This window comes from Oncorhynchus keta, chromosome 33 (genome assembly GCF_023373465.1).
Source record: "Oncorhynchus keta strain PuntledgeMale-10-30-2019 chromosome 33, Oket_V2, whole genome shotgun sequence".
In the NCBI taxonomy this organism is placed as follows: Eukaryota; Metazoa; Chordata; class Actinopteri; order Salmoniformes; family Salmonidae; genus Oncorhynchus; species Oncorhynchus keta.
Genome location: NC_068453.1, coordinates 13,231,791 through 13,282,897, shown reverse-complemented (window position 1 = coordinate 13,282,897; position 51,107 = coordinate 13,231,791). Strand labels below are relative to the sequence as shown.

The 51,107-nt window shown below is 44.5% G+C and overlaps 5 protein-coding genes, 1 long non-coding RNA gene, 1 other non-coding gene and 1 pseudogene across 21 annotated transcripts; 5 read left to right on the top strand and 3 right to left on the bottom strand.

Annotated features, from left to right (window-relative positions):
• The first annotated feature begins 444 nt into the window (after nucleotides 1-444).
• LOC118366251 (electron transfer flavoprotein regulatory factor 1) lies at nucleotides 445-2,821 on the top strand. Of its 9 annotated transcripts, none has more exons than XM_035748774.2 (3): nucleotides 445-581; nucleotides 1,690-1,766; nucleotides 1,914-2,821. In XM_035748774.2, the coding sequence occupies exons 1-3, from the start codon at nucleotides 479-481 to the stop codon at nucleotides 2,157-2,159; spliced, it is 426 nt and encodes a 141-aa protein (XP_035604667.1). In that variant the 5' UTR covers nucleotides 445-478; the 3' UTR covers nucleotides 2,160-2,821. The 9 variants fall into 9 exon arrangements, with proteins under 9 accessions (XP_035604667.1, XP_035604674.1, XP_035604668.1 ...); XM_035748781.2 differs by having other exon boundaries at nucleotides 525-591; XM_035748775.2 differs by having other exon boundaries at nucleotides 558-581; nucleotides 1,693-1,766.
• Nucleotides 2,822-3,234: 413 nt separating this feature from the next.
• LOC118366248 (sodium-coupled monocarboxylate transporter 1-like) lies at nucleotides 3,235-13,458 on the bottom strand. The gene is made up of 16 exons (XM_035748769.2): nucleotides 13,353-13,458; nucleotides 11,427-12,692; nucleotides 10,821-10,886; nucleotides 10,646-10,697; nucleotides 10,455-10,522; nucleotides 10,099-10,253; nucleotides 9,815-9,955; nucleotides 8,267-8,396; nucleotides 7,202-7,290; nucleotides 6,789-6,898; nucleotides 5,547-5,614; nucleotides 5,365-5,451; nucleotides 5,026-5,240; nucleotides 4,702-4,805; nucleotides 4,520-4,608; nucleotides 3,235-4,425 (listed from the first exon to the last, which is right to left on the bottom strand). Exons 2-16 carry the CDS (start codon nucleotides 11,775-11,777, stop codon nucleotides 4,303-4,305), a joined length of 1,848 nt encoding a protein of 615 aa, XP_035604662.1. The 5' UTR covers nucleotides 11,778-12,692; nucleotides 13,353-13,458; the 3' UTR covers nucleotides 3,235-4,302.
• Nucleotides 12,850-22,146, top strand: LOC118365948 (small subunit processome component 20 homolog; annotated as a pseudogene).
• A 34-nt stretch (nucleotides 22,147-22,180) lies between these two features.
• On the top strand, nucleotides 22,181-24,760 carry LOC127906056 (uncharacterized). Of its 3 annotated transcripts, none has more exons than XR_008089004.1 (6): nucleotides 22,181-22,263; nucleotides 22,351-22,420; nucleotides 22,666-22,796; nucleotides 22,939-23,065; nucleotides 23,573-23,685; nucleotides 24,449-24,760. It is a non-coding gene; the product is annotated as an uncharacterized LOC127906056 (long non-coding RNA). The 3 variants fall into 3 exon arrangements; XR_008089003.1 differs by having other exon boundaries at nucleotides 22,639-22,796; XR_008089002.1 differs by having other exon boundaries at nucleotides 22,351-22,796.
• On the top strand, nucleotides 23,168-23,295 carry LOC118366440 (small nucleolar RNA ACA64). Its single transcript, XR_004821953.1, has one exon. It is a non-coding gene; the product is annotated as a small nucleolar RNA ACA64 (small nucleolar RNA).
• Nucleotides 24,415-30,162, bottom strand: LOC118366250 (ADP-ribosylation factor-like protein 1). The gene is made up of 6 exons (XM_035748773.2): nucleotides 30,034-30,162; nucleotides 27,859-27,996; nucleotides 27,564-27,645; nucleotides 27,226-27,337; nucleotides 26,861-27,039; nucleotides 24,415-25,641 (listed from the first exon to the last, which is right to left on the bottom strand). The coding sequence occupies exons 1-6, from the start codon at nucleotides 30,035-30,037 to the stop codon at nucleotides 25,611-25,613; spliced, it is 546 nt and encodes a 181-aa protein (XP_035604666.2). The 5' UTR covers nucleotides 30,038-30,162; the 3' UTR covers nucleotides 24,415-25,610.
• On the top strand, nucleotides 30,038-37,168 carry LOC118366249 (DENN domain-containing protein 11-like). Of its 3 annotated transcripts, none has more exons than XM_035748772.2 (10): nucleotides 30,038-30,160; nucleotides 30,651-31,075; nucleotides 31,845-31,944; nucleotides 32,385-32,543; nucleotides 33,557-33,713; nucleotides 33,847-33,985; nucleotides 34,187-34,318; nucleotides 34,555-34,705; nucleotides 34,819-34,887; nucleotides 35,094-37,168. In XM_035748772.2, exons 2-10 carry the CDS (start codon nucleotides 30,685-30,687, stop codon nucleotides 35,287-35,289), a joined length of 1,494 nt encoding a protein of 497 aa, XP_035604665.1. In that variant the 5' UTR covers nucleotides 30,038-30,160; nucleotides 30,651-30,684; the 3' UTR covers nucleotides 35,290-37,168. The 3 variants fall into 3 exon arrangements, with proteins under 3 accessions (XP_035604665.1, XP_052347906.1, XP_052347905.1); XM_052491946.1 differs by having other exon boundaries at nucleotides 30,054-30,160; nucleotides 30,455-31,075; XM_052491945.1 differs by lacking the exon at nucleotides 30,038-30,160 and adding an exon at nucleotides 30,211-30,558.
• A 48-nt stretch (nucleotides 37,169-37,216) lies between these two features.
• Nucleotides 37,217-45,737, bottom strand: LOC118366245 (FYVE, RhoGEF and PH domain-containing protein 4-like). Of its 3 annotated transcripts, XR_008088996.1 has the most exons (14): nucleotides 45,449-45,737; nucleotides 45,195-45,340; nucleotides 44,804-44,960; nucleotides 43,829-43,967; nucleotides 43,173-43,231; nucleotides 42,823-42,963; nucleotides 42,146-42,330; nucleotides 42,010-42,040; nucleotides 41,835-41,906; nucleotides 41,431-41,556; nucleotides 41,192-41,257; nucleotides 37,946-37,985; nucleotides 37,794-37,854; nucleotides 37,217-37,543 (listed from the first exon to the last, which is right to left on the bottom strand). XR_008088996.1 is itself a non-coding variant. In XM_052491943.1 (13 exons), exons 1-12 carry the CDS (start codon nucleotides 45,731-45,733, stop codon nucleotides 37,968-37,970), a joined length of 1,425 nt encoding a protein of 474 aa, XP_052347903.1. In that variant the 5' UTR covers nucleotides 45,734-45,737; the 3' UTR covers nucleotides 37,599-37,854; nucleotides 37,946-37,967. The 3 variants fall into 3 exon arrangements, 2 of the variants coding, with proteins under 2 accessions (XP_052347903.1, XP_035604658.1); XM_052491943.1 differs by lacking the exon at nucleotides 37,217-37,543 and having other exon boundaries at nucleotides 37,599-37,854; XM_035748765.2 differs by lacking the exons at nucleotides 37,217-37,543; nucleotides 37,794-37,854; nucleotides 37,946-37,985 and having other exon boundaries at nucleotides 37,993-41,257.
• Nucleotides 45,738-51,107: the final 5,370 nt, after the last annotated feature.

Here is a 51,107-nt window from a genome sequence, read left to right as displayed (position 1 = left end):
ATTATTCTTTTGATCAAATTTCATATACACAAATGTAAATTTACAAACAGAAAACCACATTTTCTTACCCTACAAAAAGAAATTGAACTTTATTTTAAGACTGTTAAATGCTCTACTAACAAAAAAGCTGTATATGCATGTCCCTTAATTGTCATGTGATATTGTACCCCCTAGCTCGATTGTCCATTGTTTGTAATCTATGTATGTTTGTGTTCCCTCATATGCTTTATGTATTGATTTGTTTTTAATAAAAAATAAATGTAAAACATACTCAAATTGACTGGCCATCTCTGCAAAACATATGATTTGACATTTGTTCAGGTACAGACTCCCACTCTTGTACTTCTGGCTGTACAATTTTGATTGAGACATATTGATTGACGTTGCAAGTTTGTTCAAGATCAAACATGCATGACCAACTATATTCATTGGGTTTGGCTCGTCGAACCCGTACTACTGCTGCTGCAGTCAGACAACAATGATTTGTCATTTGCTGCTGACGTCACTCACAATGCACTTTTGCAGCCAGGCACAGTGTGACAGAGAACATAGTTTTTGTGTCATTGGCATCACTGGTACAGGTTAGTTGAGGTAATTTGTACATATGTGGGGGTAAAGTGACTACATAGATAATAAACAGCGAATAGCAGCAGTGTACAAAAAGGGAGGGGGTTAAATGTAAATTGTTCGGTGGCGATTGTATTAATTGTTTAGCAGTCTTATGGCTTGGGGGTAGAAGCTATTAATGAGCCTTTTGGTTCTAGACTTGACGCTCCTGTATAATATTTAGTTGTAGCAAGATAAGGCTGAAAGAAGCAAAGTAGAAACAACACCGACGGTGCAGCACGCTTGTAGTAAAAGGAAGCTGATTTGCAGTCACTTGCTCACCTTGAGTCCTATCTAGCTAGCTAACTGGTAATCTAACTTACTCTGGCTAGTAACAGCTGGCGACTTATAAAACGAGCTACTTGGCTTGTAAACATCAACCTAACCACAATATTAATTGTATAACTCTCTGGTTAGCTTGCTATATGCGTAAAATGAAATAATATTTGTTGGTTACTATCTTCTCTTGTTGGGATATCCGTCAACTCTTCGCGTCCAAGATACCATGGTTTGCGACATGTAAAAAGATTTACGGCGTTGTTTATTAACTCCTATTTGAACTCGTGTGGACGAAGGGCGAAGTAACCAGCTATCGACACTACTTAATTGCAAGGATTTATTGACAAGGGTCATTATAATGTAATGGAATATTGATTATATCGTGTGAATGAATCACAATGGATGTTTTTATAACCGAGGGAGTTTAGCTAATTAGCTACGATTCGAACAAGACTTGTCTGTTGACGTTGTTGTGCTGGGAGAAATAACGTTACTTGTATGTCTCCCAGCACAATGTCAAAAGGCAATTATTGGTTGAATTGCACCTGCCAATTATCTAGCCAGCTAACTAATCATTCGCTTTGCGACTTAGTCGTGGCCCATTTGCACTGTTAACTAACCTACCTGCTAAGTGAACCAAGGTAAAGCTCAAATGTATGCATGACACAGCTAAGATTGTGAGGCTCACAGGATATGTGATGTGTGACAGCAATCAGACATATGCCCATTTCTGAGCTGTTGTTGTTTTCAGCTGAGGTATGCTAAATCACCTGTTGTATGTTTTGTCCTTTTCTTCCATCCCAGTAGTGAAGGCTGCTACGGTCTCAGGCAGTGACATGGCCAACCCTCTGAGGAGTGAGGTTAGACAGCTGTACAAGAATGTAAGTTAAACACTGACTGAGGTCAATGCACCCAACCGTTGTTACCCACACACCAAATTGGCTTCCACTCATGCAATATTTAGCTGTCTTTCCAAAACAATCCCCAAAGCCTGGAAATATCGTTGGTAACCTGTCTTCCATTGACAGCTCCTGTTTTTGGGACGGGAATACCCCAAAGGAGCAGACTACTTCAGGGAACGTCTGAAGGGTGCCTTTATGAAGAACAAAGATGTCACAGACCCTAAGGAGATCAAAAAGCTAGTCGACCGTGGGGAGTTTGTGATCAAGGAACTGGAGGCCCTGTACTATCTGAGGAAGTACAGAGCCATGAAGAAGCGTTACTACGAAGAAGAATTGTCCTCCGTGCTGAATATAGGCAGACCGGTAGACTGATAGCCTAGCTATTTGGTGGCTGAATCTTCCGTGTGCAAGTTTTAGTTTAGCCGTCCCTGAACAAGAGTGTTATTAGCAACACAAACGTCCTTAATTAAACACAAATGTTAGGTATATATTACAGACAAGTGTTATGAGCTACACTTGCCACCCACCTCGAGCTGTGGAATGACATCTACCAAATGACTTCATACAGTTCAAATGACTACAGTTCTCTCGTGTACATAATTGTAAATAATACATGATAGAATGTATTGATAGCGTGTACAATGTAATTTAATTATATAAATGAGACACGGCTATTACAAATGAATGTTTATTTTAAATGTACAACACTGATAGTCCTATTTTTGAAATAAATGAGAAATGTAAGTCAAGTCAAAGATATTTCATTTTTAACAATCCTAACTTTACGTGTCTTTTCAAGTCAGTGTGATGTAGGCTACTACATACAGTACCTTCAGAAAGTATTCACACCCATTGCCTTTTTCCACATTTTGTTGTGTTACAGCCTGAATTTAAAATGTATTACATTTAGATTTGTTTGTCAGTGGGCTACAGAAATTACCCTATAATGTCAATGGAATTACCCTATAATGTCAATGGAATTATCTTTGAAATGAACAGATTCATTAAAAATAAAGCTGTCATGTCTTGAGTCAGTAAGTATTCAACCCCTTTGTTATGACACACCTATATAAGTTGAGTAAAAATCACATACGTTGCATGGATTCTGTGTGCAGTAATAGTGTTTAAAACGATTTTTTTGGGACTACCTCCTCTCTGTACCCCACACATACAATTATCTGTAAGGTCCCTCAGTCCAGCAGTGAATTTCAAACACAGATTCAACCACAAAGATGAGAGGTTTACCAATGCCTCACAAAGAAGGGGACCTATTGGTATATAAAACAAAATCTGACATTGACTATCCCTTTGAGAATGGTGAAGTTTTTAATGACACTTTGGAGGGTGTATCAGTACACCCAGTCAGTACAAAGATAAAGGTGTCCTTCCTAACTCAGTTGCCGGAGAGGAAGGAAACCGCTCAGGGATTTCACCATGAGGCCAGTGGTGACTTTAAACGGTTTAAACCTGAGTTTAAAAGCTATGATAAGAGAAAACTGAGGATGGATCAGCAACATTAATTACTCCACAATACTAACCTAATTGAAATAGTGAAAAGCAGGAAGCCTGTACAGAATAAAATGTTTTTTAAAAAATGCATCCTGTTTGCAACAAGGCACTAAAGTAATACTGCAAAAAATGTGGCACAGCAATTCACTTTTTGTCCTGAATACAAAGAGTTATGTTTGGGGCAAATCCAGTAGAACACGTTACTGAGTACAACTCTCCATATTTTCAAGCATAATGGTGGCTGCATAATGTTATGTATATGCTTGTAATCAATAAAGACTGGGGAGTTTTTCAGTATAACAAATAAATGATACAGGGAAAATCCTAGAGGAAAACCTGGTTCAGTCTGCTTTCCACCAGACACTGGGAGATTAATTCACCTTTCAGCAGGACAATAACCTAAAAACAAGGCCAAATCTACACTGGAGTTGCTTACCGAGAAGACAGTGAATGTTCCTAAGTGGCCGAGTTACAGTTTGACTTAAATCTGCTTGAAAATCTATGGCAAGACTTGGTGATCTAGCAATGATCAACAACCAATTTGACAGAGCTTGAAGAACCGCAAAAAATAATAATTGGCAAATATTGTACAATCCAGATGTGTAAAGCTCTTAGAGACTTACCCTGAAAGACACACAGCTGTAATCCCCACCAAAGGTGATTCTAAAATGTATTGACTCAGGGGTGTGAATACTTATGTAAATGAGTAAATGAATCTGTATTTCATTTTCAAAAATGTTGCTAACTTTTCAAAAACAAGTTTTTACTTTGTCATTGTGGGGTATTGTGTGTAGATGGTTGAGGATTTGGGGGGGATTTCAGGCTGTAACAAAAAGTGTGGAATAAAATACATTCTGAAGGCACTGTATATAGAAATATGAGGATATAGATGAGATATTGATACAATCTGTCAGGACATTCATGAGTCACGTGAAAAACAGCGGCACTGGGGAGGGAGAAGTATGAGAAGAAAGAGCAACTGTTAAGTCATGGTTTTATCAGTATGTCATGTAGGAAGACTGCTCTTTGTGAAATCCAACTCGTGGACATTGCAGAAGACGGGGTTATTGTTTCCACATTTGCTCTCTCTGTTTTTTGTGAGGTCCAGCTTTCCTGCTCGTCTCATGGCCTAGGTATAGATGACAGCTAAATGAATACAGGAAAGTGGTTGAAAGAGAGAGAACGTCTTGGAGGTTATTTATTGAAACACTCATATCACTTACCCTTTCTTTAAAGAGCTTGTAAAAGCAAAATAACATTGTATCTTCTTTCATCAAAGTCACCCTTGGTTCCAACTTCAACTTCATACCCCCTGGAAAGAGACGCATTTTAATGTGGAAAACATGTTAATTAGACACAACATGTGATATGGTAAGAAGCAACACTACCATTTGGGGAAGAGTACCTGAAAGTAGACTGACCAACAGTCCAACAGCCAGTGTTGTAAGTGACCCAATAGGACTGAAGTAGAGATAGGACAGGGAGTACCAGTTATCAGCCAGGAAGGGTCTGCAGGGGAGACAAACATAGTGGCATCCAACAGTTATAACATTGCATATATTGTTTACAGCTGATGCCGTTCGCTATTCTAACATGACAAAATGATTCCTGTTCTACAGTACATTTCTAACTGAATAATTGTTTTAACTGTGCCCATATCAATATACTTGTTCCCTACCGAAAAAGTCGGTCCTGTCCTTAACCAAACATACTGAAGCCCACAACGTACCTCTCTGCTGTATTTTGCTGTAGTACTGTAGTGTATAGGCTTGGTTCTGTTGGAGATGTGGTCCAGTTGAACGCATCGGCTGCGATTGTGAAGTTACAGCTATGTGTGGTCAGACCCAGAGGCCTACTCTGCTCTGGTAGAGGAGGGTAAAACTGGGCCCCTATCCCCACCCACAGAGACATAACCAGCCCAGAGAGCAGACCAGCCAAGCCCCCCTGCAGCACAGAACACACAGAAATAACACATCAGCACTTCAACATAAACGTTCAGCGAGATTAGCTAATGGTTAGATTGGTTGCATGCTTATAATCCTGCTTTTGTTAAAGAGACTGGACTGACTGTGGCATTGGCGTATGGACAGAGGATCCCCAGTGAGAAGAGACCCAGTAAAGGCCCTCCGATGATCCCAAAGATACTGATAGCTGCCTACATGGGGAGACAGAGACATATTTTTAGAGTTGCATACCTCAACACAACATATTTTATGTAGAAGGACATACTCCTTTTGTTGTATCGCATACCTGCAGCAGACTTCCCATGAGTGAGGCTATGCCAGCCATTCCAATACAGAGAGCACCATACAGAAAGCCTAGAATGGTGCATAGGGATAGCAGTTAAAATCATGATAAATCATGGTTTATTTCTAATATTTCTAATATCAGCAAGAATATATCAATAAGAAGAAAAATATATCATCAAACATGAATATAGCTCTCTGAGTTCTGTGGTAAATGCAAATGTCACATCTGCTCCTGCAATGCCCTCTGGTGTTCATCCAGTATATTCTTGACCTGCAGTTACTCCCCCTGTACATTCTCTCCCTCTTCCTGGTTGGAGACAGGTGTGCTGGAGTCAGAGCAGATCCCTACCAGATGCAACTCGTTCCACAATCAAGACCTCTACAAATACTCAGTCCTGCCACTTCTGCTCTGCCAGATTGTAATCTCTGCTCAGTCAGTTCATGATTCTAGCCATTTATGATTATTCAAGATCCTGTTACTCTGCTGTGCCTGTTTCCCTGCCTGACACCTTTATCCTCTCAATCAAATCAAATGTATTTATATAGCCCTTCTTACATCAGCTGATATCTCAAAGTGCTGTACAGAAACTCAGCCTAAAACCCCAAACAGCAAGCAATGCAGTTGTAGAAGCACAGTGGCTAGGAAAAACTCCCTAGAAAGGCCAAAACCTAGGAAGAAACCAGGCTATGAGGGGTGGCCAGTCCTCTTCTGGCTGTGCCGGGTGGAGATTATAACAGAACATGGCCAAGATGTTCAAATGTTCATAAATGACCAGCATGGTCAAATAATAATAATCACAGTAGTTGTCGAGGGTGCAGCAAGTCAGCACCTCAAGAGTAAATGTCAGTTGGCTTTTCATAGCCGATCATTAAGAGTATCTCTACCGCTCCTGCTGTCTCTAGAGAGTTGAAAACTCTCATTGCAGTTTACCTCTGGCTCCTGTCTCCCGTTCCACATTTCACCACCCAACTACCTTGCTCTGGATTTTAATCCCCACCACTACCTTTGATTCCCCTTAGGACCTGTTTACACTGTTCTACTCAGCTAAGTCCAACCTCCGTCTCCACATTTTGTTTTTCTGCAACTCATCCCGATCTTCCCCGGATCTGCACTCCATATCTCCCTGTGTAACAATAAATATTTTGGTTCATTCATCCCTGTTTCCTCATCTGAGTCTGCTCTTGGGGTCCCCTGTGTCGCTCTGCTTAACAGCAAAGACACATATTGATATTATACACTCACTAAGGCCTTTAGAGGTCCAGGACAGGTGTTTCTCTGACATGTGTATGTACGGCTTGATCAGGTCTTCAATAGTCACGGCAGCCAGAGCATTGACACTGGACGATACCGTACTGTGGACAAAAGAGAGCAAATATAGTGCTATTATTTTCCCAGAAATATAAAATACAGTGTGCGTGAGTGCTATGGAAATAGTCATCTTTGTGCCCCACCATAGGCTGCGAGAGTAAATATTAAATCATAGTAGTGATATTATGAACCTTGAGATATTGAATGCAGCACAAATAGTAACAAAAGGACACTTAATCTAGTAGACATATAACATAACGTTACATATTAACATTATAAACAATAGCTATAATCAAAAGTAAGATCACGTTTGACATACAGTATAAGTATTAGATGGGAATAGTCACCTTAGAGTCCCACTGTAGGCTGCAGCCACAAACAATCCTGGCAGTCCAGGGTAGTCTCTCAGGATGTCCATCACCATATATGGCATCAGCTGTACAGAGAAAAAGGGCGTGGTCAATGGTCAGTGACTATCTGAGTGGTACCCCTGGGTTTGGGTTATTTGAGATATTTTCCTGGGAACAATCTGGATGTATGGCCGATGTGGGGGGGGGGAAAGTTTTACCACAAAAAAATGTTTAAGGTGGTTACACCTAGTGGCTGTTAATGTTATCAGTTGAAACTGATAAAAAAATATATCCAGAAAGTGGCAGTCTGGCAGAATAGTAATATTGACAGTTGTGGTAGCAGAATCGGAATCCTTTAGGTAACATTGATAAATAAGATGTTTTTATCCATTTTCATAAGTATGCTTATGTGGGAAAAAAAGTTACTTGGGCCCCAGTGAGGGGAGAGGTCAGGCTTGTCTTCATATGTAAACGTATCTTTTAAACCATGTGAAGGGATGATTGAGGGGGAACCAATTATCTCTTGGCTCCACAATGTCTGTGTGCCAGTCACTCCCTACTTTACCCATTGGGTTTAGGAGACCAAACTGAACGATCATTTATAGCCAATGCTGTCTGGCTATGTGTGTCTTGGCTATACAGTAAATGATACTAGGAACTGTTTTGTAAGCACTCTCAGAGAATTCATTTATAGACACTGAATTGATCTGAGCGTCACAGGGCTATGGTGAAGCTCATATAATTAAAGATGGACTTTATGATAACTCTGACTTGTGTGTGGTTTGTTCACTCATGATTTGGTAATACAGCAAATTTACACGACACAGTGCCTGGTATTTATACAGGTTAATGTTTTTTTTGTCTTGAATCTTGTTCTGGAGGCAGCTCTGCAGAGGGGTCACTACCTGACACAACCACACAATCTGTCATAAAATCTACCTAACCCTAATCTGGCCAATCTAGCAGTAATGGCTCAGTTCTGCCTCCAGGACAAGACTCATCCCAATAAACGTCAACCTGCGGTCCTTATTAAAGTGTTATTTCCTGGTTCGTGTCCTCAACCTGATCTGGCGCTGACACCATGCCTGCTGTCCAGGGGTCACAGTGCTTGTAGACGGAGTACAGACACAGCCCCGCAAACACAGAACACAGCATGATGACCCACAGTCCTAATAGGTTTATGTAGAGAGACCTGGGAAGAGAAGAGAAGAGAAGAGAAGAGAAGAGAAGAGAAGAGAAGAGAAGAGAGAGAGAGAGAGAGAGAGAGAGAGAGAGAGTGACAGAAAGAGGGGATAGGGAGAAAAAAGAGAGAAAGATTGAGAGAATGGGGAGAGAGAGTTTGTGTTATCAGAAAGATGAATAGGCTTCAACTTCCCCATCGTTTATCAGTGCAATTTTGGCGGCCAACTATCTGAAAAGGTTTGAGAGGGTTTATCTAATGTTCCTTCGTTACAGTTGAGCTAATCTTGCTCTGGCTAGCATTAGTTGTTGATATTGTTGCGCTGTTGCAACTGCCTGTAAACACCAGTGGTGTAAAGTACTTAAGTGGAAATACTTTAAATTACTAGTTAAGTAGTTTTTTGGGGTATCTGTACTTTGCTATTTATATTGTTTGACTACTTTTACTTTTACTTCAGTACATTCCTAAAGGAAATAATGTACCTTTTACACCAAACATTTTCCATGACATGCAAAAGTACTCGTTACAGGAAAATGGTCCAATTCACATCCACGGTCATCCCTACTGCTTCTGGTCTGGTGGACTCACTAAACACAAATGTGTTTTGTTGTTGTAAATTACATGTGTTGGAGTGTGTCCCTAGCTCTCCCTAAATTAAAAAACAAGACAATAGTACCATCTGGTTTACTTTTGATACTTAAGTATATTTATAACCAAATACTTTCAGACTTTTACTCAAATGGCTTGTTTGTACACAGCCCTACCATAGCTCTGATTGGCTATAGCGCACCGGTGTGTGTAGACTTGGACGAGACAGTCGTTTATATTATATTTGATTTACTGCAGTGTCTATTTACCCCTAATTTGTAGTTGGTAGTTACAGTCTACCCCTAATTGGTAGTTACAGTCTTGTCCCATCTCTGCAAGTCCCGTACTGACTCGGGAGAGGCGAAGGTCGAGAGCCACGCGTCCTCCAAAACACGGCTTCTTGACACACTGCTCGCTTACCCGGAAGACAGCTGCAATGTGTCAGAGGAAACATCGTCCAGCTGGCAAACGAAGTCAGCTTGTAGGCGCCCAGACCGCCACAAGGAGTTGGCAGAGCGAGATGGGACAAGGAAATCCAGGCCGGCCAAACCCTCCCCTAACCCAGATGACACTGGGCCAATTGTGCACTGCTTCATGGGTCTCCCGGTCACGGCCGGCTGTCATAAATGCCTTACTATACGTGATTCCCAAACATTCTAAGAATGTATGAACATTAAAATAACCATATGTTAGTGCTCGCTTGCCAGATTTCTTTTGTGTGTGTCAAAAATCAACACATTTCATGTTGCTAAAATGCTGTCAGTTCCACTTTAAACACTGGGGCAAAACAGGAATTAGATCTTCATGCTCTACTCTATGCTTCCAGGAAGATGATGACTCACATTTTGGCGTGAGTCATGGATTTGCAAGAGATGTATCTCTGCACCTGGGCTTGGTTGATCCCATAGATACTGGTCCAGACAAACGTGCCTCCAAACGTGATTGTCCAGAAGGTGTGCCTCCTCAGTGGACTAGCATCAAAGCTATAAAGGAGAGACAGAGACAGAGAGCGAGAGAGAAAGACATTTGCAATGTCTTATATTTTGCGCCAACATACTGCGCAAAGTCCAGGTGCAGATCTTCTCCTACTCTTTTACATCTATAATCTACATGACAATCCACTCACTCCCAGAAGTTGAGTCGTCCTCCGAGCTCTGCGTGTTTGAGGATGTTGGAGACTCCTCCCTGCAGGACCACGGCTCTGATGATGACAGACAGGAAGCCTGCCACCATGATGCCCACCTGGAACACGTCCGTCCACACCACCGCCTTCAGACCGCCCTGTCACAATACACACCACAGCCGTGTTACATACATGGTTTAAAGGTCACCGCAAAGGTCACCACAGTGCCACACAAATCAAGTCTCAATCTAACCTCCATCTGTATTTCCCTTATATAAGGGAGTAAATGTTGATAAAATAAATGTCACATAAAATTATGTGTACAGCATTATTTATTGACATCACTGCCTGTCCAGTACCATAGTGCAGTAAAAGGTGCAAACCACTCCTGTTGAAATGACAGCACCCCAGAGATCCATCCCAGTCACTGGAGAGAAGAGGAAAAAGAGAGAGAGAGGGACATCATTGAGCAGAGGAGTGGTTTCAAGTGCACTCAATGCCGATGGGGCACGAAATGAAATTCTTTCATGACTTTTAGAGACTACTGCACCTTGGTTTAATGCCAGAGCTGGAGCATAAATGACTATTCCTGTGTAGAGTATCTGTGAGACAGAGAGACATTAACACGTGGTGGCTCTTATAATCACCTGTAGCACAAGGGTTGTTCTCATATATTCATGTAATTCATAATATGGAGTGGGAGAGTGTTGTGATAAGGAACTCACAGTCTGAACAATGAACATCACTGTCCCCAACAGACGCGTGGCTCTGTTGAACCGTATCTCCAGATACTGCAGAATGATGACCATGAGGAGAAAAAAAGAAATAGGACACCTTTCTGTTACATTTCCCATGGACAGGACAAGGACATTAATTCATGTGTGAAGCCCAAAAGACAAAGCAAAGAGTACAGTCAGTAAGAGGATGATTCAGTCAGCTAATGAAGATAAAACACGGACCCATATTTTAGCTGTTTGAATCACAGTCGTAATCTCACCATCAGCATCTAAACAAGACTAAGGAATGGACAGGTGCAGAGATATTAAGCAATGGAGCCGTGACTACTATGATTTTACCTGTAACAGCAGTCTGTTTGTTTTATAGAAAGATTACAAAATTAGGTCCGTATTTTATTTCCTGAATAGATTGCATTTGTCAATTGGTCACTTTGAACAATACTTTGTGACCCCCAAGATATTAATTTCAGGGATTTAGAATTGCTTAGAATGTGCATTGAAATTAATGTGGATAATCTCTACCAAGCATGTTATACAATTTCTGTTGAATTGAATAGAACACAAATCAACTCAACAGGGTGGATTGATTCTAACCTCATAGGTACTTGTGATGCCCAGCCTGTAGAAGACAGGGAGGAAGACCTCTGAGCTGACCACCACCACCAGCACATAGGAGAGGCTGAAGAGGCCGTAGCTTGCCCCGTATAGGTACACCTCAGCTGGGGTGGCCAGCACTGTGATAGCCGACATGAAGCTGGCAGTCAGGGAAAGAGCCACAGGTACGGCTGTCATACTCTGGCCCCCCATCATAAACTCTCTGGAGCTGCTCTGGCCCCTTCCGACGATGGCATAGTACACCCCGATGGCTGCAGACACCAGCAGCATCAGAGCAAAGACTGCATAGTCCGCAGCCACAAAGGATCCAATCACTGGAGAGGCTGCCATTGTAGCCTTCTGATTGTGAGGTATAGGTGACTGTACTCACTGGAAGATTGTCCTATTCCACAACTTGTAGTCCCTTGTGGTTTCTGTTATTGGAATGCAATGAACGGCAGAGAATTTGTATTTCTCTGTGAAATCTACGATAGCTCGTAGTAGGCTGCTGTGCGTTCAGATAGAATGATGTCCTTGTCCATATGTCCTTGTCACAGACAGGATATGAGCTGAAATAGGATAGCAGTGAGCTCTGAAGTCTTCAGTGTGCCTGTGTGTTTCTCGAAGACATTACTAGCAGGTAGCAGTGAGCACACCTCTCCAACTCTCCACGAAATCAAGAGCTGGGATTGTTCTGTTGGCTGAACCGATAAGTACCCCTGTCATCAGCCCTACCCTTTGCATGGCTGGTACACACGGACACACACAGAGGCATATCCGTGCGTACACACACACATCTGCGCACACACACACTTGTGAACATTTTTTGGGCCCCAGAGAAAATATAGCTATCTTTAGCCTAACATGTCCAGTCCGTAATAATGTGTCAGGTGTTCAGCATGTCATTTCCACTAGTTAGTACATGTATGGACCAGAGGAGGTTGGTGGCATCTTAATTGGGGAGGACAGGCTTGTGGTAATGGCTGGAGCAGCATAGTTGGAATGGTAGCTAATACACCCATGTGTTAGATGCAATTTGATTTGCTCTGTTGCACCCGTTATTATGAGCCGTCCTCCCCTCAGCAGCAGCCACTGGTATGGACGCTGTTTGGACACTATATGGATACTGACTGAGCTGTCATTGAGAAACAAAAGTATCCAGAAAGTCATCCTTGAAGTTGTTTCAAAACCACACCCCATTCTGTCTTCTCACAACGTGGAAAAGCAAAACGTTCCCATGATGCTTCATCCAACATGGCTGCGCCCCTGCATCAGACATGTAGGTAAACATATTTAGCCTATACATTGTTGTTTTCATACACATTTGAATTCTGGATTACACACAAATATATATGTATTTTGTTTATATATATATATTATTTTTTTTCTTTTTGCATATATCAGAAAAAGAGACACGTCAAAAATGAAGATCAAGTCCAAGTCGTCGTCTCATAAATCTGAGAACACATTCATGTTGTTGGGAAACTGCAGCACAGCTGGAAGCATAGGTAGCGACCACTGCTTCGCTATTGCAGTTAACAAATATTTGTTAATATACATAGCTATCTCGCATGCCTTGTTTTCGGTATGTCTGAACAGTTTCAAGTTAAACACGTGTTCCTGTTGCTACGTTAAATGAACCAACAAGCATAGCTGCTTGGATATGTTAAATATCATATGTAGCCTAGCTAGCGAGTCATTTCATACCGTATCGCTCACTGTAACGTTAGTAGACCACAGAAAGTAGCTAACTCTCGATCGTTTGTTTTACAGTTTCTCACGTTTGCTGAACGGCTTGTGAATATCGATGTCATCCATTGCATTGACAGAACTGAGAGTTATAATGAAGTATGTATGCTCTGAGACTGCAGATCCCCTATTAAACGTGTTAAAAATGACGTTTTTCTCGTTAAAGGTCGCACTCACATCGGCTACTCGTGTCAATTCACTCGCAGCTGCTCTCGCTGTATGCCCATTTAGCCTGCATATCAACTGCATGATACGATATCTACCTAAACAGCGGGTAGTCTCCGTCAGTGTACTGCTATCAGTGTGTGACTGTGTGTCTGTTCAGTTTTTTTTATTTATTTTATTTATCCGTTATTTTACCAGGTAAATTGACTGATTGACTCATTTGCAGCAACGACCTGGGGAATAGTTAACAGGGGAGAGGAGGGGGATTAATGAGCCAATTGTAAACTGGGGATTATTAGGTGACCGTGATGGTTTGAGGGTCAGATTGGGATTTTGCTGTGCCACCAGGACCAGCAGATTCAGAGGGCAGCATTGGAGTGTGTTCTGACCTACAAAGACCCCAACGTCCTCCCCTACAAGTAAGTCTGCTCTCTGGGTTATTTCCGAACGACACCGTCACTCAACATCTCATCTTAACTCTTGTTTTAACATACCTTCAGTCCTTTTACAGTGTGCCAGGCATAGAACTCACGTTCCACTATCACCATTTAACCTTTTTGTTCAGATGATCGGAGTAAGAGTAAGGGATACTATTCGTTATGGACTCCCGGTCTCTCAATGGGAGTCATTGTTAGCAGTACTGATAGAGATCGGAGTCATCACTGAGCTGGAATGTTAACCTCCCCCAAGGAACCACAGATCTGACAGGAGTTCCTGTATTCACTTATTAAACTATCCATTTACTTTCAACTTCTCATCTAACAGGAGTTGTGATGTTCTGTTATTTCATTTCCCGTAGTGTACCACTGACCTAGTTCACAGAATCACTCTGGAGACCCTGTGTAGACCCTGTGTAGACCCTGTGTAGACCCTGTGTAGACCCTGTGAACAATGTTGCTCTGCTGCCTCTTTGAAGCTGTCCAGGCCGATAGGCTCATAGAGTTGCTAATATATCAGGATTCAATATCTGGTGGCCATTTGATACACTGTCTTTCTGTGTTTGATGTGATACAGAAAAATACATTTTTATTACTATATCCTGTGCTTCTGGACCTACAGTCAGTCCTGCGTTATTGAACGTCTCTGACTGATGTGCTGACTGTTGTGTTCAGGGAGAATCTGGAGAGGCTGCTGGATGACAAACACTTCAAGGATGAGATCGTTCACTTCAACATCTCAGAGGAGCAGGCCGTGTTGGACGCCTCACACAGGGCATAGCTTGTCCCACTGCTTATGAGGTGTGTGTTTGTGATTACTCGTGTGTGTGTGTATGTGTGTTGCATCTTCAAGTGAACTTAAACTTGTAGCCTATATATGTGTCACCTTTACTACTCCAATATAACCCCCCCTCTCCTCTAACCTAACCTCTGTAGGGTTCTGTTTGTGCCGATGCGCAGTATGACTGGCAGTAAGTTCCAGGGCCAGTCTGGCGCTGTGCAGCGTTCCTCCATCGTGCTGAGGTTTCTGGCAGGATGCCAGTCTGAGGAGCTGGGCATGTTCATTGACCTCCTGCTGGAGCCCGTCTGCCACCACAGGGTAGGGCGCCCTCCGTCATGTGATATACAACCTGTATGGGAGGGGAGTGTTTCTCGTCTTATTCTTCACTGTATGGCTCTGTTGCCCTCTGTCTCATCGGTCTATTCTGCCATTATTGTGTGTGTGAGTGAGTGAGTGAGTGAGTGAGTGAGTGAGTGAGTGGACTTGTGTTTGTTTTCAAAGTACGACATGTGAACCCTGGACCTACTCTATCTGTATTTTTTCTCGCCTCCCTCTCTAACACCCTCCCTCTCTAACACCCTCCCTCTCTAACACCCTCCCTCTCTAACACCCTCCCTCTCTAACACCCTCCCTCTCTAACACCCTCCCTCTCTAACACCCTCCCTCTCTAACACCCTCCCTCTCTAACACCCTCCCTCCTAACACCCTCCCTCTCTAACACCCTCCCTCTCTAACACCCTCCCTCTCTAACACCCTCCCTCTCTAACACCCTCCCTCTCTAACACCCTCCCTCTCTAACACCCTCCCTCTCTAACACCCTCCCTCTCTAACACCCTCCCCTCCACCCTCCCTCTCTAACACCCTCCCTCCACCCTCCCTCTCTAACACCCTCCCTCCACCCTCCCTCTCTAACACCCTCCCTCCACCCTCCCTCTCTAACACCCTCCCTCTCTAACACCCTCCCTCTACACTTCCTCTCTAACACCGGCAGTACAGCCTGCTGAACATAGTCAACACAGTCATCAGTAAACTGGGCCACCTCATCCACACAAACCTGCCCAAGGTGCTACAGATCCTACTGTGTGTCACCGCTTTCATCGCCATCATTCTCAACCAGAGAGAACAGCCGAAGGGTCTCACTGTCTCACATAGGCTTAGTCTTGAGAAACCTGCTGTATATTCTGTGTTGGACCAGGGGAGGTATGTGGAGGCTGCTGGATGAGTAGGAGTGCTGATTTACAATCAGTTTTGCCTTTTAGATCACAATGAATATGATTATATGGACAGGGGGCGACCTGATCCTAGATCATCGCTCCTACTCAGAAAAGCTTGATAATAAGCTCCTGGTGTGTCTTGAGAAAAACGTTTAGTAAAGTTCCAAGTCAGCAGTGGTCTTGGGCAGGAGCTGCAGTGTAGCCATTGTGGCAGTATGCCGCAGCTCGCCCTCTGAGACCTATACTAGAACAGGAGGCTCAGAGAGGCCTGTCCTGGCAGTTGCATGTATAAAGCATGTTGATGTTCATGTATGATACTGCGCACAAACATGTGTTTTTAGTCAGTAGGAGGTGACAAAAGTTGTTTTGTCACCTCCTTTTCTACTCTTTGCAGCCGAAAGCAGGGCTAAAAATAGATAGACAGGTTTAAAAGATTACTCCTGAATGTTTTTTCCCTCTCTGCCCATTTAAAGGCAGGCTGTATTGCTCCTCTGAAGAACCTGAGGCGCCTGGGGGTCCTGAGGATCCAGGACTTCTTTGATGGCTTCGACTCGCACAGCTTCACCCCAGATGAGCTCGATGCCGTCTTCCAGGCTATCGTCTGGCCCCAGGTCTGCCGTCTGCCAACAGAGAGCCCTACTCCCCCACCCCCCTCCTCAAACTCATCCACGTCTGGAGCAAGAATGCCAGGTAAGCTTATCAAACAGTCTTTGTGTTGAGACTTCAGCTACACTAAGGCCAAGTCCTTTTCACAATGAGATCAGTAAATTAATGGGAGAATGTTTCTGGCAACAATCCAGTTTCCAGTGGGGAACTAGGAGGAATTTGCCGTGACTCAGTGGTAGGTGACAGATTCAACCCGCCTGAAAGTGACCACCTTCTTTCCTCTCTCAGGTACTTCCCCCTCCTGGCCAAGCAGAAGTCTGGTCACCCGGAGTGTGACGTGCTCCTGAACGTGTTCGCCCTGCTCTCCGACAAAAATGTCGACCCAGACCGTTGCCATGGTGATGGACATTGCAGAGTCCTTGGTGACCACGAAGGACCTTCTGGTTTCGGAGGGTGAGGAGGCGGAGCTGAGCTTCAACGGCAGTGTGTTCCCCCAGCCACCAGAGGGAGCCTACATCTCTTCAGGTGAGGCCTATGGACAGCGTATAGAATACGCACATGCAATGTTTACAGGGCCAATGCTAGAATATGCAAATGCTACTAATAAAAGTAAATACTAAACAGTATAACTATGGACCAGAGTTTTTCCTCATTTGGTTACATGGAAAAACTATGAGCCCTCGGTCGTTTGTTATAAAAATAGCAAACACAAAGCATGCACATTAATAATAGTGCAGAAATGAGTGGTTTGTTTGTGTTGTTCAGAGCATCTGACCCAGGGTGCAAGGCTGCTCCTGCCCCACATCTCCACCCTGCTACAGTACAGTACCTCAGTGGCATCGTACGCAACTCTGACAGACAGAAGAAGTTTCGATCCCAGGTGGCCAAGGAGCCCCGACGTCCTCTCAAAGTAAGTCCTTCGGTCCTCACATTCTACTGCGTCCGTTATGAAGTGTTGACTACTGTGCTGTGGCGACGTGCTGACTTTATGTGACCAACCCGGTTCCTGGAGAGCTACGGTCCTGTAGGCTTTCACTCCAACCCCAGTTGTTTACGAACCTGACTCCGCTTATCATCCAGCTAATTATTGGAATGCGCGAGATTGTTTGGCGCGAAAACCTACAGGACGATAGCTCTCCAGGAACAGAGAGCCCTGTTGTAGACAGTCGAATATCTCCAATGCCATTCATTCCTAGACGGCGTATTCTAGCCTCTGCTCTTTGTGATCTCATCACAGCTCTCTTTCTCAGGTTTCAGGTCGTTGTATGGTGGTGATGATAGTTATGGTTTCAGCAGGCTAATGTGATGATCTCTCTCCTCTCCAGGCTCAGCAGGTTCGTGAGTGATAAGGACCAGAGCACAGTGCTCATCCGCCTGCTGCTGCCATACCTCCAGAAGGCCCGCAACACACAGGTACAACAACGTGTTGCTGTTCTAGTGATATGTTATGTCTGTGTTGTGGTTATTTGTTTGTGTGTTTGTGCTGTATTGGATTGTTCGAAGTAAACGTCATGCTAGGTTACGTCATGTTAAGCTTGTGTTATATCTTATACCATGGTGTGTTTTACATGAACTCACACTCGTTATTGATCTGTCCCGTCATTTCCTTGCATTGTGGTTGGTTATATGTTATAGTGTATTTATGAGTATTTCCTGTGTGGCTCGGTTGGTAGAGCATAACGTTTGCAACGTCAGGGTTGTGGGTTTGATTCCCACAGGGACCCGTATGAAACTATATGCAGTCACTAGTGTTAAGTCGCTCTGGATGAGAGCGTCTGCTAAATGACCAAAATGTAAAAGTAGTTCCCTTCCCTTGTGTTTCAGAAGACTGAGATTGATATCCTGGCTACAGTCCAGAACCTGCTGAGACAGTGTTCTGATCCCGCCTCCTTCCCCAAGCCTATCAGTAGACTGTTCTCCATCCTCCACAACAAGCTGCCCAGGCAGGCCCTCACCTCTGTCTTCCAGGTAGGATTTCAAGCCCCTGTAGCCTGACTCCAGATCTGTGCTGTTGCGCTCACTCATTTTCACGTCTTTAGCTGCTGAAGCCCGGGCTCTACATGCTTCCTACTTCTTATGTCTAGTGGTCCATAAGAATGTGATCTGAGTAGCAGAATGTTTACCTGTGTCTCACAAGAGACTCTGGCAGACCTGGATAGTGGACTGAAGTACATCACAGATACAGCTGCTAAGGTAGGGCTCGAAATAACTCACAGGCACAAACAACCCATGTTTATCACACACACAGCCATGCATAACCATCGCCCCTTTCTCTCCCTCCAGTTGAATGCCGTTTGACAGTCGTCACCTGGACGAGGTGAACTTCGACGTGCGTCTCCTTCCAGGAGGATCAACGACATGGATATGCTGGATATGAACTTCATCTACACCGTGATGCACACGGTTACACTGCAGTCCGGTCTCTTGACTATCGCGTCGACTTTGGTAGTATTTTGGAACACTCCAGTCTTATTTTAGATGTTGTAGATTGGAGACATGTCCCTGGCAGACAACGCCACCTTGTGTCTGACTGCTGTCCTTACACGTCTGGCTGCAGTGGGTCGGGGAGACGAGGACTACAACGGAGGTAGTACCGTAAACCATACTGGACGCACTCAGGAAAGGACTGAGGAGCAAGACTGAGGTTAACACACACACACACACATGTACTTACATCACAGAATATACCCACGTACACACACATATTAAAGTGAACCTGGGTCCAATCTCCTGTGTTCTCAGAGTGTGCAGCATGGCTACACCACAGTGCTGGAGTGTCTGGTGAAGACCTTCCCCACCCGTAGAGACTTCAGCGATCTGGTGCAGCACACCGACTACAATGACCCCGAGTCTGACTTCTTTGAGCACATGAAGCACATCCAGGTAAGACCACTGTTTCAATATTCACACCGGCACACCCCATGGATTGAAGCATCGTGTTGGGCGTGCATTCTAAGTGGTATGCTAGTGTAGGAATCGGAAACATAGGAGTTAGGCTGGGAAAATGCACTGTTTAGCCTGGCACGGGGCAACTTGGATGGTAGCCGTACAGCCGGCGCTCTTCAAATGAGTCAGGAAGCGTGGTGTTCAGCCCAGTGCTTAATGTTTTGTCTCTCAGATCCACCGTAGAGGTCGCGCTCTGAGGAAGTTCGCCAAGCAGCTGACGGTTGTGATGTCATCACGTTCCCTCCAGAACATGCCCTACGCCATGACTGCCCTCAAGGTTAGTTACACAGCACACTGAATAATGTTATCTTTCATTCTGTGTGTGTGTAACCTGTGTGTTTCTCTCTGTCATGCAGAACGAGGGTATGACGTCAGCCTCAGTAGAGGTGATAGGAGCGGTGTGTAGGAGACTGACCTGGTCTAAATACCTCTACTACCTTAAACACTTTGTTCACATACTACAGACTGGACAGGCTGAACAGAAACTGGCTGTCAGGTAGGTGTCTGTGTGTATCAGAGGGTGATATATATGTTTGTTTTCCACTAGTACTGTTGTCTCACACCTGTGTCCATCATCCACAGTCTGTTGGTGACTGTTCTAGAGGCGTTCCACTTTGACCATGACACTCTGGAGAGAGAAATGGAGGCTGCTAAGACCAGGTCCAAAGAGGGTGAGTGGACACCGGTGACCAAGAGGTCCCAGTGAAGTAGAATATACCAAGTGTGTGTGATATATTGATTGACGTCGCCTCTTTCTGTTTAGTTGTGAGCACCGTTGTTGATGACGACGGTGATGAGGAAGAGGAGGCGGCAGCTGTCGAATCAGAGGAGAGTGACACTGAGGAAGCCATGGAAACTGAAACCGCCAACAGCGGCACGAAAACAACCACCATGGAAACGGTCAAGGTTGTTACTATGGAAACGGACGCCGCTGAGGGCGTTGCTATGGACACTCGTACTGCCAATGAAATACAACTCATACTGGTCTCGGGGAGTCTGCCCCTCGTCACCCAGAGGAACGGGCATGTACACGCACACACACTGCATGCATGCTCCCTTTTCCTTGCACTGTGTCTCACTCACTTACTGAGTCTCAGGCATTTGATGGCGTGTCTTTGATGGCGCGTCTTTATTGTTTGTGTGTAGGGACAAAAAAAAGCCCCAGGCACCCCCGGACCCTCGCCTTCCCCCTCCCAGCTGTATCCTCTTGCCCCCCACCCCAAAGAGAGGGGGACTTAAAGCCCCCGTCAGCAGCCGCACCAACATGCACATCCTAGTGGACACTGGACTCCGGGTAAACCAACCTAGCTACCCTCCCTAAAACTTTCAGGAACTTTCTCACAGGTTGACTAGAAGATGAAATGGTGTTTTGTGGCAAGCAGGCATTAAGATAAACAGCCAACAGTCCCGTGAATAGATAGTAACCAATGGCTGAATAGTGGTTTACTGTTCATTCATCTGTGGTCAGTTGAATGTTGGCTGACTGTTGTCACTTTGTCTCTGTCCAGCTGCTCTATATGAGTCTGAAGAAGTCCAAGGTCAACTCCTCTGAGGCCTCTGCTCTTGAGATGCTGGATCCCTTCTTTTCCCTGCTGCTAGATTATCTCAACTCCATGCACGTCAAGGTCAGTAGTGTGTTTGTGTGCGCATGTTGAGAAGTGTGTGTATATGTGTTGATCTGTGTGTGTGTGTGTGTGTATCTGAGTGTTTATCTCTCTCCGTACCTCCAGGTGATAACAGAGGCTCTCTTAGCTTTTACGTTCCTGTTGCGGTTCTCCCTGCCAGCTGTAGAGCAGAATGCAGGTCAGCTCACTAAGCAGCTGTTAGTCCTGCTCAAAGACTACTCCAAGGCTGCCGCTGCCCGCGGAGAGAACTTCCAGCTCGTCCAGAACTGCTTCAAGGTAGCACAAGCGATTGTTTCTATTCTGGAAATGGTTGAATTAATACATATTAATATAGTATCAATTATAGACCGGGTCGTTTGAGCCCTGAATTCTGATTGACTGAAAGCTGTGGTATATGAGACATTATAAACCGGTTCTGCTGTAATTACGTTGGTAACCAGTTTATAATAGCAATAAGGCACCTCGGGGGTTTGTGGTATATGGCCAGTATACCATGGCTAAGGAGTGTATCCAGGTATTTTGCATTGAGTCGTGACTAAGAACATCCCATAGCCGTGGTTTATTGGCCATATACCACACCCCCTCGTGCCTTATTGCTTAAATATACCACAGGTATGACGACTTGTTTACTGTTCAAATTACGTTGGTAACCAGTTTATATGGCACATTGTGTGTTTCAATGATTTGAAATGACAGATATTTGTCTATCAAATTCATTGAATGATCCTTCTTTTTGCTGTCAGTCCATCACCATCCTAGTAAAGAACATGAAGACACACAAGATAACTGAGACGCAGCTGCAAGTGCTGCTGGGATACGCTGAGGAGGACATTTATGACCAATCACGTCAGGCGACAGCCTTCGGCCTGCTAAAGGTAGCTAACGCCCTCCCTCTTCACCCTCCCTCTTCTTAATCTGTCCTCCTCTGTAATATGTACTATATCCTCTCTATCGCCACCTACAGGCCATCCTGTCCAGGAAGCTGGTGGTACCATCTCTGGTAGGAGCTAATGAAGAAAGTGGCCAAGCTGTCTGTTGCCGGGCAGAACGGCATGATCAGGGTCCAGTGCAGTTTCACATTTACATTTACATTTAAGTCATTTAGCAGACGCTCTTATCCAGAGCGACTTTCTTTTTATATACATTTTCAAACCTGTATTTTACCGTTTGTATTTTATTTTTGAAGGTGTCTTGTAAAAAGTTATTTGAGTGTTCCTGTTATTTTCACCTGTAGATTTACCAGAAGTATATCCTGGATTATCCTATGGGGAGGAAACTGAGATCACATCTGGACTTCATCGTGGCCCAGCTCCGGTAGGATATATTTGTGTTTAAAGGGATTCGTTGTTTTAGATGTAAGTCGATTGTGACTTTTGATACTAAAATCTCTCTCTGTGTTAGTTATGAGTTTGACACAGGAAGAGAGGCTTCTCTGAAGCTGATGGCCTATATCTTCCAGACCTTCCCTCGGGTATCCACAACAATCCTCCTGACACACACACATCCCATAATTACTTGAGTTCGACTCGCAGTAACTCTGATCGCTTTCTATACCCACTGCTCCTGGTCGAAGTTGGCTATAGAAACAGATCCCACATACTAACCATTTAGAGGGAATAAACTCAAAACTGACCTTAGATCAGTTTGTTTTGGGACAACCTAATTCTACTCCTGTGTGTAACTGATTAGTCTCTGTCCTGGAACCTGCTGCTGCAGCACAGTGGGATGTTCCTCGTCACAAGGAGCAGAGGCTGTTTGTGGAGGTAGAGGGGGTTTGGTTTGGCCTCTGTTTAGATGCCCTGCTACCCCTCATCGAGAAAGAGATCCACCCTGACAACTTTGAAGACGTGAGTCGAACATGAAGTATTTTACAAATCAAACTTTTAAGATATAAACTATGTGGAAAGTTATACTTTCAAAAGCATTATCTCAGCAGGATGTTTTATATCACCTGTGCTAACGGCTGCTCTATATCTGTGTGTCTGTCAGATTGAGGAGGAGGAGAAGGCAGCAGACAGACTGCTGTTCAGTTACCTCACCCTGGTCACCAAACTCACCAAGGACTGTAGCCTACTGGAGCTCAGCAAGTCTCAAGACCTACTCACTAACATCCTGGGTAAGACACTACCTCTAGCCTGGCACCACATCTGTTTGTGCTGTCTTTCCTATGGTCGGAGCGCTGGTTGTAGATCAACCATCACGTAATTATCAGATGGGCCTGGTCTGAAAATCACCTTCGGCATCTTCGTTGTCTGGGGTGAGATAAATAGTCCTAAAGTACTGTGGTATGTTAAGCTTATTGCCTGCTCTGTATAGCAGTGTGATTAAACCCATGTGCCTACACTTGTTCTATGGGTTGATGATACAGTCTAGAACTATAGATCTACATCATGGATCATTGAATGTAATATTTTACCCTCTAAACGGCTGGCTTCCCCTTGGTGTAACGGAGCAATGTGTTTTCCCCCATCCACCAGGTCATGTTGAGACCCACCTGCGCTACCCTCACTGTTGGGTGTGGCTGACCGCCTCTCACCTGTTTGGTCAGCTGTATGCTGGTTGCCCGCTGGAGAGAGATTAAATAGAGCACTAATTGAATGTATCTCTGTGTTGTACTCCCCAGACCCCACCCTGAAAAACCTGTCCCAGGAGCTGTTGAGGCTGCAGACCTTCTCAGCCGTTCAGAAGGATGCCTCACAGAGGGCGGCCCACCACAAGAAACACAAGGCTATGCAGGTATGTACTCAAACTTTTTGGGCCCGGGGACCCCTTTTTGTGACAGAAAATGAATCAGGGACCCCCTCATCAGAACACATCTCGAGGGAGAAAAAAATAACATACATGCACTGTGCATGTTTGAACGATGTCTCAGGCCCTGGAAAGGAACACTTTACAGGCCTGCCTCTTGGCACAGAGGGAGAGTTTTGCCGTTTTCAAGTTCATTACCTGCAATTCAACTGATTTTGTCGTGTGGCAGACTTTGTTACAGCTTTAAAGCTAATATCCTGCAATTCTACACGAGGAAGAGAGAAAACATACTTTTAAAACGTAAATCACAGCAGGGATACGGAACTCAGTCTGCGTCTCAATTTACTGTTGCGACGTAGAATACACATGGTGCAATTCTGAAATTTGGTTGTGCATCAGCAGTTTCCCTCTTATGTCATCAACATTTGCTTATTGTGTATGCAGACCATCATGAGTTCAGATATTTGTTGTGGCCCCCACCCCATAAAAGTTGCCTATTCTTGTTTAACAAAAAATATTACATTGGTGGATACTAATATCCCTGGTAGCCCCCCAGGCCCATGAACATAAATATTACATTGTATTACACCCTCAAATTATTCCAGATTCCTTGGCCAAAATTCATTTAAATATTTTCAGATCTGTTGTCTGAGAACCCTCTATGTGGCCAAACTGGTAAATCGTTGAGTTAGTGATGAACAGCAGACACTCTTATGATACATCTCACACTAACCTTTTATTCTGCTCTCAGGCGGTGGTTAACCCTGATATCGCAGCCAGGACAAAACACAAAAACAAGATCAAGAAGGAAGATTGAGTTTCTGAGGCCTGGCTACAAAGCCAAGAGACAGAGGAACTCACTCAAGGACTTGGCTATGGTGAAATTATATTATCCATGTTCTAGCAAGGATGGATGAGAAGACCAGGCAATCATATCCTGCTTAATGCAGGAGCTGACAGTCACCTCTGTATGAATTCTTAGTCAAGGATTTGAGAAGTCCAAGATTGTCTAAGGGGTTTACACACACACATTTTTCAATTAAATACTATATTGTGCTGCTTTCTTTGAACAATCTTATTGGAAAAGTATCAGTGGTCCTGTTGAACATTACAATAATGCTTCTTGGGTGGGAGATAAATAATTTGACCACAAAGTTGTATATATTCAGTCTGAAATCCGTGTTACTGAGGGTCGTTTTCACTGTACAAGCTCAAATATGCAATAAAAGTTGTAGCATACAAATTAAGCAGTTAAGTGTCCAACAACTGACATTAAAGTTTGAGCATTCCAATGAAAAGGCCTAAACTAACAACCTCAAACTTTATTTACACACCCAACAGAAGTTTAATTTAAAAAAATCCAGTATGAGTAATACAATAAAAAACAGCACCAGCTGCAGTAACGTTGCTCAGGTCCTCTTCCCTGAAGGGGCCGGTCAGTTCTTTGCCCCTGAGCCAACCCCTCTGTGTTTACAGATCAGAAGGAACTGGAAGGGTTCACCAAAAATGGCAGGAGATACTATATAATCTATGTGTGCCGTACATCCAATTGGAGGTCTAATGTGGAGCCATCACCACATTACTTGGTCCTCTTCAGATCTGCAAACACCACAGGGCTATGGGACAAGGTAAGGCAAGGAGGGGCTAGGCATGGTGAAGGCTTCAGGGATAGGGTGGGGCTGTGTTCAGCAGGGCACAACGTTTTGGCACCTTCATATAGAAATGTATTGTGTAGAACCTGTGACATGTAGAGTAAGGATTCTCGTCAGCTCTATTCACAACATTTCTATTTACAACATTTGCGTACTGAACGTGCCCCTGGAAGGAGTGCAGTCACTGGTCCTCCTGAGCGGTCCAATCAGGAAGTATTTTATACAGGAGTATTTACAGAGAACAAGAGGTGTGGGCTGTCTTTACTGCCTGCTCTTCAGGGCTTCCACCAGCCTATAGAGAGAGAGAGAGCAAACATTGTTGAGTAATAATAAATCAACATGCAGATGACATGATTCCTCATCACTAAGCTAAGGACCCTGGGACTTAACACCTCCCTCTGCAACTGGACTTCCTGACGGGCCGCCCCCAGGTGGTAAGGGTAGGTATAACAACACATTCGCCATGCTGATCCTCAACACTGGGGCCCCTCCTGTACTCCCTGTTCACTCATGACTGCATGGCCAGGCACAAATCCAACACCATTAAGTTTGCTGATGACACAACAGTGGTAGACCTGATCACTGACAAGACAGCCTATAGGAGGTCAGAGACCTGACCATGTGATGCAAGGACAACAACCTCTCCCTCAACCTGTTCAAGATAAAGGAGATGATTGTGAACTACAGGAAAAGGAGGACTGAGCACACCCCCATTCTCATCGATGGGGCTTTAGTGGAGCAGGTTGAGAGCTTCAAGTTACTTGGTGTCCGCATCACCAACAAACTAACATGGTCCAAGCACACCAAGACAGTCGTGAAGAGGGCACAACACTTATTCCCCCTCAGGAGACTGAAAAGATTTGGCATGGGTCTTCAGATCCTCAAAAGGTTTTTACAGCTGCACCATCGCCTGGTATGGCAACTGCTCGGCCTCCGACCGCAAGGCACTACAGAGAGTAGTGTGTACGGCCCAATACATCACTGGGGCCAAGCTTCCTGCCATGCAGGACCTATATACCAGGCGGTGTCAGAGGAAGGCCCTAAAAATTGTCAAAGACTCCAGCCACCCTAGTCATAGACTGTTCCTCTGCTATCGCACGGCAAGCGGTACCAGAGCATCAAGTCTAGGTCCAAGAGGCTTCTAAAGAGGCTTCTAAACAGCTTCTACCCCCACGAGGACAGGACAAATCAAATTTATTTATATAGCCCTTCGTACATCAGCTGATATCTCAAAGTGCTGTACAGAAACCCAGCCTAAAACCCCAAACAGCAAGCAATGCAGGTGTAGAAGCATGTCTTCTACATGTGATAAAATAACCTCTGCTCTACCTCTTAATATGCTATGTGATTATTATTTCACCCACAGTGAGTGGGACTCTGGTTAACCAACTGGAGATGACAGCGTGTTCTAGACCAGGAGAACTCAAATCGCTGATGTTAAATCCGGGTGTAGTGAATCGCTGTTGAAAAGAGCGTCTGCTACATGGCTATAATGTCAAGCAAACCCTCACCACTCCATGGCCTCGTCCAGGCCCGTGCCCTTGGTGGCGGAGGTCTTGAAGATCTGCCACTTCCTGTCTTTGAGGGCGGGGAGGCCCAGGGAGTTGGCCACCTCAGCCGGGGTCATGGACTGTTCCATGTCCTGCTTGTTTGCAAACACCACCAGGATGGCTTTCTTCAACTCCTCTTCCTGAAGAGACAAACACACACAACGTGAGAGAGAGAATCATATGGAGAAAATACATTGAGCATTACTATTTGCCCAAAGTTGCTCTCCAGAGCACCTCAACCAACGGTCAGTATACCTGCCTCATACACAAATTGACACCGGCACTCTTGTCAATGCAATGAATTTAGGCCTAGCCACACGACCTACCTCCAGCATGGTGACAAGCTCAGACTTAGAGATGCCCATCCTGTCTCGGTCACTGCTGTCCACCACGTAGATGACAGCATCTGTGTTGGAGTAATAACAACGCCAGTATGGCCTGGGAGAGAGATACAAGTGTTTGAAGGAGAGAGACGAAGGTTAGAGGGAGAACGAAGGGCAGAAGCAAGTAGGCCAAACCCTCTAAATTGTAAAGAGGTATGGCACAATAATGAATGGAAAGTTGCGCTGTCTTGAGGAAGCGTCTGTCTACCTTTCACATTGAACAATGTCTATGTGTGTATACATAAACAGGAAACGCTTGTTGTGATATTCATAGTAATTACCTGATACTCGTCTGTCCACCAAGATCCCACACCTGGAACTTCAGGTTCTTGTACGTCACCGTCTCCACGTTGAAGCCGATCGCTGTACGACACAATGGCAGAGATTAAAAACCTTGAGCACAAATGGCAAAGAAAGGAATGCACTTTAACCACCCCTCTATTTATGAGACTCATTCAACTCATTTTGGAGCACACTAATGGATTTTCCATGTATGCGCCTGGAACGAGGCAACAGATCTTGTGTGAACAGTCTTTCAAAGTAGGAAGAAATTAGAAGGAAAAAAAAGTTAATTACTTGGAATGGTGGTGACCACCTCTCCGACCTGCAGGCGGTATAGGATGGTAGTTTTACCAGCTCCGTCCAACCCCAGGATCAGGATCCTCATCTCTTTGGTACCAAACAGGCCAGAGAAGAGACTGGAAAACCACCCACCTAGAGCATATGGACATGAGATGAGTTACACAGACAATCCGTGCTAGTATAGCCCATTCATAGACGTTAACTACCTTTAGCGCCAATTGATGAAGGTATCTTCTTCCAGGCTGACTTTTGTTAAGAGCCTCGACGCTTGCTATAAGTGTTGACAGACAAGCATCGCATGTGGTACGGTTTTGGAAAGTCACGCATCTTTCATATCGGCGAGAAATCACTTTCAAAACACACACAAAAAGGTTCAATTACTACACACCTTTATGGCCGTGTGGGAACACTAAACCTATATCGCCACATTACAGCGCTTGTTTACAGAAGGCAGGTAATTACACAGGTGGTCTCAGTCTCTCGCGCTCCGAACACCTGATTGTAACTTGGGTGAAAGTGTAGTACGTCAACTCGGTAAGTGTATCTTTATTTGAAAGGTTAGTTCTCGCTGATAAGAAAGGGCCATATGTTTGGAAAACATATGATCGTCCTCGCAGTGGCAGACCACGTGTAACAACACCTGCACAGGATCGATACATCCGAACATCGCACCTGCGGGACAGGTACAGGATGGCAACAACAACTGCCCGAGTTACGCCAGAAACACACAATCCCTCCATCAGTGCTCAGACTGTCCGCAATAGGCCGAGAGAGGCTGTACTGTGGGCTTGTAGGCCTGTTGTAAGGCAGGTCATACCAGATATCACCGGCAACAATGTTGCCTGTGGGCACAAACCCACCGTCGCTGGACCAGGCAAAAAGTGCTCTTCACTGACGAGTCTCAGTTTTGTCTCATCAGGGGTGACGGTCAGATTTGTGTTTATCGTTGAAGGAATGAGCGTTACTCTGGAGCGGGATCGATTTGAATGTGGAGGGTGCGTCACGGTCTGGGGCGGTGTGTCACAGCATCATCGGACTGAGCTTGTTGTCATTGAAGGAAATCTCAGCGCTGTGCGTTACAGGGAAGACATCCTCCCCCCTCATGTGGTACCCTTCCTGCAGGCTCATCCTGACATGATCCTCCAGTATGACAATGCCACCAGCCATACTACTTGTTCTGTGTGTGATTTCCTGCAAGACAGGAATGTCAGTGTTCTGCCATGGCCAGCGAAGAGCCCGGATCTCAGTCCCATTGAGCACATCTGGGACCTGGCCATTTCCCCCAGAAATGTCAGGGAACTTGCAGGTGCCTTGGTGGAAGAGTGGGGTAACATCTCACAGCATGAATTGGCAAATCTGGTGCAATCCATGAGGAGGAGATGCACTGCAGTACTTAATGCAGCTGGTGGCCACACCAGATACTAACTTATTTTTTTATTTTGACCCCCCTCCTCCTTTTGTTCAGGGACACATTATTCCATTTCGGTTAGTTACATGTCTGTAGAACTTATCAGCTAATGTCTGTTTGAATGTTGTTATGTTCATACAAATATTTACACGTTAAGTTTGCTGAAAATAAACGCAGTTGACAGTGAGAGGACGTTTATTTTTTTTGCTGAGTTTATATTGGCTAGCTAGTGTCTTGCTGGCTATATCCTGTTCGGTCTGTGCCATAAAGGTCCAGACCTATTGGTAGACGTGAAGTCAGCATACAGGGAGGCTACTATGATATACATACGTGTCACATTCCTGCATGTTAACTTTAAAAAGCTAGCTGAATACATAACTAGCGATAGATAACCAGTGATTAACCTTTGTCAACTAATCAGGTTGAGATTTAAAGCTAAGTTAGCTGGGCTACAAGTACTCAGCGTGTTGGCACATCGAATTAACAGTACAGCTAGCTAGCGATTGTCAGTATTTACGAATCACGACCAGTTAGTGATTAAAATTGACTCAGACTCAAGGGGATTTGATAGTTTGATCAACTTAATAACAGTAGCTGTCCGTGAGACGACAATAATTATTGCGTTTGTTTGTTTGCTACCTATTTATGTTACTTAGCAATTGACCCAACTGCATGGTTCGTAGCGGGAGCTGGCAGAATAGCTCGCGCATTCCCAGTATCGTTTTCAAAAGAGATTACAAATATATATTTTAAAAACGTACCCATTCTGAAGACACTAAACCCTTGATCAACAGTGTTGTAGATCTCGACACCGCACCGCTTCCCTAGTTGATGGAAATCAGTGACGTGTCGCAGAAACACGTCATTAATGGAAAAACCGGTTTCATTGTCAGTACATTCAACAACGGACATGTATTTTGAAATGTTAAATAGTTCAAACACAATTGCATGAAACTATAAATATTATTTGTTTTATAGCAAATTGTCCCCTTAGTATTTAGTTGCAAGTTATGATAAAAAATACTATATTGAATGTGTGTTGAGCTGTATTCAAGATGACAACGTTTCAAAACGTTTTGTCTTGTAGAAAGACCTCCAAATAGCACGTATAATACTGTGGATTCTTGAACGCACGCCAAAAGAACGAAATAATAATTTATGTACACTCTTTTTATACCTAAGTGGATGTGCATCTTTAGATGGCCCTATGCAAAAGGAGCAGGCTATCATACACAAAGTAGACAGCTTGTATTTCAACGGAATCAATCCATTTAACATTTGCAATTGTGAGTATGGATTTATTTCAACCAACGCGTAGCTAATGGCCTCCGCTCCGTGTCTGTACACGATTCTGTTCTCCTGCATCCCTTCGTCACAGAGTCAAGCCGGGGGTCGCTGACAGCTGAGCCGCAATGGTGGAGAAGTCCGACCGGGCACCGCTACTGGACTGGGAGGAGGTTCCTCCCGCAGAGAAACATGTTCCCACACCAGAACAGGAGAAGGACGTCAAGGGACCGAGCCCTGCCAACAATCGGGCGTTGGGATGCACTGCGCCGGGGATAGGGTGGAGCACCAGTCCGGGGGGTCCTGGGTCTTTCACATCAGCAGTCTCTAGCATAGACACATCCCTCTCATCCAGGAGCACGGTCCCCACCCCTGCGGAATGGGATGCTCAGTGTCTTGACAAGGATGACCATACCCCGGCCCCAGGACAAGGAGAGGTGCCGCACAATATCATGGTGAAATGGGAGGAAAAGGATCCGATCGTGGCCGTGTTTGTGGTGACATTTGATACAAGATCAGGTGAGTCGAGTCGAGGACCTCGGATCTTTTTTCGTGCTGTGCTGCTGCCTAGAGAATGGTCACACCTGCATGGTCACATCAATTTGTAACATCTATAGGCCTATAGCATCCATGCATGTAATAATATTTTTTATTGTTCATTATAGGCCTACTGGTTATTGTTTGCAGAAATTGCATCAGAGAGCTTGGGATGGATTCATTTGAACTAGGCCAGAGAATTCATGACCCCAACCATGGGATGCAATGGTCATAATGTGGTATTCGCCTACGCCTTGAGGATGCTCTTGAACACAAAGACCTCTATATTCTTACTCAGGAATCCCAAAGTCACAGGGGATGTGTGAATTCTCTATGACCACACCCTAAAGGCATCCCCTGTCATTCACCTCGGAATATCGGAGAGAGATAAGCCATGGTAGACTAGATATACACATCTATTGATAATGTCTGACCACCGGCTTTACAACCAATGAGTTGTTATGTACGTATTCTTGAGACTGTCTGGGACTATACATTCTTAATGAGTGAGTAGGAGAGAGAGGGAATCAGCCTGTGGATTTCACTGCAGATTGAATGACTTTAATCAACGAGGGCATTGACTTCATTTGGTAATGACGGCTTATTCCAAATAGTTTGAGGCCTATGGTTGGTTGGTTGATCTACATGCAGATTTGCACAGTTTTCCACCCCATTTTAGGACAGATGTTGTGGTAACCATAGCTACAGTATTGCCTAATTTCACTCCCCTTTGTGTGTGTTTACTGTTTAGGTAACATGTTAGAGTGGTGTCTGCCAGGGGACATGAACCTGGAGGGAGTAGAGTTCAAGGCTATGGCCAGCGGCTCCCACAGAGTCTCCAGCGACTTCATGCAAGTACACCCGGCCACATCTCAATCATATTAACTGGATTCCTTTATTTTGAACCTATCCCGAGTGCATCTCAATAGTATAAAGTGGCATCCTTTCGCTGTATGGATGCACCTCAGTAGTCTAATAGGCTGCCTGTCCTCGTCTCCTTCATTTAAACTCATTTGAAATCACAGGAACAGCCATGACAATAGGGAATGCTACCGGTGTCCTGTTCTCCTCTGCCGTGATCTTTCATAGCAAAGCTGATGAAGCTGATGAAGGAAAGCACACAAGTGAAGGCGAGGAGGAGATTTTAGATTAAACATTTAGATGCACCCCCTGTGCCTCCTTGGCAGGACAGCAAAACGTTATATCTGATGGTCAGCAGAAACAACAGCCAAATGTCAGGGCAGTATGTTCCCTTGGCTTGACTCATGCTCCTCTCTCTGGCCCCCCATAGATACTTCCGTAAGGGCGGGTACTTTGGCCTGGCGTGCTTTGCCAACATGGTGGTGGAGAGTGTGGTGGAGAGGGGGGCAAGAATGAAGTCTGTGGGTATCCTGTCAACCTCTTACACCCTGCTGTACCGATACATGAGCTTCCTGGAACACCAAGTCAGGTAGAACCCATTTAAGTTATGTTATCTGTTGATAATATCCATCCTCTCTGTTTTTTGCTCTCTGTCTTTGTCTCGCTCTTTCTCTTTTTTTGGTCGCTGTTTGTTCACACACGCTCTTTCCCCGTCACTCTCTCTATTTCTATCACTGGATCTTTCTTTCTTTCCCTCTCTCCCCCTCTCCCAATCTTTCTCTGGATCTCTCTTTCTCTGTTTCTTGTGCTCTATATCCCCCATGCTCTCTTTCACTCTCTCTCACTTTCTCTCACTCTCTGTATCCTCTCTCATGTCAGTCTCTCTTTCTTTCTCCCCAAGTCACAGTCGTCTCCCTGGGTATTTATAATTATCTCATGCATTAAACATGGTGTGTGAGAGTCAAGGGGTGTCAGATATCCTGCTCAACAAGACAGGCTCAGTCTGAAAGTGGCACCCTATTCCCTATATAGTGCACTACATTTGACCAGAGTCAAAAGTTGTGCTGGCAACCTCTGGTCAGTTGTCAATGTTATACACACAGATTGAAATTTAGATGTCAACCCTTAGCAGAGTTGAAGAGAGAATGCTGAATGCTGAGAACCCTACTCCAAATCCTAATTTATCATTAGGGGGGATGGGAACAACTGTTCCTGTATCAGTGTTTAGGAGCAACTTCTACCTACGCTGTTATTATAGCGTGACAAGGAGAGACCCTATTACGGTAATCTACCTCCAGACTCCTAAACAGACACATTCCCTGACAGATACACAATGGCTTTACATTAGATAGCTATAAATTAGCCCAAATCTTACGTTACCACTGGTTCGGTTAATCTTTGGTTAAAATGGACCATATTTTGGAATGAACTCTTCAGAGGTCATATTAGAATCCCCTGATGTGAATCTCTATCCCAGTCTCGTTCTTTCGTTCTGCCTGTCTTTTCCTGTCCATCTCAGGCCCTTGCTCGAATATAAGGACCTGCATGCATTCTGCTTACATTGCCTCTATGACTTTCAATTTGTGTGTGTGTCTGATCCAGGCTCCAGTTGAAAACTCCTGGCCAGTACTCTCCCCTGGAGGCGTTCTTTGAGGATAAGAGATCAGTGCTGCCCCCCGATGGGGAGAGTGTGGTTACTGCATGTCCTGGCAGTGCCTGGGGAGCAGCAATCAACCACTGCATGCACCCTGAGATGAAGGTGAGAGGTTGTGGTTTACTATTACGGGAATATGAAATGGTTTTTCAGGTGGTAGGGTTCTGTCTCATTGTGCTGCTAGTATTGATGGTGGTGATGATGATGATGACGACAGTGGCTCTCCTCCTCCCTCCAGATCACCCACCCAGCTGGCTGCATGTCTCAGTTCATCCAGTTCTTTGGGGAGCAGATCATGGTCCTGTGGAAGTTAGCTCTGCTGAGGAGACGTATCCTCATCTTCTCTCCTCCACCTGTGGGCGTGGTCTGTTACAGAGGTGAGGGGGAGCACTAACGCATGCACGCGCACAGACACACTGACACGGATGCAAGCACAGACACAGACATACACAGTAATTTCTCAGTTGCGTTTGTGTTCTTTTGAGCATAAAGAAAACAATGCTACTCACCTATGTACTTTTAAACATACACTTTTATATACATATTCATTAACTTTCTCTATTTTCTGTCCTCCCTAGTGTACTGCTGCTGTTGCCTGGCCAACGTGTCCATCCCGGGGGTGGGCGTGGCCGTGCCAGAGTTCCGCCCCTTCTTCTATGTCAACGTGGCAGACATCGATACCCTGGATACGGAACTGTCCTACGTAGCGTGTGAGTGTCTGGAGTCAGGGAATAGGGCATTTTCATAGTCTTAAACTTCCCCTTTAATTCATCTACACTGATCTGAAAACTGAAGATGGGTGAAAGCAATATGGAGGATGCATTGTAGGGTTTTGTTATCACTTCTACAACCAGTCTATTTCTTTCACATCTATGAGAGACTGAGCGGAATACACTTGAGACTTTTTACCCTCATTACAATAAACCTGAGGGGCTTGTGTGTGTAGGCACCACAGAGAAGATCTTTGAGGAGAAGCGGGACCTGTACGACGTCTATGTGGATAACCAGAATGTGAGGACGACCAGAGAGAGTCTGAAGCCTTTACTGCGGCTCAACACTGCAGACCGAGAGAAGTACCGCAGACTCACTGAACAGAGGTACATTACAGTCTGCAAAACAACCCGAGGGGGAGAATGTTGTTAATGTTATCTTCTTGTAGTCGATACAGAGGATATAAGTGATGATAATAATGACAGCATTGTGTTTCCAGGCAGATGCTGTTATATTCTCAGGAGGAGAATGGAGACTGTGTGTCCAGTGAAGAGGACCACTTCATTCTGTGAGTGTATTACACCAGGACCCAGTCTACAACTGGCGTTATAAAGAACCCTTCAAATTTGAATTATTATTATTTTTTATTTTTTACATTTAATTAAGCTGTTTATTTCTACATATAAACTAAATACAAATGTCCATGAAAACATTGTAAAAAAATATTTTTTATGTATTTCTTATTTTTAAAGTGACTTTTCCTTACCGTTGTAGGTTTTTCCTGGAGCAGAATAACCGTATCTTCCAGACGCTCAGTGAGGTGGCAGGGAGCCCTGAGCCCATCCTAACCCAGGAGAGTGTGAGGGCCATGGGGCTAGACCCTCACGGAGACAGGCTCTTCCTGCTCCACCTGCTGGAGACATACGGCTATGACAGCCTCCTGGTCACCGATCACCCTTGCTGCAGCTGAGGCCTGGGTGGCACACTGACTGACATACAGGGTCCTACACACTCAGACACACAGACTCAATACAGACAGTCTGGAGTCTGGACTATGAGAGGTCAGAATACTTTGGCAAGGTTGAGACCAGAGCCTGTATTCATAAAGCGTCTCAGTAGTGCTGATCTCAGATCTGTTTAGCCTTTTAGAGCTCATTGAATAAGACTTACATGGACAGGGGGGACCTGATCCTAGATCAGCATTCCTGCTCAGATGCTTTATGAATATGGGAGACCCTCAGGCCAAAAAAAGCAAATGAATGGAGAGAGCCACTGAACAAGAAAAGACTAATGGAATTTGGTTCTTGGCACTGTCCTATGACATTCATGGATGCTTAGTCTGGACTGTTAACCATCACCTTCCTGCCTGTCAATAAAATGTACAGTACAGAGGAATGTCATTCACGTCTATCCCCAACCCTCTTTTTCTGGAGGAGTGGAGCCAACCACAAACATCCTGGAACTCTGGAGATTCTGTGCCTATGAGCAGGAACTTACCAATGAAGTCATGCTTAGGTTTCCTTATGTTTTCAAATGGGGAGTCAAATCTAAAGTCTGTGGTCATGTCCTCAAACCGAGGGAGGATTTGTCACTTCTCTTAATAGGACGTCTATGTTTTTTGAGAGAAGAAATCGCCAAGCTTTTTGTCTGTAAATAGAAAGGGATCTGTAGAATGTGTTTAATTATAAAATGATCCCATTAAGTCACTGCTAAGCCCAGAACCTCTGTGGTCAGCATTGTATAGAAATGGCCATCAACACCATCCATAATCATTTGGTTTCTGGTGAAAGAGGGGTCTGGACTCACCAGCACACTTTCTTATGATGTCCAACATAGAAATGTAACAACTTTATATGACTAAAAATGTACCTTTAAATCACCGCTGTTTGACCAAGAGGTTTTGGGCTCAAATCTAAATGTATGCTTTTGTGTGTTTCCGCAGTTCTCTATGTCAAATACACAAAGAGTGAAAAATGTGAATGAGCTGCTGGCTCAATGGTTAAATCCCATCCTTGACACCAAGAGGTTGTAAGTTCAAACCTAATTTCCTATACTATCGTGTACGTTTCAGCAACTCGATGTCAAACATATACCTGTATGGTATAAAATGTAATGAAGGTGGTGGTGCAATGGTTCAATTACTGCCTTGAGACCAAGAGGTTCTAGCTTCAAACCTCGTCTACTTAGCTTTTGTGTACATTTCCGCGACTTTAATTGTCAAACATACAAAGAGAAGTGTAAACAATGTGATGGTGGTGTAGTGGTTCTATCTCTACCTCAACGCTTAGAGGCTGTGGGTTCAAAACAACATTTTTCTGCTTTTGTGTGTGTTTCCGCAACTCTCGATGTCAAACATACGAAGGGAATGGTAAAAACTACTGTCTCCATTTCTGTTGAGGTTGAAATTGTTTGGGGTTTGCGCCTCTGCAATTGTGACTGTCAGAAATACAAAGAAAAGCATATCTACAGTAATGGACCAGTGGAGGCTGGTGAGGGGAGGACGGCTCATAATAATGGATGTATTGAAGTTAAGGGAATGGTATTAAACATATGGAAACTATGTGTTTGATACCATTCCATCTATTCCACTCCAGCCATTACCACAAGCCCGTCCTCCCCAATTAAGGTTCCACCAACCTCCTGTGATGGAGACACTTTACGTCAATGTTGGTAAACTGTGAATGACTGAGGGTGGCAGGTAGCCTAGTGGTAACCGAATGGTCGCTGGTTTGAAGCCCAATACCGAATAAGTTAAAAATCTGGCACTTAACCATAATTGCTCCTGTAAATCGCTCTGAATAAGAGTGTCTGCTAAATTACAAAAAAACATTTAAATAAAAATGTAAACAAAAGAATTGCCTGGCTTTTTTTTTTAATGATGCTCTTTATTGATTCATCCGAACTGTTCACATCAGAAATCATTACACAATTGACGGTGCTCCCTTCACATAGGGAAGAGCAGGAAGCCACTGAAGGTGTAGTTATTAGAATTATCAAAGAGCCTCCTGCCTGAGGGGAGACGCATGTAGATCACATCCCCCTCGTCCAGCTCTAGATTCAATGCATCAGACCTGTACTGAAGATCTCCATGGGTACCATATTAGTTATTTAAAAGAACTCTCTTGTCATTGTGGTAAAGATCTACACACATGAATGCGATGTGAGGTAATCCATGGCAGTGAATCTGATGTAGTAGACTCCTCTCACTGGTGCTGTGAAGATACCTGCATCAGAGGAGGGAGGGATCAGCCCTGTTAATACCTGGTTGTAACATGCAGTCTTTGTCCTGACGTTGTCCACATTCTGATTGTGCCCACATTCTAAATGACGCAGTGTGATGTGATCAGATCTTAAAAGTGTAAAAAGACAAGATGAGGGTGCATGTTAACAGCAGGTATAAACACCTTCTCGGGGTACAAACAAGTGCAGCACCTCTGACTGGAAAACAATACTCCTTTTCTGTATCGGTTATACCTGCGTTCTCTCTCTTCAGCTCGTCCCTCCCTCTCACTGACACTCCACCTGGCTTGCAAAGCTGTGATTACAGGAAAGGACACATTAGTAAACTTAACATTTGTTAAACCTACCCTAAGTATAATTTTATTTTTTTAACAAAGTTTGATTACCTGTGTTGCCACTCACTGGATGTCACAATGGCCTCCAGGGCTAAAATAATATGAAAGGAAACACATGAGAAATAGGCATAAAATAAACTGCCGACAAAAAATATATATTTTTAATTTTAATCAACACATGAGAAACAGTTGTTGGCCAAATTACTTGAAACTGCATTCTCTCTCTTTAGCTCCTCCACTTCCTCCTCACCGGCTTTCAGTATGGCACTTATGGCTGCAATTATGGTCAGAAATTCTCTAAATCTTTTGGGGCTCTATTCAATCCGTGTCGCAGAAGTTCAGTGTTACAGCGTGACTGAAAAGCAACGTTCTCACGTTAGCGAAGACTGCATTCTGTTCATTTATCTACACACATACAAAACGGAGTTAGGCACTGCAGGAGAAATGTAACATGTTTGTGATGTAACGGGAGAAAAATAATGTCAAGGATACTGATAAAGTAAAAAACGTATACAATGACATTCTAGACGATTCTGTGCTTCCAACTTTCTAGCAACAGTTTGGGGAGGGCCCTGTCCTGTTTTCAGCATGACAATGCCCCTGTGCACAAAGCAAGGTATATTCAGGAATGGTTTGTTGAGATCGGTGTGGAAGAACTTGACTGGCCTGCACAGAGCCCTGACCTCAACCCCATTGAACACCTTTGGGATATATTGGAACACTGACTGCGAGCCAGGTCTTATCGCCCAACGTCAGTGTCCGACCAAACTAATGCTTGTGTAGCTGAATGGAAACAAGTACTCGCAGAAATGTTCCAACATCTAGTGGAAAGCCTTCGCAGAAGAGTGGAGGCTGTTATAGCAGCAAAAGGGGGGACCAACTCCATATTAAACACCCATGATTTGGAATGAGATGTTCAACAAGCAGGTGTCCACATACTTTTGGTCATGTAGTGTATTTAGTGGAAGGTCTCCATCTCCATAAAATGTGTAGACTTAAAAGTTTTCCATGGGAATATATTTACTTAAAGACATGCTCCTGTACTTTGGTGAAAGTACTTTTTAAACCACTTTGGGCTGAATGTGTTCATACATGCATAATCTATGAGAATATATATATATTTTTTTACATCAATTAGCTACGAAATCCCTAGATTGAAAGCGACTTTTCTTGAAGCTGTGCTGCACCACTTCCCTACATTTCCCTCCACGTGGGCCAGCCTCCTGGCAATTCGAGTTCTAGCCAATGAGCTTCAGCCTTTCGTATCTGAGCAAGAGCTAGCAAGAGGCCTGCCCAGCGTTATCCAATGTTGTTGCAGGGCGGACTCAACGGCTCAGTGGCCACAGCAGAGAAAGGTTGCAGCCTATTATTATAAGCCGGTGGGGCACCGGCCTATGGCCCCTTACATCATTGGGCGAAAGCGGGGAGAGAGGAGCGCCCTTCTCAAATGGAACAGTAATCTGCGCCGCTCTGTCATTTTGTCAACAAGGCAGCAAGGTGCATCTTCCAGAAAAATCTCTCTTTTCCACAAACTAAAATGTTAGAATGTTCAAAAAATGTCTCATTGGGAAGACAGATAAAAGCAATCCCTTTTGCATGGGAAAACACAGAATCCTAGTAATTACATACATACACGTCAGTTTAGTTTTGACTTCGCAGTGGGCTTTGAAAGGGGCACCTGGTTCAAACCCAGGATGCAGCCTGGTTCCAAATCGAAGGCAATCAACTTCCAGCTGATGCAAAACACGCCTACACAGGCGGGATTAATCGAGAGAGCAATGACGTGGTCCACATATCTGCATGTAGTACGCAATTTTCAGGGACCATTGTTGGGTTGTGAGTGCTACTTTCAGAACTACTGGGGAAAAAAGTATACAAAAGTATAGGAGAATCTCTTTAATAACACATACTGCTAGCGTAAGAAACTTAGCTGATAAGTTTCCAACTTTAATTTTCTAGTTCAAATGAACACCTTGCTTCACTTTTAAACAAGTTCAACTTTATTTATTCAAAAAGGTAAATAATTTCAAATACAAATTATAAGGTTAATTGATTTTCTTATTCAGATAGGGATAGGCAGAACACATTGCTTCTCGAGTTTACACAAAATACATCTCATTGCCAGCCCATTACGGTATACAGAGAGCGCCAAAAGTATTAGGACAGTGACATTTTTGTTTATTTTGGCTCTGTATTCCAGCACTTTGGATTTCAAATGATACAATGACTATGGGGTTAAAGTGCAGACTTCCAACTTTAATTTGAGGGCATTTTCATCCAACATTTAGAAATTGCAGTACCTTTTGTACATAGTCCTCCCCATTTTAGGGGACCAAAAGTATTGGGGAAAAATTCACTTATGTGTATTAAAGTAGTAGAAAGGTCCAGAATCATGATAGCATCCACATTAATGTAGAAGTGTTTAGAAACATATTATATTATTATTTACAATTACAAGTGACTCCAAAATTACATAATATATTAATTTACCATACATTTCTATTTGGAACAAAATAATCTGAAACACAACGAAAAACAAACAGCAAATGCATCCAACAAGGTTGTAGAGTCACAAGCTTGATGTAACCATTGCATGCTAGGAATATGGGAGCAAATACTGTGCACTACTTTAATACCCATATAAGTGAATGTGTCCCAATACATGGGTCCCCTAACATGGGTCCCCTAACATGGGTCCCCTAACATGGGTCCCCTAACATGGGTCCCCTAACATGGGTCCCCTAACATGGGTCCCCTATGTACAACACGTGCTGTAATTTATAAACAGGTCACCCATTATGGATGAAAATACCCTTCAATTAAAGCAGATGGTCTGCACTTTAACCTCAGTCAATGTATCATTTCAAATATGTCACTATCCCAATACCTTTTGAGCTCGCTGCATCTCATTAAGGCCTTAACACTGAACACAAGTGCAGAGACTGGGGGATCGCTTGTGTTTGAACACGGAGGCTGTTTGAGCGAGAGGCCTCGCTGTCATTGACAGCCATCCCGTTTCTATTGGCGACACTCCCGTAACCATTATCAGTGACACTTTCGTTGCCATTGATGACCGTCCCCTTGCCAACCATGGCGATGGCCTTAACCACCATCCCATTTTCATCACCTGTCCCTTAGAAGGGGACCCTAGACAAGACCTTCACATCCTGGGGAAAGGGCAGGGATGGAAATGTGGAGGTGAGGTGTGGAACCTCTAGAATGCCCCCCCTCCATGCCCTCTCCCCTCTCCTCTCTGTTGGCCCGGAGGATCAGGGCGGAGTGGCAGTCTAGACACACCTTGTTCACCCTGTTGCCATCATACTCCAGAGTTACTTTGTTGTCTGAACACCTCCAACACACCACCTGGCAGACAGGTGGACACACAGGAAGTCATGGTCATATCGGTCTGGTTATGTTAGAAAGAACGGAAGTACAACACTGAACGTGAATGCCATTTCAACTAATCATAACCTCACCCCAGCCTTAGGTAAAGTGAATGTGAAGTGTGTGTTGTGTGTACGTGTGTGTTAACTCACACAGCCACAGGCTCTGCAGTGGTGTCTCCATCGGGTGAGGGCGTTGAAGGGTTCGCTACACTTCATACACATGGTCACCTCATTGTCCCTGATCCATCGAGGGGCACGCCGACCCAGCTCCTCCATCTGTTCACGCACACAGGAACAAAGACCAACACTCAAAATCAGTTCAGTCTCGCCATGTTGTTTTACCACCCGTACATGCAAGAGGATCTCAAATGAGTTGTTTCTCCTTCCCTTTTGCTAAATGATCAGTTCCCCTCTACACCCATTTGCCTGTGATTTATCCCTCTATATTAATACAGGGAGCATACCGTACAGATGGAGGAACACACACAAAATAATGGAAGAAAACATTCTATCAGTCTCTGTTTTGCACAAAAATAAGGGATCCTAACAGATACCTCTACTTCTTTAGAAGTTGACTTAAAAGTCTCATTCTTCTGTCGGAAAACATCAATAGTGTCCTGGAAAGCCTGAAAGTACAAGGCACGTCAGACCATGTGTACTCTCTCTATATACTCATCATGTGCCATTGGTCATTTAAACATGTTTCAAAATATGACAAAGCACTGTTACCTTTAACCAGTCCTCTTTGTCTTGTTCAGAGCTGGAAAGACAAAGCCACATGTTAACATTTATACAAAACATATACACATCCATCCAAGAACTTCAGGTGATTTATATTATTGTGACACCCCCCCCCTCCCCTCACCTGGCCTGTAGGTCCAGGGTCCTCTCCAGGGTCATCTCCTTGCCAGACACCTGGAAGGTGTGGGGGTGGTGTTCGTTGGTGGTGCGCTGCACCGTCATGCCCTCCACGTCAATCCGTGTCCGCACGGTGAACCGCTGCCCCCCCAGGCTGAACCGAGGAGTGCAGCACAGTAGTATGTTGTTGAACTGGATGGACAGCGGGGGGGGGCAAGAAAGAAGTATGAGCCACAAGAGTCTCCTGAATGAGCCGTTAATGCAGGAGTGTCGATCTCATTCCACGGAGGGCCGAGTGTCTGCGGATTTTTGTTTTTTCCTTTCAATTAAGACCTAGACAACCAGATGAGGGAGTTGCTTACTAATTAGTGACCTTAATTCATCAAGTACAAGGGTGGAGCGAAACCCCGCCCTCCGTGGAATGAGTTTGACACGTGTGGGTTAAATGGATGGATGTTCAGTGGTTCCTAGTCAGTGAAGTGCAAGATTCTGACAAAATAGAGATGATTTCAGTTCACATTATACATAGCAGAAAATCATGTCTGTTCTACACTATACATAGCAACATTATGTAATGTTGCGTCTTCCTAAACTCCATAAGGTCTCCATTGGGAAAGAGGTGGTCTGACCTCAATGGGACTTCCTGGTAAAATAAAAGGTTAAAATATTGTGAGCTGGTCTAACCAGGAAGAGGTGTCTCTCCATGGCGGAGTTCCTGGCAGCCAGCATCAAGATGCGTCCCTCCCTGATGAACTCATTGGAGGGGTTCATCACGTCCTCCTCCCCCAACATCTCGTAGATCTCCAGCAGCTTCTTCAGGTTCTCCTAGAGGACAACGCAGCAGAACATAGGATGTTAGACAACAAAGCAGATCCCAAACTTATGTCCCAACCGATAGCAAAATAACAAAGTACAGATGGTAGTGGTTAACAGTAGTAACCTCTATGCCTGAAGAGAAATGGTCTCTAGATATACTCTACTGACAATTGCTATCTGCAGTAAGTAGAGGATTAGCATATTAGTTCTGCACGTACTGATTGGCGGATGGCGCTGTTGGAGTGTGTTGCTGCCATGGAGATGACCTGCAGAGACTCTGAAGGCAGGCAAAGAGATCAACACCGTATTTTTTTAGAAAAGCAAAACCCCTAAACCACAAAACCTAATCTATTATGGTTTCTGGGAAAGTTACTACAAGTCTGAGCAAAAGTGATGACACTGCGTGAGTCTTGGCTAGTAAATGAGGACTACCTGAACTCTCTGCTACAGTAAGAGTGAGGCCGGCCTTTGTGGATCTACTGTATGTTGGACTATGTCTATGCTACAGTAAGAGTGAGGCCGGCCTTTGTGGATCTACTGTATGTTGGACCATGTATGCTACAGTAAGAGTGAGGCCAGCCTTTGTGGATCTACTGTATGTTGGACCATGTCTATGCTACAGTAAGAGTGAGGCCGGCCTTTGTGGATCTACTGTATGTTGGACCATGTCTATGCTACAGTAAGAGTGAAGCCAGCCTTTGTGGATCTACTGTATGTTGGACCATGTCTATGCTACAGTAAGAGTGACGCCGGCCTTTGTGGATCTACTGTATGTTGGACCATGTCTATGCTAAAGTAAGAGTGAGGCCGGCCTTTGTGGATCTACTGTATGTTGGACTATGTCTATGCTACAGTAAGGCAGGTGTCAACTCACTCTCTGCATGGCTGTGGTCCGAGTCGTCATCAGGCAGTCTCTTGAGGTAGTCTCTCAGCAACATCTCATAACGAGGAAGTCTCTGGACCGGCTCCAACATGTGGTGCTGCAGGGTCAAACTACCACACACCTCCCGACTCTGGAAGATAACAGAAAATCAACAACAGGGCAAGATTGACTAAATGTTTCCACCATTGGAAAGTTAGCACCTATTGATTTTCATTAGGTGAATGGTGAAATGGAGATTAAGAGAATGAATAAGATATTCATCACTACTGTGGACGGTTCTGAATATGTGGACATCGGCGATGTAATTTACAAAATAGCCTCCAACACTCTACTGAGCAAATTGGATGCAGTCTATCACAGCGCCATCCGTTGTGTCACCAAAGCCCCATATACTACCCACCACTGCGACCTGTATGCACTCGTTGGCTGGTCCTCGCTATATATTCGTCGTTTCTAGGTAAAGCTCCACCTTATCTCAGCTCACTGGTCACCATAGCAACACCCACACATAGCACGCGCTCCAGCAGGTATATTTCACTGATCATCCCCAAAGCCAACACCTCCTTTGGCCGCCTTTCCCATCCAGTTCTCTGCTGCCAATGACTGGAACGAATTGCAAAAATCACTGAAGCTGGAGACATATCTCCCTCACTAACTTTAATAAGCATCAGCTGTCAGAGCAGCCTACCGATCATTGCACCTGTACACAGCCCACCTGTAAATAGTACACCCAACTAACTTGTAATTCATTCGCCACTATGGCCTATTTATTGCCATACCTCCCTAATCTTACATTTGCACACACTGTATATAGATTTTTATATTGTGTTATTGACTGTATGTTTGTTTATCCCATGTGTAACTCTGTGTTATTTGGGTCGCACTGCTTTGCTTTATCTTGGCCAGGTCGCAGTTGTAAATGAGAACTTGTTCTCAACTGGCCTAACTGGTTAAATACTGGCCTACCTGTATATCCTGTATGACATTCTTGAATGGTGCGGACCTCTCCGTCCAGACTCTAAGCAGCTCCATGGCGTGGTCGAAGCTCATCACGTACTCAGCATACATCCTGAGGAAGGGAGCATGCTGCTGCATGACATCACCCAGACGAGGGCTCACAGACCTGTGGGGTCAAGGGTCGGAGATCAAAGTTCAAAAAATTATTATTTAATCAGTTTAGATATGCTAGCGATTTAATGTAGGAATGTTAAAACTACTGTGGTCTTTGTGAGGCCGGATGAATTACATAAAATATAACCATATTTTTAATTGAATAAAAAGGTTCCAATCCAATCATGTCTTTCAGTCTCATTATAGATAAGGACTTCAATTGCATCATCTATTTGGGTTGTCTCACCATTGGCCCATGTGTGTCTCCAGGTCTGGCAGTAGGAACTGGCTGTGGAAGGTGTGGATGGAGGAGATGTTGGAGAAGATGGTCCTCACCACATCTACAGGGAACAAGCCTTTACCGGCCTCCTGAGTCAGCCGGGCACAGAACACCTGCACACACATGTTAAAACTCTGCTAATCAACACATACTGATTAAGTCATGTGGTGATAACTACAGTGGATGAACAGGAACAGTGAAGTTGACAGTGACACACTGACCTGGTCTAGCAGGTGAAGGCGGGCAACATAGGCCCTCTCTGTGAGTAGAAGCTCGTTGGCAATCTTATACAGCTTCTGTTCAGTGGAGTCCTGCAACCTCACCTCCTCACTCCCTCTCTTCATCTTCTCTTCTGTAGAGCTCTCCTGAAGCATGGCCTCCTCCGTCCCAGTCGCAGCTCTGTGAGAGGGGGACAGTTCCACGTTGAGCCCTGTATCCACCTTCCATCCGTCTCCTACATGGCCGTTGATCAGTACAGCGTCCCACATCAGGTCCAAACCGTACATATTTATGGGAGATTTCCCTCGCTCTGCCCTCCCTACAGGCCACTACTTCTGCCCTGTCTGGACTGTGAGCATTCAGTCCAGTGTGTGAGCTGTCGGTAGACCTACTGCCTGGGTCTGTAGGCTGGTCCAGGCTTATAGAAGTGGTGGTATGTGTTGGGCTGCTGTTAGCGGATCTGAGCACAGACTGGTTTTCCTCAAGGTGAATGAAGTCAGGCAGGCTGCAGGGTGATCCTGCCGTCAGTCTATGTCTCTTTATCCTGGCTCCAGGGCTTCTCAGCTGGTTCAGCCTGGATCCCGCTCCCTTCCCTGGGGAATGAGATCCTAGTCCACCCTGTATGGAGCTCTTCCCTGGGCTGTGGATTCCTAGTCCCTTTCTTGGGCTCTGGGTCCCTGGTGGTACCCCCTTCACCGGGCTATGGCGAGGCCTGGTCCCAGGACACTTTCCTGGGCTGTGGATTGCTAGCCCCCTCCCTTGGGGTCCTGATCCCTTCCCTTTGAGTAGAGCTCCTCTTGGCCCCTGGACAGGGCTCTTCCCAGGGCTCTGGAGATGGGCAGGAGACACTGCAGACAAGGAGTGAGGGGGAAGTTGAGTAAGGGATCTATCCTAGCCTGGTTCCAGAACAAAAATATAAACGCAACATGTAAAGTGTTACTCCCATGTTTCATGAGCTGAAATAATACAAATCCCAGAAATGCTCCATACGCACAAAAAGCTGAGGAGTATTTCTGTGAGAAAAAAACTAATTCTGATTGGCTGGGTCTGGCTCCCCAGTGGGTGGGCCTGTGCCCTCCCAGGTCCAGCCAATCCTGCACCCCTGCCCAGTCATGTGAAATCCATAGTTTAGGGCCTAATTTATTGATTTCAGTTGACTGATTACTTTAAGTGAACTGTAACTCAGCAAAATCGTTGAAATTGTTGCATGTTGTGTTTATATTTGTGATGTCTTGCCAACTCCTATTGGCATGACAATGACCATAGAAGTTGGCAAAACAGCACAAACAGATTTAGGACCAGGCTACATTTATCTTGCAGTGTACGTTAAACCACACTCCTTTCAGTCCATGTACTGTGCTTTGAGTGGGGATTTCTTGACAGGGCTCTTTCCATTGACCTCCTCTCTATGAGGTAATGATGCTCCCACAGCTACAGTACTGTACACAGAGCCACATGTACTGCTGCTCAGTTCTGAGGGAGAGCGAGAGACTGGACACCTACCAGTGACATACAGTAAGGGTACGAGGAAGTTAAGCTAGTTTGAACAGTCCATCCTCTGATGGCATACTTACAAAATCAATCTGTAATCGACACCCCTGTGACATTCGTTGGAGGGGCAATCTGTGTTTGCTACATCCATTTCTGGACTTTGAGATTGGTGAAATGTGCCGATTGATTTCTTGAATAATGTAACTTGCAGATGACTCATGAGTTTGGTTCAACCGTCTTACCCCGACGGAACGCAAAATGTAAGCGTGTTTTGCCCCGTTGTTTGTGAACAATGTACTTGTAAAACAAAACACTATAGCCTCAAACGGTTAAAACTATAGTTACATTTACATTACATTTAAGTCATTTAGCAGACGCTCTTATCCAGATCGACTTACAAATTGGTGCATTCACCTTATGACATCCAGTAGAATAGTCACTTTACAATAGTGTTTTGGTCTACTGGATGCTCAGTCTTTGCATCCATAGCTGGGGTCTATGAATGTGAGAGTGGTTGCATTTCTCCACTCCTAATCTTCAGCTGTTTACAGGAACATTAGCGGGGTGGCTGCTTTGTTGTTTGAAATGTAGATTGCCCCTTCAACCGTTGTACCTTGTGTAAAGTACGGTATCTTTAAAAGGTGAGTTTTTTCCCCCTCCCCTTTTCTTTTTGGTTAATTATGTTGTTTAAATTGGGTTGACTAATGAGTGAATTGTCTGTAAAACTAAATAAACAGTGAAAAATAAAATACAAGTGTTTGAGCAGGAGAATGGTCTGTCACCTTGTTACAGAATTCATAATGGGTGTAGCGCACTACTAGACCGTTCTTTACTCCAAATGTGGTGCCTCTGAATTCCTTTGTAAATGAAGTGGCCTCATTTTTTATTATGATAAAGAGGACATTGTTCTTTAACTGAAGTCGTTAGCTCGCTTATTCTACGAGTTTACAATGCTTTCGGGAGTTTTCCCAATGATGTCAGGAGAAATGAAATACTAACAACTGCATTCCTGGACAAAATGATGCCAAGCTTAGTGATATTATTTACAATGCCAGGAATCAAAGTGAAACAGCTAAATTCCCCACGCGTCGCTGAGATGGTGTTTCTCCCAGTCACCAGACTGCTTTTCATTCTCACTTCTCTCAACGTGTTAACCATTTCTAGTCTTTCTTACGTCACTGGAAAGATAATCGGCTACATGTTTTAACCAACAGACTGCAGTCGGTGTCTACTGAGGAGGAGAGGACGACAAAAGTGACCGTGTTGTTTTGAAGTGGGCAAAAGTTAGCAAAACGGGTTCTGGATTTCAGGCTAACATTCCAGTCCATGTACTCAGTCATGCTGTTTACCATGATAAGGAGTGGCATGATAAGTCAGACAGACTGCTACCCGGCCTAGGTAAACATTTAATGGAAAGAGCCAACTGCCAACACGAGTTTAGCCTAATAACGCTGACTCTTCAGTATTGGCAGAGTTTGTGTTCACAGACACACACTCAAACCCTGTGTGTTTGTCATACAGTGGCCAGTTAAATATAATGTTAGTTAGCTAGTTTAAATGGCACTGTGAAATAATCAACCAACTGAACGAACAGTGTTTTTATTAATTGTATTTTACCAGGTAAGTTGACTGAGAACACATTCTCATTTACAGCAACGACCTGGGGAATAGTTACAGGGGAGAGGGGGAAGAATGAGCCAATTGTAAGCTGGGGATGAATAGGTGACTGTGATGGTATGAGGGACAGTTTGGGAATTTAGCCAGGACACCGGGGTTAACACCCCTACTCTTACAATAAGTGCCATGGATTCTTTAATGACCTCAGAGAGTCAAGACACCCGTTTAATGTCCCATCCGAAAGACAGCATCCTACACAGGGCAGTGTCTCCAATCACTGCCCTGGGGCATTGGGATATTTTTTAGACCAGAGGAAAGGGTGCCTCCTACTGGCCCTCCAACACCACTTCCAGCAGCACCTGGTCTCCCATCCAGGGACTGACCAGGACCAACATGCATGTTTCTGGTCAAGAAAAAGCCCACAACTTCAATCCACACGTGTTGTCTGTCTGAAAAATGTCTCCTCGCTTCTCACATACACCATTCCATATGACAGAGGAGCGCTTCGCTCACACACACACACCACTGCGGTTCTTGAATTGAGTCCTGCATCAGTCTCTAAGACTGAGTCCTGCATCAGTCTCTAAGATTAACATAACGAGTGTTGTGTCAGGATACACACCCACCAGGGCATGCCAGTGGTAGATTAACATAACTAGTGTTGTGTCAGGATACACACCCACCAGGGCATGCCAGTGGTAGATTAACATAACTAGTGTTGTGTCAGGATACACACCCACCAGGGCATGCCAGTGGTAGATTAACATAACTAGTGTTGTGTCAGGATACACACCCACCAGGGCATGCCAGTGGTAGATTAACATAACTAGTGTTGTGTCAGGATACACACCCACCAGGGCATGCCAGTGGTAGATTAACATAACTAGTGTTGTGTCAGGATACACACCCACCAGGGCATGCCAGTGGTAGATTAACATAACTAGTGTTGTGTCAGGATACACACCCACCAGGGCATGCCAGTGGTAGATTAACATAACTAGTGTTGTGTCAGGATACACACCCACCAGGGCACGCCAGTGGTAGATTAACATAACTAGTGTTGTGTCAGGATACACACCCACCAGGGCATGCCAGTGGTAGATTAACATAACTAGTGTTGTGTCAGGATACACACCCACCAGGGCATGCCAGTGGTAGATTAACATAACTAGTGTTGTGTCAGGATACACACCCACCAGGGCATGCCAGTGGTAGATTAACATAACTAGTGTTGTGTCAGGATACACACCCACCAGGGCATGCCAGTGGTAGATTAAAATAACTAGTGTTGTGTCAGGATACACACCCACCAGGGCATGCCAGTGGTAGATTAACATAACTAGTGTTGTGTCAGGATACACACCCACCAGGGCATGCCAGTGGTAGATTAACATAACTAGTGTTGTGTCAGGATACACACCCACCAGGGTATGCCAATGGTAGATTAACATAACTAGTGTTGTGTCAGGATACACACCCACCAGGGTATGCCAATGGTAGATTAACATAACTAGTGAAATTACCAACATGTTCCTCTTCTGCCTTAGAGATGGCTGAGTTCACCCACTTCAGTAAAAAAATAACATGGGCTAGTTTCAATGCACTTGTGCTCGCCACCCTAAAAACAAAAGGTGTAGGGTAACTCAACCACTAATAATACATTGCCTGAGTTAGTTTACAATTAGAGAATAGGCGCTAATAGTGTTTCCATTGTGGCCATGACAGAAAGCCATCAGCTAGGGACTAACTAGGAGGCACTAGGGCCGTCACTGAATGGCTGGTGTTCTGCCACAACTGTACAGGGTTGACCAGACCAGTCAGTTCCGACAGCATTAGATTGTGCTCCCCAATGACATGCACACCTCCTTCATGTCAAAACACCACACCAGTGTTTGCATCTCTCCGGTCAGACTTATCTAAAGATGACTTGGCTGTGGGCATCTTCTTCACCGTTTCCTAAACATATGACTTCGGATCAGGAGCCACTGAAGATCCATCTCCACTAATCTGCTCAAAATGAGTTCAATCCATCATAACAAGCGATGAAAAAACCACACAGACAACCTAGGCTATAGTAGGAAATGTGTCCAGTGAGTTCTATTTGCGCGGACCCACTCACTCAACGTTTCCAAAAAAACAACTGCAGACGGCTGACCTTCTGTCTCCCGCGGTATTCCCTTTCTCCTCACCGCCGCCCTAAACTCCTCCGCTCACGATGAGTGGTCTTCACACGCCCCCACTTCATCAGGTCACCGTCAAACATGGTAATATGATTTATAATAACCTTTATACAACGTATTGTTCACCTGATCGTGAATAGAGAACGGATTCGAGGCGCCGTTGGGATTTACTCAGGTAACGTTAATTACCGAGCTGCTCCTCCAACAAAAACGTAAATAGGCGTACCAAATTCCAAAAGTCCAATACAAATTTCCACATGCTATGAATCTACATCAGTGATGTCGAATCCGATAGATCTTAACAATGGCACCAATAAACCCTCCGTTCCTGTGAGCCTTTGGTGGCCGAAATTCGAATGCCATTTTCCTAAAG

Bases quoted from the DNA above. Each gene is read 5' to 3' on its own strand.
- LOC118366251 (XM_035748774.2), top strand. From the start codon at position 479: ATGATTTGTCATTTGCTGCTGACGTCACTCACAATGCACTTTTGCAGC. The intron at 582-1,689 runs GTTAGTTGAGGT...CTTCCATCCCAG, and splicing joins CATTGGCATCACTGGTACAG to TAGTGAAGGCTGCTACGGTC. The intron at 1,767-1,913 runs GTAAGTTAAACA...TTCCATTGACAG, and splicing joins TTAGACAGCTGTACAAGAAT to CTCCTGTTTTTGGGACGGGA.
- LOC118366248 (XM_035748769.2), bottom strand. From the start codon at position 11,777: ATGGCAGCCTCTCCAGTGATTGGATCCTTTGTGGCTGCGGACTATGCA. The intron at 10,698-10,820 runs GTGAGTTCCTTA...TCTGTCTCACAG, and splicing joins TGATGTTCATTGTTCAGACT to ATACTCTACACAGGAATAGT. The intron at 5,615-6,788 runs GTGAGTGTATAA...GCACCATTCTAG, and splicing joins CTGGACCTCTAAAGGCCTTA to GCTTTCTGTATGGTGCTCTC.
- LOC118366250 (XM_035748773.2), bottom strand. The intron at 27,040-27,225 runs GTAGGTCGTGTG...TTGTCTCTTCAG, and splicing joins AGCTTGTCACCATGCTGGAG to GAAGAGGAGTTGAAGAAAGC. The intron at 25,642-26,860 runs GTGAGGGTTTGC...CTCTCTCTATAG, and splicing joins CTGGACGAGGCCATGGAGTG to GCTGGTGGAAGCCCTGAAGA.
- LOC118366249 (XM_035748772.2), top strand. From the start codon at position 30,685: ATGGTGGAGAAGTCCGACCGGGCACCGCTACTGGACTGGGAGGAGGTT. The intron at 33,986-34,186 runs GTGAGGGGGAGC...TGTCCTCCCTAG, and splicing joins GGGCGTGGTCTGTTACAGAG to TGTACTGCTGCTGTTGCCTG. The intron at 34,888-35,093 runs GTGAGTGTATTA...TTACCGTTGTAG, and splicing joins GAAGAGGACCACTTCATTCT to GTTTTTCCTGGAGCAGAATA.
- LOC118366245 (XM_035748765.2), bottom strand. From the start codon at position 45,733: ATGTACGGTTTGGACCTGATGTGGGACGCTGTACTGATCAACGGCCAT. The intron at 43,232-43,828 runs GTGAGTTGACAC...GCCTGCCTTCAG, and splicing joins GGACCACAGCCATGCAGAGA to AGTCTCTGCAGGTCATCTCC. The intron at 42,041-42,145 runs GTGAGGGGAGGG...TTGTCTTTCCAG, and splicing joins ACCCTGGACCTACAGGCCAG to CTCTGAACAAGACAAAGAGG.